This window comes from Zootoca vivipara, chromosome 8 (assembly GCF_963506605.1).
Source record: "Zootoca vivipara chromosome 8, rZooViv1.1, whole genome shotgun sequence".
NCBI classification, from domain to species: Eukaryota; Metazoa; Chordata; class Lepidosauria; order Squamata; family Lacertidae; genus Zootoca; species Zootoca vivipara.
The window spans coordinates 61580885-61652973 of NC_083283.1; the positions used below are offsets into that span (position 1 = coordinate 61580885).

Consider the following 72089-nt stretch of genomic DNA (forward strand, 5'->3'; position numbering starts at 1 on the left):
GCTCCTAGCATAGAATGGGCATAGTAGCAATGGCTTGCTTTAGAAAATCTTTGTATCAGTACAATGTGCAACTGATATTATCTAGAGCACTCCTGTTAGCCGTGGGCTGCTTCTCTTCACCTCCCCCACTACAACTATATTCCTCTCTGGCTGCAGTGTCTGGAATTTAATGTGATTAGACAAACAAGCGTATAAGCAGCAGCTCAGTTAAGAGGAACACCTAAGCTCTATTACCCATGACCTTTGTTCCTTCAGCCTGCTCTTTAAGGTTTACACCTGCTTGGCACATTCTGAAAATGTGTTAATGTAACATGCTAGCATGGACCTTCTATTTGCCAGGAGGTCCCATCACCTCCTGGCAAATAGAAGGGGAAGAAATGGAGGCAGTGAGAGATTTTACTTTCTTGGGCTCCTTGATCACTGCAGATGGTGACAGCAGTCACGAAATTAAAAGACGCCTGCTTCTTGGGAGAAAAGCAATGACAAACCTAGACAGCATCTTAAAAAGCAGAGACATCACCTTGCCGACAAAGGTCCGTATAGTTAAAGCTATGGTTTTCCCAGTAGTGATGTATGGAAGTGAGAGCTGGACCATAAAGAAGGCTGATCGCCGAAGAATTGATGCTTTTGAATTATGGTGCTGGAGGAGACTCTTGAGAGTCCCATGGACTGCAAGAAGATCAGACCTATCCATTCTTAAGGAAATCAGCCCTGAGTGCTCTCTGGAAGGACAGATCGTGAAGCTGAGGCTCCAATACTTTGGCCACCTCATGAGAAGAGAAGAATCCTTGGAAAAGACCCTGATGTTGGGAAAGATGGAGGGCACTAGGAGAAGGGGACGACAGAGGACAAGATGGTTGGACAGTGTTCTCGAAGCTACCAACATGAGTTTGACCAAACTGCGGGAGGCAGTGCAAGACAGGAGTGCCTGGCGTGCTATGGTCCATGGGGTCACGAAGAGTCGGACACGACTAAACGACTAAACAACAACAACAACAAGCATGGATGCCAGCATGGATGCAGTTCAAGGAGAAAGCTAACTAAACAAGGCACCAGGCACCCACATGGAATATTGAGAGTGTCGCTCTGCACATGTTTCCTGGGTGCCAACTCCCATTAACCTTTGGGGAGCCCAGGGCCCTCAAGTACTTTATGGGGGGGGGTGAACTCCTCTGAGTCCCACTGTGTGGCTCACTTGCAGCCCAGCACACGCAAGACCGCAAACCCTGGAAGTATTTGTGAAAGCCCAAAGCTGCAACAGGTATGGGCATGGGCTACTACTAGCAGAGCTTGGGCCTCCATTCACCATATGCAAAAGCGTGCCTAGACCAGTGGCTTTCAACCATTATGCTGTAGCACCCTGGGGTGCTTTGAATGATGGCCAGGGGTGCCACAGGCAACTCTGGCCTCTGTCCCTCTTTTTTTTCCTTCCTTCCCTCCTCTGATGCCTTCTCAAGTCTCCCAAAGGCTTGCAAAAGCTGTTTGTTGCAGCATCCCTGGCTATAAGCTCTGGCAAGCACCTCTCTTTGGGGGGGGGGGGCAGCTCAGAGACCAAGGGCAGCAGCAGCAGGCCAAAGGACTCCCAAGGAGAGGGGAGAGGAGGCTGAGGGAACACTCCACAAAGGAGTGTTAGAAAAAGGGTTAGTCTCTGCCAGCTCTGCAGGCAAAGGGTGACATAACTGGGTTCCTGAGCCCCACAGGGATGCTGCAAAAAAGAAGGTGCTATAGTTGCTCAAGGGAGCCAGTTGAAAACCTCTGGCCTGGGTTACTGTCGCAACAATAGAGATTCGAGAGGCGGGTTGTTGTTGTTTTAAGCAATGCACCTCAAAGGAAAACCAACGCCTCCAGCTCCACTCCCATCCTCGAAAACACGCGAAAACTTATGCAACTCGGGATCTTAATCTCCCCGAGTAATCTCGAGCGACAGCATATAAATCCAAAGGTCGAAGCCTGGCCTCACGTGAACGAACGGCATCAGCGGCAAAGGAAAACGGGAAGGGAAGCCAAAACTTCGGCCGCTGTCGCCAATGGTGATGCCCGCTGACTGACTAGCTTCCCCGTTCGGCTTCCCGCGGCGGCGAATGGCTGCCGGGCATTGAGTAGGAAGGAGCCGCTGCCGGTTTCCCCACCGCGCGCACCATGAAGGTCTCTTCGCTCTTCCTCTTCCACGGCCTCGCTCTCGCCTGGTACGTGTTCCTCGTCGCCTTCATCAACACGGTAGGGACGGGACCTGGCGACAAGAAGCCGGAGAACATCGTCGCCTACGGCGGGCCGTGGAAGTTCCTGACCGTGATCAACCTGGTAAGCGGCGCGCGCGGAGGCCGAGCCAGGCCTTCCCCCCTCGCCTCAGTCTGAGGGAAAAGAGGGGGCGGGTGCTTTCGCTTCCCGCCATCGGCGCCTCAGGAGACAGGCGGCAATCCAAAGGCATCTTGCGCCACGCGAAGTGGGTGGGAACCCCCTCACGGCCACGACCCCCCGACCTAGGCTAGAGTTATTATACGTTTCACTAGCCTGAAGCCCCTTAGCCACCCGTTGAAAGTAGGGGGCGGGGAGAGAGGGGTGGGTTTGAAATACAGCGTGGGTTGGGGTTGCCACCTGTATAATACAGGATCGTCCCGCATTTCCAAGTGAAATGCTATGTCCTGTATTTGTTACAGTTTTGACCTGTATTTCAGGTTTGGTCTTCTCTCTCTCTCTCTCTCTGCCAAGTTGGGGGGTCCTCTGCAAATGCATGCATTTGAAAGTCTCTGTGAAAGGTATTTAAACTCTTGGGTAGCAAAGCAGAGGCAGATTTGCAATTCCATGTGTATGTGTGTGTGTGCATGCATGCATGCCTGGGTGACAAGTTCCAGACGGGTCGTCCTGTTAGGCTGCAATAGGTTGCAATAGGTTGCTCTGAAGTCACTTCAGCATCAGACTTTTTTTGGGGGGGGGGCTCACCTAACCTCCTGCCCTGCCCTGTATTTTGCCAGAGCAAAGGTGGCAAACCCTAGCAGGAAATAATAGAACTGTAGAGTTGGAAGAGATCTGTGCATCTATGATGGAAGGCCACCCAACCTCTGCTTAAAAACCTCGAGGAGAGGGAATCTGTTCCACTGTGGAACGGCTTTTACTGTCACAGAAAGTTCTTCCTGCTGTTTAGTCAGAATCTCCTTTCCTGTAACTTGAATCCATCAGTTTGGGTCCTAGCCTCTGGAGCAGGAGAAAACAACAAGCTTGCTCCATTTTGCATGTGACAGCCATGTTGGTTACAGCATGGTGCTGGTAATGCCAAGGTTGGAAGTTTGATCCCCGTAGGGCAGTGGTTTTCAACCAGTGTGCCGTGCATAGCTGCCAAGTTTTCCCTTTTCTCGCGAGGAAGTCTATTCAGCATAAGGGAATTTCCCTTTAAAAAAGGGAGAACTTGGCAGCTATGGTGCCGTGGCACCCTTAGGTGCATGGAAATGGTGGTCAGGGGTTGTCGCGAGCAACACTGGCCTCTGTCCCTCTTTCCGTTCCTCCCTCCTCTGATGCCCTCTTGCGTCTCTGCCTCCCAAAGGCTTGCATAGCTGTCCGTTGCAACAGCCTTGGCTACAAGCTTCCCAGGCAAATGGTGTCTCTGGGGCTGGCCAGGGGGTGCTACCTGCACAGCAGGGGGTAGACTAGATGATCCTCAGGGTCTCTTCCAACTCTACGATTCTATGTGGGCAGAGAAGCAGAATTCTCTTCCTGTCTGTGGTTTCCCACCAAAAAGACTTTTTTAAGCCATCCCAGTACCTTGCACGAGTTAATTCCAGTGTTAAGAGACCATTGGGAGGGGGGTAGCTTTTACTAAGCTGTGGATAGTGTGTAATAGTAGTAGTTGTGCAGATGTGTTGAATCCTCCACCCCATGCTTCAATTTAAATTACACACACCCTCCATAATTTCCTAGGCATTCAGAAGCACACCTGCCTGGGTCTCTCTCTCTCTCTCTCTCTCTCTCTCTCTCTCTCTCTCTCTCTCTCCCTCTCTCTCCCTCTCTCTCCATGGGTCTTTGGCCATCAGGTCTAATTTACTCCCAAAATCCGTGTAAACTGCTTTTGCTTATGTTAATCCCTTACTATGCAGGTGCCTCTCCTTTTCCTGGGAAGAGGTCAGGGATGGTGTCATCATCTGGAGGACTATAGATTTTCCTCCTCCCAAGTAAAGTTTCAGAGGGACCACTATGTTAGTCTGTTCGAGCAGGAACAACACTGTATTGTGGCACCTTAACAGATCAACACCGAAAAAGCAGATTGCTTTCTGTGAAAGCAAATGCCAGAATAAAGCTCTTAGTCTTTCAAGTATCACAAGACTCATTGTTGCAGATTAAAAAACAACAACACTGAAACGCAATGTGTGATATGGTAGTGAGTCCAAAATCTGCTGTTCAATGGCAGAGGGGAGGGCAAACTCCAAGACACAGGCATACCTAGGCAGCTCTTTGTGCCTTGGCCCCTTTTCTGCTGTTGGACTGATCATAAAGTTAGGAAGTCTGTGCTAATGTATACCCTACACTGCTATTTTTCTGCAGTTGAACACTTTGCAGTTGACAACTTTTTTTTTTTACTTTCCCATACATGCATAAACCATTACATGGGCGTAGATGGGGGCAGGAGGGGGCAGCTGCCCCCCTATAAGCAGGGCCAGCGAAGCGGTCGTCAGAAGCGTCACGTTCTGGAGGGCGCCAAAGAAGAGGCGGAGGCTGGACGCGGCGCTCTCGTCCACCTCCACCATGCCGCGCCACGGCTGGAGCCTCTTCCCTGCTGGAGCGCCGCCCTCCAGAGCCTCGCCGGCAGCGCCGCCTCCACCATGCCGCCCTGCGCTGCAGCCAGAGTCTCCATCCTGCTGGAGCCGCCCTCTAGCTGCTCCCCGCCCAGAGGGAGACGTCCCTTCTAGCCGGCTGGCTGTGGGGCAGGCGGAGGGAACAGGGCAGTCTCGAACAGGTCGGGCGCAGCATGGTTTAAATGCAGCTTCGCCACGCAGCGCCCCGCCTACCGGCCCGGCGCCCTGGCACACCGCACCACCGGGACTCTACCTAGAGCTGGCCCTGGGAGGGAAAGCCAGCCAAACGCTTTGTACGGCTCAGGGGCTTTCCCTCCGCCCGCCTCACAGCCAGCCGGCTAGAAGGAAGGTCTTCCTTCTCCCCGGCTGGCTGTGGGGCGGGCAGAGGAAAAGCCCCAGAGCTGTGCAAAGCGTTTGGCTGGCTTTCCCTCCACCCGCCCCACAGCCAGCAAGGGAGAAGGGAGACGTCCCTTCTAGCCGGCGATCACGGAGGGGGAGGAGGGGATCGGAACAGCCCGATTTCAGGCTGATCCTGGTGGCCCCTCGCCCCTGCCGGTCGCGGAGGGGGAGGAGGGGGTCGGAGCAGCCCGATTTCGGGCTGATCCTGGTGCCCCCTCGCCCCTGCCGGTCACGGAGGGGGTCGGAGCAGCCCGATTTTGGGCTGATCCTGTCGCTCCCTCGCCCCTGAACAACCATGGCTTGCCTTGCCCCACTGTGGCCCCTCCCCTCCCGTGCCTTGGCCCCGCCCCTTGCTCCCCCCTAATTTTGATCCTGGGTACGCCCCTGAACCATCAAGCCAGATTTGTGACCTAAGCTAAGAGGACAAAAACACATTGCACCCCTTCATGCAGTCCATGTGATTTGTTAAGGGTGTTAGGAGTTGTAGCTCTGTGAGGGGTAAACTACAGTTTCCTGCTTTTTAAAGGAAGGCATGTACTTTAAATATATGGTGTGGATGTGACTGTCAGTGGAGGCCTACCCATTGGAACACCTTGCTTCATGCTCGGGAACACGATTGGCGTAAAAACTAAACTTGTTCTCTCTGAACTTTCACGTATAATGTTGTTCCTTCATTTATTTATATTGCGGTCTCTCAGTGTAACTTTGTGACCTCTGCTAAGGTTGTGTACACATCACCAGCTTACAACACAGTCGGCCATTTCCCCCCTCAATTCCTATTGAAGCTGGTTTGGCAAACAGCACATCAAAATGCAGTATTTTCTAAGAAATGACAGGATGAAGCTGGATTGTGACTAACATTGTGTATACACCACTTTCCAAACCAGAAGTGGGATTACACTGGATGCAGAGTAAATGAAATATACTCAGTCGAGAGTGCATTTCATGCTCTTTATTCAGCTTGTAGTAGCAAAAGACGAATGACTCTTTCCCCAAAACGCCTGCTATATATACTGTACATTATTTACACAATAGGGCTTGTGTGATTGGCTACTTCAGGGCTGCTCCTGTAGGCCAATCAGGTTGCGGATTCACTTCCGCCAGAAGCCTGATTGGCTGCTCCTGCAGGCCAATCAGGTTGATGATTCACTTCCACCTGGAGCTGGATTGGGTGGCTCCTGCGGACCAATCAGACTGCTGCATTCTGGATCCTATTGATCTAGGATTCAGCTCAGTACATAACAGTAAATGATAGTGTGTACACAGCTTTAGAGTCTGTCTATAGCTGTACAGCTTGCAGATAAGCTATAATACTGTACTCCCTTGAGGTGGGTTTTTTTTAAAAAAAAAATAATAATTAGTGAATCTTTGCACATTCAGGCTAACAAAGCTACTTAGTTCTCATAAAACCTTATATAAGTCTATTGAACAATGCAACGTTAAAGATTACCACCCAAACTAATTTATTAAAACACTCTCTGTAAATAAGATAGATATAGCTAGTGGCGTTTTCCACAGTGCTGATTCATGGTTTGCCCTGAAAACTGCCTTCTTAAGAGTTCATTGAGGTGTATATAATTAAAAATGGATGAAGATCTTCTCATTAGCTGTAATTAATTTAGGTTCTGCAGGCTGCTTACTTCGGGATCTCCTTGCTGATTGACGCGCTGGTACTAATGAAGCAACTGCGAATTGCTAAGTCCATGTTCCCCTTCAGAGACTTGATCTTTGGCAGCCTGGCTTTTCCTGTCTCCATGGTGAGTTTCAAATACACATAATCATTATTATGCCACTATTAGAAAACAAGCACTAGTTACTTTGGAAGGATTGTTCCGAGCCAATGATGCTCTAAGTAATGATAACTCATTAATGATAATACATTATTACTAAGGAGAATTCATTAAAGATAGTCCATTATTACTATTATTTTATTGATACTGTAATAGTAGCAGTATATATAAACAGCATATATAATTGCTTGAAAGAGACTTTAGTGTGTGATAGAATACAATTGCTTCATGTTTTCAAAAACCAAGCAAGGCAACTGAAACAAAGAAAGAGGGCTTGATCCCTGACATCTCCAGGTAGAGCAGGCAAAGGCCCCATCTAAAATTCTGGAGAGCTGTTGCAAATCATTGCAGACAGTATCAACCTAGATGCACTCTGTATCTCCCTATATCTAGCTTCCTGTGTTCCCAATAAATATTACCTGCTGCCTTACCAGGGAGTGGGTGGTGCTGTGATCTAAACCACTGAACCTCTTGGGCTTGCTGATTGGAAGGGCAGCGGTTCAAATCCTTGCGACAGGGTGAGCTCCTGTTGCTCTGTCCCAGCTTCTGCCAACTTAGCAGTTTGAAAGCACACCAGTGCAATTAGATAAATAGGTACCGCTGTGGTAAGAAGGTAAATGTGCACTCTGGCTTCTATCACGGTGTTCCATTGCACCAGAAGCAGTTTAGCCATGCTGGCCACATGACCCAGAAAGCTGTTTGTGGACAAATGCGGCCTGAAGCGAGATGAGCGCCGCAACCCCTTAGTCACCTTTGACTGGAGTCCAGGGGTCCTTTACCTTTTTTACCTTTTTTATCTGCTGACTTCCAAAATCCAGATAAGCACCTTAAGGGCCATTTAGCATCTTACAACATGCAACACAAGGGATATGTGTGGGTGTGTATATACTCACACTTCTGTTTTCTGCTGCATGTTGCCAAAATATGCCTGAACTGAACCTCAGTCTCAGTTAAACACATTTCACTTGAAGCGTCCCATGTTTAGTATGAAAATATAATTCATGTGTAGCTATGTAGTAGAGTAGGCATCAGACACTAATACTCCACTTTAAACCTGCAAAAATGCAAGCAAGGAAAGTCAGGTAAAATTGAGACAGTTTCTTTTGGCAAAGGTCAAATGAGCAGAATGTACTGTTTCCAAAGCCATTTTTTTCTACATCCATAGAGGGATCACCAGGTAAAGGGCTAGGTTTAGAGAGGGACTTGCTTCTATTATAAACAATGCTTACTATTTTTAGTAGGAGAACATCCTTTCTCAGCTCCTGTGTCCCTGGTTTGCTCTAATGTGGACTCACACTCAGCAGAGAAAACAAAGCTAAGAAAACACAACTGATGCTGTAATTATTTTTCTTGTGTTAAAATGCACTCACTGAGAAAGATTTCTCAATAGATAATATTCACTTCTTCGGCTTAAAGCCTGTTCTTAATGAATGAGGGTGATGTTTGTTGTTAAGCCGCTTGGAGAAGCAGAAGGTAGATCTGATCATCATCAAAGACAGAGACGGTCCTACTGTTAGCCAAAGTGAGGTGACTGCCTCAGGCAGCAGTTACAGTGGGACGGAGGCAGCAGCAATAGCCCCCTGGCTGGCCCTCCTACCCCCCTTCCTTCTGTCATTCTCCTCTATGGAAAGACAGGCTTGGATACTATGCAGCCTGTCTTGGCCCTTCCAAACTAACCTGCTGCCTAGTACCGTAGAGGGCACTATTCCGTCACCAGTGTTGAAATAAGTTTAATTGGCTTCTGTGCATAGAACAGAGATGGGGGAAATCTTGTCCTTCACCTCATGCAGCAAAAAAAGCTCGGGCCATTTCTGACAGAAGGGTTGAGATCACAGTTCTCTTTCTCCTCTTCTGGTTATTGTTCATACTATAAAGACCTTACTGGCTTTCTAGCCCAGTGGAAGGGCCTGTTGCTTGGCAATGGTGTCCATGCTTTGCATCCTTGGCGCCTTCAGTATAAAACAGTTCCCAGACAGAGCAGCTGAAAAAGTGCCACTGTATATGGGGTCTGAATAGATTTCAATGGGCTTTGTGGATTTCTAGCCTAGAAAGCATCTCCTGGTGGTCTTCACGGCTTTTCCTCTTTTGCTGTTCATGCCAGTCTTTGCCAAAGATAACAGTTGAAGAACATGGCTTTCCCCAAGGAATCCTGGGAAATTGTAGCTCTGGGAAGGGTATACTACAGCTCTCCTTTAAATGCATGTTGTGGAGGTGAGAGAAAAGTAAAAAAAAATCTTCCCAAATTGAACATTGTGAAGTAGAGAGCATTCCTAGGAAAAGTAATTAGACAATTACTTGCATAGGTGGTTTTTTTAATGGCTATTGTGCTTTTAATCATATAGCACTCTGTACTCAAAAAGAAGGCAATCAAGATGATTTTATAAATGCATAATTATTATCAGTTGTAGTAAACATAATCTGAGCACAGTTCTTGTATTTGCTCTGAATTTCAGGACTGTGGGGAGCCTTGAGGTTTTCAGGAAGCCTGTCAGTCTAGTGTTGTATATGTGTGAACTGGCTTTGATTACCCAGTGTAGGAAGAGTAACCCTCTGGACTGCTCAGGGGCACTTGATATGGCCAGCAGGCAGAATCTCCACTCTGCCCTCACACATTCACTGAACATGTGGAGAAAGTCATGTGAAGATTCATGTTGCCTTTCTTTTTGCTACAAGGCGGAACCATTTAAGGCGCATCCAATTGTCATACGACCGCCAATACATGGATCCTTTTGGACCCAGAAAAGGGAAGAATGTGGTAGGCTGGGGAATAACAAGGCGGAGAGGGCTTATGCACAGGAACAAAAACCCCTCACAAAATGTTTGCCACCTGTACATCACTTATTCCAGGACTAAAGGCTTACCTAGGTTCCATGGCCCAGAGTTGGTTACAGCACTAAATGAATTCTAAAATAATAAAATACATACGGTACTGTTGTGATACTGTCTGAAACCTTGCATAAGTGAATCCCAGCCCCTCATTTCACAACTCATTATTCTGGAGTGCTGTGACAGGAAGAAGCCTGCCACAGTACTGTACTTTATTTGAGAGAAGTGGAAAGTACTTTGTTAGATGCTTGTGTTAGATAAACTCATCACCTTTTTCTTTTAATGATCTGTTTCAGTTAGTGTTTGTATCCTTTTGGACACTATTCCTTTATGATCGGGAGCTTGTTTATCCCAAGAGCCTTGATGGCATCCTTCCTTTATGGCTGAATCATGCTATGGTGAGTAAAATGTACAAAAAGCAACAACAGCAAAATGGAACAAAGGCAATTTGCAATAAATATTCAAACATTGCATGATAGATGCAAGGGAAAGCAGACATGATCCAGCCAATTATGCACTTTTAATTTCCACTGATCTCGGTGGGAGAGTCAATATATACTTAACGTCTCTCATCAAATTTAATAAGATGTGCTTAACTTTGGTAGGAACATGCCCAGATTCTGCAAATTTTTATATGTTGCTTCCTTGCTGTCTCTTTAAGCATAGACGGGCAATGAGTGGGCTTGTGAATTGCTAAAGGAAGTCTTAAAGCATAGGGGAAAATATCAGTGAATCGTTGCTTGCCAAGTGTAAGTCAATTGAAAGATGTGAAGTCATTAAACGGGGTGGCAGGATGGGGTGGGGAGAGAGAGACACTTTCTAGCTTACTGCAGTGCATATAAAAGAATGAAAGTGCTGTTGCTGTAAACAGAGTGTTATACAATGCAGAATGTCTGGGAATACAAATGAATGTTTAGTGGTTTTTAGAATGGAGTAAAAGAATCCAAAAAGGTATGTAGCAGGAGCTCTCCAGTCGAGCAGCAAATGTGAGTAGAAACAACAAGCAGCAGTGCAAAAATGATGGCTGACTGACTCCTGCACCTTACATTTTAAATTTCATTTTTAGCGGAAAAAAAGAAAGGAAAGGAAATGTAGGGGGGGGGAATCTTTGCTGCTCTGGGCAAAGTTGCTACCAGTAAAATAGAAGCTGTGGGTATGTGCAGAATTCACAACATGTCCTCTTGGGAATAGGTGGGTGGAAAAGTTCAGTATGAATCATAAGAGCCTAAATGAATGAAATAACCATCATACCCAATATGCTGAAGCTTGATTCTCTCAACCTTCCGTAGTGAATGAGGCTACTGGCTCTTACAGTGCCACGAAAAGATCAATATTCCTTGCAGTGACAACCCAAATTCTGCCTTTATTGTCTGCACAAATGAGTTTGTTTGCCTCACTCGCTCCTCTGGAATGCTAGTCATGTGGAAGAAGGGCAATGAGTCATAAGAACCAAAACAAATGAAACAGCAATCATACCCAAGACTCAGCCTGGATTTTCTCAACCTTCCCGACTCAGTGCCATTATAGGCTACTAACATAGACGGGTGCCACATAAAGACCCATTTTTATGATCTGACCTCTTGACACCCTATAATCTTAGTTTCCTCTAACATTGCCCACACACCAGCAGAGGATGGCATGGTGGGACTGAGCTACTTCCATTGGCACATATGGAAAATCGGTGCAGGATAGCAGCCACAAGCCTTATGAACCTGTTTAAACAAACAAAACAAGTCATAGGTTAAATATTTTATGTTCCCGAGAAGTTAGAATGAGCCCATTTTTCAGAAGTGATGTGACACTCGCTCAATGGGCAAATCATTCTGCATGAATTATTCAACCTAGGCATGGAGCTAAATGATGTATCCCTTCAGCTAACATTTGTTCTTTCCATGTTTCCTAAGAAAACCAGAAATTTCTAAGTGATTCAAGTTCCCTTATGAACAAGTTTTGAAGGAGGGAGAAGAGTTGAGAAGAGCAGAGCACCATCACATTGCCCCAAACTTGCCTTACTATTTAACCGCCATGTGCCGGTGCAGGGAGAAGGAAGGCAAAACATATCCCCACGTACGCTGGAACTTGATTCAACAGAACATGTTCACATCTGTGGATAATCAGTAATATTTGCATGGGGAGGGTTGGGATAGGGAAAACCTTCAACCTACTGTGATGGTGTTCTTCACTTGCTAACTGCTTATCTACTTCATCTGTAAGAAAAGAAAGTTTCATACCTACCAACACCCCACACCCACCATGCATATCCAGGGATGGAACCAGGCCTCCTCCTGAGACGACATTTGTGTGCCAGTTGTGCTGGTCAGCCCAGGGTAACTTCCTGCCAGGTTGTGCTGTGTCGGGGCAACATCCTGCCAGGCCTCCTCTGTCCTCTCAAGTTGGGGAGGGGGAGCTGAGCCCCATCCCAACAGACATTGGGGGGGGGCTGTAGAGGCCTCAGCGCCATAGTGCCTGCTAGGGAATGTTGCATGTATTGTAAGTGTCTGTGAGTGATGATAGTATAGCCCATATTAACTGGCTGTGTGCCGCTTCCCAGAACCCTTTGCAGCATTCAGGGGTTCTATAGCAGACCTGCCGAGATACCACCAGTGCAGGCAATTCTATCTGGAAAGCGTTCTCTAAGGGTTGGACATTTGGAACCACTGCCTCAGATAAACGTAGATTCCTCCAAGAAAACATTTCCCATTCAATATTTAAATATAAACTGAAACTTCTAGCATCGTGTTATGCCATCACAGTAAGGGTGGCAGACTAATATGCCTTCCCTCAGAAAGCAAAGCATTTAATTAACTTGTATCAGTAAATAAATCAAAACAAAGCAATACCGAACTCAAAGTGAAATGAAACTTTCATAAGCAGTCGGAATGTAATACAGTATTTTAAGCAACCCATTCCTTAACAGCAAAATCATTACATACAGCTTTTATTCAAATTAGTGGGTTTGGGGTTTTGTTTTTTTAGAGTGAGGGAGGGGGAGGACTTAGAAAGAATGCCTTTTCTCCCCTCCCTGTGATAATTGTTTTCCTTTTTCAGTTTCACTTGTTACAAGTGAAGCTGAAAAGAAAACTGTTAATGGAAAATACAAGAATGAGTCACTGTTTCCAGCCATTTTTGCCAACCCTTGGAGATTGGTGTCAGTCCAGGCCTAATTATTAAGACTTGCTTTTTAAACAGGTTTTTAAAATTATTTGCTTAAAGAACAAAGCTTGCATTTATTTGAATGAATGCTAGATTAAACAATACATTATAGTGGCAATGAAGTTTAATTGCCTTTAATGACTCATGGTGTGTGGTGTGACTAGAGTCATATTAAAAATTGCTATGAGTAGGGACCACTTTGCCTGAGAAAAAAAACAAAATGCATTTAAAGGGCTTTCAACTAGTTTTAAGTTGCAGTATATGGTCCATTACTAATGCCATTGCGGCAGTTAGCTTTCCATTGTCTAGTAAAAAGAATTCATTTAGAGAGCTAATTGAAAGCCAGTGGCAAATGGAAACCTTTGCAATAACTAGTCAATCATGCAGCACTTCTGTGTTTTGCAATAACAGGCAAAACATACAAAGGTTCTAGAAATAGTATAATCACCAGATCCAAGTGAACCTAAAAATAGAGAGCGTGCACTGTGGAATGACAGGATATTATTATTATTATTATTATTAGGCACCATCTATCTATATCTGCGCAGTGGTACCTTGGTTCTCAAAATTAACCCGTTCTGGAAGTCCGTTCCGAAACCAAAGCATTCCAAAACCAAGGTGTGCTTTTCCATAGAAAGTAATGCAAAACAGTTTAATCTGTTCCAGACTTTTAAAAACAACCCCTGAAACAGGAATTTAACATGAATTTTACTATCTAACAAGACCATTGATCCATAAAATGAAAGCAATAATCAATTTACTGTACTATAAAATAGATAAGACAGTATTGTAGATGATAAAAATTAAAATTATTATTTTTATTTACAACATCAGCGATAGTCATTGTTTGGATGGGGGGCTTTTATCCATTTCCGCAGTCACACAATCAATCAGTCAGTAGCTGAACTGGGTTCCACACAGTCACAAAAACAAATTAACCAAAAAAGCCTCAAAAACAAAAAACGCAAAATAAATAGCAAAAATAAAAGTGCCAAACTTAATCCGTTCTGGAAGTCCGTTTGACTTCTGAAATGTTCAAAAACCAAGGCGCAGGTTCTGATTGGTGCAGGCACCCTGGAAACAATAGCTGACAGCCACATCGGACGTTCGGTTTCTGAAAACCGTTCAAAAACCATTCCGGGTTTTCAGTGTTTGGGAACCAATGTGTTTGAGAACCAAGGTACCACTGTATAAGCTAGTTCCCTAGCTTATACTGTTGGATCACGGTGACCTTAAGTGAGGTATACCTTCCTGTTTCCTAGGGGAAGTTACATAGGAGGTTGCCTCTAGCTCAGCATTGTCCCATGGGTAGCCCAGTGTGATGGGTAGACCAAGGGAAAGGGTGTCTCCTTTCCTTGATGCTATGGGACACAGCCTCTGATATCTGGAATTCAACTGGGAAAGAGCAGAGGTGCTAAAATCCAGGCATCTTTTCAGCTTCATGAACCCCATCTCCATACTTTCTGAAAAAGACAGGCATGGTAGTATATAGGACAAAGCAGGGTTTCTCAAACTTGGGTCTCCAGCTGTTTTTGGACCAACTCCCATCATCTCTAGCTAGCAGGACCAGTGGTCAGGGATGGTGGGAATTGTGGTACAAAAACAGCTGGAGACCCAAGTTTGGGAAACACTGCTCTAAAGGAATGGATATCCCTTAAAATAAGACATCAAGAATCAATAGCAGAGTTTTTGTTTTAATCCTCTGGCTGAAAGAACAAAACAAAAAACCAAAAAAACCATTGTCTTTGCCCCAGAAAGTTACCACATAGAACATTCAGCCAACAGCTAATCAGGACGCTGGCTGAAAGACTTATGGTAGAAAGGCCAAGCCAAAGCTCTGTACACCTTATTGTAAGCAATGATGACTTACATAAATTCAACACAAGTACAGTTTTGTGTGACGCACTGTCTTTTCTTTCCAGCACACTGTTATATTACCATTGTCCCTGATGGACCTCTTTATTACCCCACATCGTTATCCATCAAAGAGAAAAGGGATCAGCGTATTAGCAATTGGGGGTACTGCCTATGTCTATTGGTAAGATCTTTGATTTTTTAATGAAGAAAGTCTCTTTCACATGATGCTTTGGCATCTATCTTTAACAGGCAGGAAGCCAAGAGGGAATTCCTTCTCTCACCTAGTTATTACACACAGCCACGGTCCTTGCTTAACCCTGCTAAAAGAAATCCCGACTATGCAGCTCAGCTACAATAGACTCCTGATCAGACTTTAGAGAAGCTTTGGAACAGTTGAACAAGTGCATTATACAACCATACATTAGGCCTCATGAGGGGCCTTTTTAGCCTAATCAGATCCTAAACTTAATAAGATTATTCATGCCGCTTATTGAAATTCCTTTCCCATGCACGGGTTTGCTTGCTGTGATTTGTGCTGTCTATTAGTTTGGCTGTTGTGAGCATGGGGCAAGGCCTCCTCGAGATTCCCCCAGAAAACTCGCTTTTAAAAAGGTGTCCGTATTCCAGAAGGAATGGAACTTCTGGCTCATAGGTGAAGCTCATCCTAATGCAATGTGACAAACAGTGATCATGGTGGGGCGTTGAATGTTATCCTCTGAACCTGGATGGAAGGCCTTGAATATTCTTAGCCTCCGCTGGTGCCCAAGCCCTCTGCCATTCAAGTCTGGTGTCGGATCCCAGACAAGAGTATTATGGGGCTGAATTACCTCCTCAGAACTACCTCTTTACCCCATCCCCCTTTATCTAAAATTTACCATGTCAGACAACTTGCATTTATGTTTTTGCTGCTTTCTTTCACTAAATGGTGTTCCCACATAGAGATCTGCATAAAAAAACATCTGGCTACCCCAGGCAGAAAAAAAATATTTTAGGTGTTTGTGTACCTGTGAATAAATGCAGGTGTGTTAAAAAAACAAAAACCAAGAATCTCACCTAAGCTATTTGCCCATTAAAGTGTCTTTAAGGGCTAAAAGCAATTTTGGGCAAGAAACTGGAACACCTTCTAAGCTAGAACCGCATGACTGCATTTTTTCTTCTTCTTCAATGTGCAGTTCGAGCAAGCCTTTAAAATGTTTGTCCTAACTTGTACTTTGGCCCTTAGTTGCCACATTCTTCCCAAGGAAACTGCAAGCCAAGCTGTATAGGCTAGCTAGGATGCTATGTTCTAACTTAAGATGTCCAAACTAAAATGCATTCTTTTCTAGGCTTCTGTGGATTTACTCAGTGACTGGGAGGTGGGTGTACCCTATCTTTGAAAAGCTAAGTGTACCTGGCATAGGTGCCCTTTTTGTGGTGAGCACTTTGGTTGCTCTCTTTTGCTACAACACAGGAGAATTCGTCTGCCGCATGATTTGGGGTGAGTCCAGTCTTGTAAACTAAATCCTCAAAAGTTACCAGTCTGATATTTTTTAAAATTAGTTTGCACACGTTCTTCTCTTATACATTTGTGGCACATCGAAAGGTTAAAAAGGGAAGGGAGGAAAGAAAGAAAATAAATTTCCCTGGCTTCTCTCGGTTCCCTAATTGGTCACTTGATTCTTATTCCTCACAGTTAAATCAGGGCTAGTAGAACTTGCACATTCACTTGTCAGGCCCTAGTTGAAATGTCTCCCCCATGGGTGGTGCGTGGGTCCAGTGCTATAAATGATAAGAAGACATTGCACTGAGGTAAAAGCAGAAGTGAAATAGCATGCAAGCTTAGTAATAAGCAAAAAGCCTATAGTCACCATGCATGCAGGTGCATATGTGAAGGGGCAAGTACCGGTAATTACCATTTTCAGAGGGAGGCTATCCCTGGTCATGTGTTCCTGTATGCATGATAGAGATAAGATGCATGGAACAAACTTCAGTCTTTCGCATGGTAAGTAAATGTGCAAAATCACACTGAAACTTGATTATTATGGGCCATGTGCCAGGGAGTTAATGGGACCCCCCAACCAACAGGGGGTGCTGAGATAGGTGGTCTGTCTCTCAGTTGTGGATAAGGTTGCCTGTTCATGGGGGAAGTGAGACACACTCTCCCAGTCTCTTGTGGCTCACCAGCAACACCTTCTCCTGCAGCTCACTCTTACTTCTAGTTTGGCAGTGCAGAGAGTGGCTGTTGGCTCTTCTCATGGGCCAGATTTTGCTCCAGGGCTGTCAGCTGCTGGCCCCGAAGTGAGTTCACTTCTTTCCCCCCAGTATGGAACAAAATCAAGTTGTGTTTGGATTGTTATCATTCATCTCACCAGTAAGCCATTTTTCTTCTTTTGCTTATGCCATTGCACAGGTGACTCCATAGTAATACTTGACATTTACAAGAAGAAAAGCAAATGAAACTTGAATGGTGCCAGAGCGAAACCTAGATGAATTAAGAATGAAGCCAGCGAAGTCAAACAAGAAGATCTCTCCATGTGGAACCTTCTCATATGCTTGTTCAACACTTTGTGTCTTCCAACGAATCTAGATTCTAAAAATAACTGGATTCTGGGGATGGATTTGAGGGTCTGCCTGGGTGGATCCCTTTCAGGATTCCAGAGGATTAATTTGATTCCAGAAAGCTTAAGATGGATCCCCAAGCACATCAAGCCAGAGGTGTGTTGTATGCCAATTAAATAAGTGGTACATACCTTAGGACAGAATCTTCCAAGGCTGCTACAAACTGTCTGGAGTGGATTGCTTCAGTCCTATCAATGAGGCTAAACTGCACTGGGAGAGCCACAGCAGCTCCTGAGGCCTTGGTCCTTTACACTTGTGTGTTACATTGTTATGGAAGCTGCAGTCATCACAATGCCCTGCAAATCTAGATGCCTGTTGTAGCTCTTCTGGTGGAGACTGGGCCCTTCTCCCCTCTCCTGAACGGAGAGAGAGATGGGGAAGAGCCTACATTGAGAGGAGTGCTGCAGACATAGGAGGTTTTTGGCTTGTGAATGAGTGCACCCATGTGATCAAGACCATTGGAAACTCCTGCGTAGGAAAGGCTGGACTCTAGGCCCTCCAATACCTGATCCAGAGCAAATAAATTCAGACTGACGAGGGCTGCCTTGAATCTTTTGTACTACAAAATGAATCTTTTGTACTACATCATGTAGGCTAACCTGATGGCATCATTTCAGATGATTAAGGAAAAGAATTTACAGTTGCAGATTAAAGAAATGCATAGCATCCAGTGCTCAAGCTCAATGCCATGGGATAAGTATTCATCCTTAATGATCTAAAGAGCAAATCTGCTAAGTGTCCAGTGAAAGCAGCATGGCTACAGCTTGAAATCCGAATTATTAACAGGCATTTACAAAAAAAAGGAAAAAAAGTTAATGAGATTCTTGACATTTACATGGTTTCCTCTTTTGGGTTTCAGATGTGGCACTCCTGAATCAAAATAATGTAATTATGCTTAACATTATGTTAACATGAGGGTTAACACAAATCTCTCTGCCACATTTTCCATTCATTTACTAATCTCACTTGCTAGTTTATTTCTGTTATTAACCTCAGCGTCTTATTAAGTCTTATAGAACTGGAGCAATTCTTTGAAGATTAATAAAATAAATAAATGAGCATGACCCATCATTTCCTTCAATGACCAGCATTCTCAAGCATAAAAGGCTTTTAATGGTGTGGTGATTGTAATGGTGTGGTGATTAGCATTAATGGGCTTGTCATGGTTGTGCCCATTTGTGATCAGAGATGTAAAAAGAGGTAGTTTAATGATCTGCAGTTTCTTTCCTGCCTTAGAAATGTGATACCCATCAGAATTTGGGATCAGGCACTTAAAGTCAGTGGCAGCTTTGAAAATGAGACAGACAGAAGTAGAGACAGCTGAGAAAATTTTAGCTAGCCTGGAAATTATGGGGAATACACACTGTTGCTTCGGAAAATCTGGTGCAGAATCAGCAGTTTAGCTGTCTCTTTTCACAAGTCTGCTTGCTTTCATTAGGCTCTGCTGGTATAATTCCAAATAAACCAAATACTCCGTAAATACCCACTGTCTCTCTCTCCCCTCCAAAGGAAGTGAAACCATGAAGTGTTGCCCTGTATTTCTCACCTCTTAGGTAAGAGTGGAGAATATTTACCGTAACCATATTGGTTTTATTGTGTGTTTTCTCACCATGTGACAGTAAATATATAAAAATGCACACACACACCCTGGACCACAAACTGGCTAATGTTACTGGGACAATTCACAAAATATTTTTTTCTACTGCAGCAGAAAAGTAGGTGAATCTGAAAACAGATTGCAAGAGTTTCGTCCAGTTCCACAGGATTTTACCAAGAGGGGAAGTTCGACCAAAATAGCATAGAGATGCCATAACAACAACAACAACAACACTAATAAAAATAAAAAATCAGAGAAGTACCAAGAAAGTCCAACTACCATTCAGGGGTTACAGGTAGGTAGCCGTGTTGATCTGAGTTGAAGCAAAATAATTTAAATTTTTTTTTTTTTTGCTACCATTCAGGGGGTTCACATTGTGAATCAGGATATTCTTCAAGAAAAGCTATAGGGTGGGGGAGATCTAATTATAGACCACTAATATTATCTTTTTTTAACCAGCCAAACAACAACTAAAATTAGGATTCAGAATTTATATCAGTTCTGCACTGCTTTACATTTATTTATAGCTGTATTCTCTCTGCCTAAATATGGAACCCCTGTATAAATTATAAGTTTTTATTGAACAAATGCCCACACAGTCACACAGCCTAGAGGTCACACATTCATGATACTTGACTGCTGCCTACAGTATGAAATCTGAGAATTAAAAAAAAACTGCTCAGTAATTAAATTACAAAATGAACAGCATAGGAACATAGGAAATTGCTCTATACTGAGCCAGAACACTGGTCCATCTAGCTTAGTATTTTGTCTACGCTGACTGCCAGTGACCCTCCAAGGTTTCAGACAGGACTCTTTCTCTACCTGGAGATGCTATGGATTGAACCTGCGGCCTTTTGCATGAAAAGCACTTGCTCTGCTGCTGAGCTACAGCCTTGCCTCTTCTCATTACCTGAACCCAGGGCTTTTTTAAAAGGTGGTGAAAGCGGAAGCGTTGGGGCACCAATTATGGAAGGCAGATGGACATGATCCCTGCTTTTCTCATACCATGTAGACTTCTACTTCTGGAACACCAACATTTCTGGTTACTATGATGTATATAACACGCGCCCACCCAAACAAACGCTCTCAAGAGTGTGGTGCCATTTTGCAATGTACACTTGAACATTGAATATATATTGAAACACAGGCCTTGAAGTTTTGTTGAAAAGCGCCCCCACATCTCTTTGTCCTTCTCCTGAAAAATCAGCAAATGAAGGCCTTCAAAATGTCAGCACAAAATAATTCTAAGCCTAAAACAAAATGTAATGGCATGAATATTATGAAATGAATCCTGGGGGAAGCAAAGTGAGTGCAGTGAAATTATTTGGCATTATTTAGCACCATCTTCTGGTGAAATGATCGTATTGTGGGGTATTTTGGTGTGTGTGTGTGTGTGTGTGTGTGTGTGTGTGTGTGTGTGTGTATATATATATATATATATATATATATATATATATGCATGCAGAGACATCCTATTTTGCTCTCAGGCTATTTAAATGCAGGTAGCTAATTAGGCCAGGGAAGGGAACCTGTGACCCTGCACTGTCCCAGCCAGCATAGCCAATGCTCAGGTGATGGCAGCTGAAGACCAACAACATCTGGAGGGGATTAGGTCCTGCTTCCAACAGGCTAAAACAGCACAGTCCTAACCCGGTCTGAAAGAAATAAGTCCTATTGAATGCAGGCTGGTTTACTTCCAGGTAAATGGGGGAAGGATTACAGCTTTGGACACTTTATATTCCCCTCCATGAATCAAATAATCTGAGAGCAGGTAATAGTCACTTAAAATAATAAAGCAACACATCAAAAAAAAGGGGGGGAGAATTTAGGAAAAAAACATTTAAAAAAACATGCCTGCTATTGTTTGCAGACAAGACTGCTGTTAAAAGAAAAGCTTCAACAACAAGCGATGGGAAAAGGCTGGATGCATCTTTTCCTTTGGACTGATTGTCATGGAAGTAAGGGGTGTGGTGATAGACAGCAGCCAGCAAAATGTCAGAAAAGCCTGTCTGCCAATGTGCTTCAATGCATCCAGTTGAGCAATACCTATAGAGAAACTAGCAGTTGCTTTCATACGCCAGACACCTCTAACAATTCTCCAGCACATAGTGCTTGCCAGAGATTGCTCCACTTCTGGATTATGCTTTATCTTGAGCTCTCCTTCCTCCTCTCCTCTCCTCTTTCCCTTTTATTTCTCGTCCTCCTGGTCTCCCTACTTTCTTTTCTACCTCTTGCTTTCTCCCCTCTCCCCTCCCTGCATCTTTGCAAACACAGAGGGAGGAGGGCAGCATGTCTACAGTGCCATCTACAGGCAAGTCCGACCTCTGCAATAAAGCCTCTGGAGTTTGAATACTTCTAGACTCTGGGCGCTTCCAGACCATCACTGTTGCAGGTGGGATTCAGTCCTATGCTGGCAAGTTCAGGTTGTGTAATTATGGTTGAATGTGAAGAACTGATGTGGACCCTGCAATCATCATCCGAGGCCCTTGTTTGTTGCCTCCTCCACAAAACGTCTGGAGGGCGGCAACATAAGAAGGGGCCTTTTCTGTGGTGGCTCCCTGCTTGTGGAATGCTCTCCCCAGGGAGACTCACCAGGCACTTTCATTGTAGATCTCAAGGTGCCAGTCTGTATAAGTGCCTGCCATCAGGTGATGACTCCGAAGGCAGCTGATCATTCAATAAACAAAAAACGTTATTCTTCAAAGAAACACACTTTTTAAAATACAGCTACATTTATGTAGTCATCATCAGAGCAACCTCAGAAACTAAACAAGACAGCTGTCCATTTGCAACCCCAGGGGCTGAAATGTACCTCCTCACCTAATGGCCCTCCCTCCACAATAAATCAAGAGCTTTAGCTGATTCATCTACTAAGCAGGGCTTCCCAAACTTGGGTCTCCAGCTGTTTTTGGACTGCAACTGCCATCCTCCCTGACCACTGGTCCTGCTACGTAGCTAGGGATGATGGGAGTTGTAGTCCAAAAGCAGCTGGAGACCCAAGTTTGGGAAACACTGGTTGAGACTAAAACCAGACCTGGCCCAATAAGAAACATATTGGATATTCGCAACAGCTACATATTCTAAACAGCGCTCTGCTGCCAGTAAGTGGAACAATGGCCCTTGTGCCTAGCTCAGAGAGCTGCCAAAACCAATATTTGGTGCTAATGTGTGTGCCCCCACTCCTGGCTCAGGGACAGCTCTCGAAAACAAAAGGCTTCTAGAGCTGTGTAGTCCTTTGTATGTCCTCCCCCATCCCGTGCATCTTAATCCACACACAAGCCTCTTTTTCAAAACCCTGGTTATAAATATTCACAGAAACAAGGGGGGGGGGACAGGAGGAACAAGGTGACAACCAAAAATGTTCGGCTCACAAAGGCCAATGGAAATGCCTTTACTTGGCCCAAACAATTCTGGTCTTGTGCTCAAGCATATGCAGTCATTGCCTTGCCTGCACAGTCACTTGGCACCTGATGCTGCGGCCTCCCGGCTGAGATCTGCACATTTAATCCAGGCAAGCCTTAAAGCATTTGTGCTGATCCCAGTATTGTGACCAGGCCATGCAGAATTCCCTGGAAATTCTGATGGCAGATGGCAAAGATAGGAAGCTGCACTGTCCATTTTCTGACTAGTGGCATAGCATGGGTTGGCCACAGGGGCGGTTGCCTTGGGCACAAAATTGTTTGGGGTGCAAAATTTCAATTCTGTTGCCGGACTCAATTGAAAACGGCTTCTCCATGCGAACCAGGAAGTGACCTCTCCAGACAACGGAACGACTCTTATTTTATTATCTCTGCGGCTACAGTCTTCTGGGTGATGCAGGTGCCGTTAGGCAGTTGAATGCACATGCATATTCCATCCATTCAACTCCGCACAGCTCCAGGCACTAGCAACCCACGCTACGCCACTGTTTCTGACTACTTGTCCACCTACTCCAGGATTAGGGGGCAGGCATGAGCCCCACCATTTGTGTTGTGTATCTGTATGGGTGAGGATTTTTTTAAATTAAAAAACTAGGTTGCATCTGGTGTTCGTTCTACTCAGAATGGACGCACTGAAATGAGTGGATGTGGCTAAATAAGTAACGGAGGCCTATGAGTTTCAATGGGCCTGCTCTCTTTGTTGGTGGCAACACATAGGTCTGTTTCTGAGTTGCTCTGTGCTCTCTCTGTGTCTGAGTTTTGGGCTTTGAGCCTCCCTGTATAAAACAAACCTCTGCGTTCTGTTATTCGCTACAATGGGAAATATACAAATGTCTAAAATTCCCCATTGGCCAAAGTGGATGAAAGTCCAGAAGACGAGCCCTATCTGAGTCATTCATTCTTAACCTGAAGGTTCATTTCCACTGGAATGTGCATGGTCGTCCTACAGATACAGATACGTCTCAGTGTGTGAAGCAGCTTCTTCCTGTTTGAAGCGGTCACCATCTGCTGTTGTGGAGAAACATTTCCTGCACGTTAGTTCCAACCACCTGAGTTCATGCAGTGCTGCCTGCAAAGCTAAGCAAAGGGGAAATGCTTTTGAGGAAACACATCCTACGTCATTCCTAGAACGTAGTGTCATCTGTGATGGAAATGAAGTTCTGGCCACCTACAGATAAGAGTATTCCCTAATCTTTTTCTTTCTTTTTTTAAAAAAAGAAACCTTCCATTCCACTGCCATCTTTTAAAATCAGGGATGGAGAAAGCTGCTGGACTCCCTTCAGCCCTAGTCTGCAAGGTCAATAGCGAGGGATGATGCGAGTTGTAGTCCAACATTTAGGCGATGCACCACAGGTTCCCTATCCCTGTTTTAAAAAAAAGGTGTTTGAGGCTGCAATCCTATACCTACCTACTTGGGAACAAGTCCCATTGAACACAATAGACTTATTTCTGAGCAGACATGTATATTGCAGCAACAGGGGGACCCCCCCCCACAGCTCAGGGGCTCCAACTCCTGGGGACTGAACCCCATTGAACCCTCCCATATTTGTTAACGGGGGGCGGAGCCCCTTCGATGTTTGTCCAGGTGTCATGCACAATGTTCCATGGAGGGGAAGCAGCCCCTGGCCCGTGGTGGCGGCAGGAGGAGGAGAAGGAGACAGAGGAGAAGCCACAAGCCGTGAAAGCCAAGCTGCTGCGTGACACCCACTGCGTGATGTCATGATGTTGTGACATCGTGTACGGCACCTGGATGCAATGTCATGATGTCATGAACCACTACCAATCTCCTTCCTGAGTTGGCGCACCTGCAATAGCTTATGTACTCTCATCTGTTGGGTTGTGCGCAAAAAAGCTGAGGCTTTTCCTACAGAGAAGCCGTTGCTGCTCTTTCCTCTTCAACCCCCTCCTGGTACTATGAGACAGCAGGGTAGGGGGTGGGAGGGATTCGACTGGCCCATCCCTCACCTGAACAGACTCCAACACATTCTGCTCACCCATTTCCAACAGCTCTGACCATTCCTCTTCCCCTTCGCCCTGCCTCCTGCCTCACAGCTGGCACCAAAGCCCATAAATAGCTGGCCGCCTCTCCTGGGTCAATCCCCAGGCCTCCTGCCTCTGCCACAAGCTCCACAGAATCACTGCCTCTTATCCTGACCTACTTCATAGGGTTTTTGTGAGGATTAAATGTGGAGGGGGAGAGCCATGTACACCGCCTCGAGCTCCTTGGAGGAAAAGGTGGCCTATAGATACAACAAAGGAAGGATATAATTAAATAAATGACTCAAGGCCAGAGGAATTATTTTGGTGCCTGAAGCAGAAAATCCCGGAAGTATCTCTTCCCCTCTCAGTAAAAAGACAACAGCAAAATATTAAACAATTAGCAATTTTCTGCCCTTTTGTGACACCCAAAACCAGCCACCTGAGGCAGACACAGCACTTTTGAGTAGTAGCAGGGCCGGATTGGCAAACCTACTTTGCTCAACCATTTTACGTTTCCTCCAAACATTGCAGAAAACTGTTTGCAAGAGGATTGCATGGGCAGGATGTGCCTTGGCCCAGTAAACCTGAAGGAGCGTCTCCATCCCCATCATTCAGCCTGGACACTGAGGTCCAGCGCCGAGGGCCTTCTGGCAGTTCCCTCACTGCGAGAAGTGAGGTTACAAGGAACCAGGCAGAGGGCCTTCTCAGTAGTGGCGCCCACCCTGTGGAACGCCCTCCAACCAGATGTCAAGGAAATAAACAACTACCTGGCTTTTAGAAGACCCTGTTTAGGGAAGTTTTTAGTGTTTGATGTTTTGTTGCTTCTTTATATATTCTGTTGGGAGCTGCCCAGAGTGGCTGGGAAAACCCAGCCAGATGGGCAGGGTATAAATAATAAAAGAGTATTATTACAGTTGCAGGTGCTCTGGTGAGGTGGCGCTACGTACCTGACCGCCATGTTGCTGCTGCTGCTGCTGCTGCTTACCAGGAGATAGCGGGAGAGGCAGCGTCCAGATTGCCTTTGCTAGTGCATTGGCCCCACCTTGGCCTCCATGCTACCCTGCCCCCCCTTCTACCTCCCAGTAAGCAGCATCAACGCATCTTGATGGAGGTCCAATCGCCCACTTCCTGTGTGCCTGTAACCGTGCAGTCAAGCTACTGCCCCTGTGCGTTTCAGTTGTTGGGCGTTTAAACACTAGTGCAGACAGTCTGAAGATCAATCGAAACATTCACTGCCTGTTCTCACAAGGTGCAATTCGGGGACCAGTTTATTTGTTTATTTTTAACCTGGGCCTATCTGCTGAGCAGGTTGGGAGAACAGATTTGCAACCAGAAGGCTACATTTGCATGCTCCTTTGAGGCCAATGTAAATAACACAAGGCCTAAGCAAATTGGGTCTAGCTATCCCTCCCCTGCAGGCTGCGGCGCCCCCCCCCCAAATAATAAAAGGAGAAGTTCCTGTCATTTTGCTTTGCTTGCCTTGGACCCCAGGTCTTCCATTGTGTTTGGAAAAAATCACAGCATTCCAGTACAAAGAAACAGAAAGCTGCCGAATGCCAGCCAAGTCTTTCAACAATCCTCTGCAAGAGACTTGCTGGCAGAAGTCAACCCAAGGAGCTCCCCCTCTCCCCTCGGGTTTCCTGCCATTGTTATTGCAGTGAGACTGGAATTCCACCTAAATGGATTTGACCCTTTTTGCTAAACAGCCAACACATATTTCCCTGATTACTATATTCCCGTTTTACGAAGGGGACATGCTGCGTGTGGAAGAGGAGGAGGAGGCGGAGGCAGGAGGGAGAACCATAACCTTAGTATATTCTTAGACCTGGGCTTTCCCAAACAGGTCATTGTTGCCCTTTCTTCTTTGCTTCAGAAGAGCAACAGCTCACCCAGCTGGCCAGGAGAGAAAATTTCAGCCTGCCTCTCAACAGCGGACCATAATTTGGGAGTCCTGTACATGGTGGAAAATGCAAGTGGCCCTCAAGTGAGGAACATTTATTTCAAGGGGAGAAAGCTAAGCAGCTGTCTACTACTCTCTGATTTTAAAAAGAGTCAGAAGGAAGTATCCCCCCATTCACATTTGTGTCCTGGCTTTCTTCCACCATGGAAACATAGTAGGAATGGATGGACCTGTCAGTTAGTTTCTTATTTTCCCAGCCTTAATTCAGTTCTCCATATTCCAGGGGCTTAAAAAAAAATCCTCATGAAAATTCACCAGCCTTTCAGTGCAAATTTCTTCTCATAAACATCTCTTGTATGATGTTTTGACTATGATGCACATTTTTGCAAGCAATTTCCCCTAATCGAGCACATTTTTGTATGTTATTCTTGCTAATATATGCACTTTTGTGCACATTTCCCCCAGTATAAACACTTTTCATACATACATATTGTTTGGCTGAAGAACTGCCTTGCAAAATCAGAGACATGCAAATCTTGAAGGATAGCTGTATTTCAGTTCACGTATTGGTTTGAGAAGTGCAAATCAAATTAAATTTGGTTTTCATTAAAAAACCAAAATGAGTTTCTCCTCCATCCCTAAACCCAAGGAACATGATTCCCAAGCGGTCTCCTGCACTGGTTCAAAAGACTACTTGCTGGAGATGAAACCACTGCTTTGCCCCCAAACTGAACTCCTCACTGAACCCCCTCCCCCATTAAATGCCATTGCATTATTAAACCGTAACTGCACTGTTATCTTTCTCAGAAGTGTTGGTTCAAGAATCCAAACAGCTGAAGTTGTAAAGGCATTTCAATATGAGGGAAGTGTTTTAGATTTATGGTATACTCACCCTCAAACTGGCAATGAGAACCAGAAAACCAACCGAAAGGGGTTTCATGTGTGTGATAATGTTGATATCCAAGTGAAACAAAATGTAAGGGGTCAACAGCCAGTCATCGCACAGTATGAAAAATTCATTCTGAGGTCGATGACCATTTCCTCCATTTCCAAGGTTATTACTAGCATGGAGAACACATGTCAGAAAAACTGACGCTGCCAAGTCCCCTTTTTCTCCTTAGCCCTGCTGAAACCAATAAGATTGCAGCGATAAAAATCTGGCCCCTTTAAATAATTTTTTAGAAGCTATTTTCTTGCCCAGCTGGTGGAAGGGATAACGAGGGTCGCGTCCTTTAGATTCTCTTTTATTTTCCTTTGGTACAGGATGAGTTCAATCAAATGTGAAATGTTCAAACATCCCATCCAAGGAATCTGAAGAGCCAACACAATGCACTTTGAGCCAGAGACAATGCCGCTCGCCCGTCTCTCGGGTGCCTCCTCTACACAACAAGCCTCGTTCTGTCTTGGCAGGGCACACCCTTGCAACTCCCTTGTCAGAATGTCAGATTACATGTCGCTACAGAAATAAAACTTGATTCAGCCGGCCAGGTGGTATACTGGCTGCAACAGTCCCATGGTGCAAGCCCTGCCAAGCTAAACTGACAGCGAACTTTCTCCTTTCCTCTTTCTCTGTAGTGTGTGCAGTGAAGCTGCCCCTCATGCATTTGCTCGACCTGATGAATTTCGTGATCAGGTGATGGCTTCCTGCAGATACCACCAGAAGGTCTCTTCTGCTCAAGGGAGCGATTGGGCCTTCAGTGCTGTGGCATCTGCCTTTTGGAATTCTCTCCCTTTGAATACCAGACTGGCGTCATCTCTGTAGGTTTTTTTTTGGCACCCCTTTCAACAAGACTTTTAAATTGAGATCTTCCCCAGCCTGCCTCTGTATTGGAATTGTTTTTGTATTTTTTTTAAAAAAACACACACGCTTGTTTGCCACCCTGGACTCCTTTGGAAGAAACCGCAGGATATAAATTCTGTAAAGAATCCTAATCATTAACCTGTGTGGAAGTAGCTCTTAAATCTGAATGGTCTCCCTCCCCATTTAAGAGCAGGCTAGCTGCAATTTTTCTCCAGTGTTGCTGTGACTGCATTGGTCAGTCTTAGCCTGAGTTTGGAAGAAGAAGCTCTTTTCACCCTTCTCCTCCTGAATCTGCTGCACTCTGCGCATGTGTGAAATTCATCATTGTCTCCCCGATAGTTCCAAAACCAGGAACATAAACCTTTCCCCTTGCGTGTCTTGAACCGTGTATGCATGTGTGTCACTAAAACTTCCAAAAACTAATGCCATTCTTCCTTGCCAGGCACCACACAATGCTTTCCTGAGCAGAAGGGATTTTCAACCCCCCACTTTTCAGCAACTTGAATCTCTGAAGGCAGAACAGGATGTCAAAAGGACAAGAACTCAGATGGTGCTGGCTGGTCAGGAGAGGCTGTACAAATCAAGAATGCAGCGCACACCCCCACACACCCTAGGGAAATTATTTACGCGCCTGGACCATAGGATAAACCAAAGGCCTGGCTTTAAGCAACTGCAACAACAATGGGTCACATTCCAGAAGAGCCCAAAACAAATGCTGCAGCCAAAGAACAGACGGACGGACGAAAATAAACTCAAGCATACAGGCAAGCGATCGAGGATCTCTGTCTGGTGATCGTGTTTGGCGCAATCCAAGAAATGAAACCTAAACCCCATGCCAGGCCTTCCCAGCAACTGTAGCCTTTCAGTTGTGTGTGGCAAAGGTCCCAGCACGGCTCAGCAATTTGTCATCACCCCTGCTGTAGCCTCCATGTGCTCAGCCCAGGAGTGAAGGGGAAAACACAATGTTCAGAAAATATTCAGCATCCCTGGAAAACCTGGATCACCCACTCTTTGGACTATTTGTGTTCCTTTGGTCATGTGATGCCCATTGAGTATTGATTTCCAAAGGGGAACAAAAATATTTTTGGGTTTGTTCCAGTCTCCCAGGAAAGCGAAAGAGCAGAAGCATTTAGAGGTAATTAATGTAAACTTATTTTTCACTTCTGGAGCTGATCTGCGGTATCTCCCTTTTAACATTTCCATCTCCGTTTCTTTTAATGGTTAGCCCATAACTTCTGCAGGTGCCAGGTTCCTTTTGATATGCTTATAATAAACAAAGGCTTGATTCCAACCCAAGCTTTTTCTATTTTCATTATTGCGAAAATTATATTGAACACTGCTGCTTCCCTTGAGCATGCAGACTTGGATGTACTTAGCAGCACCTAAATCAGAGAAGAAGGGTCGTGGCCTTCAGGACTACAACTCCCATCATCCCTCACTGTTGGCCATGCTGGCTGGTGCTGATGGGAGTTGGAGTCCAACAAGATCTGGAAAACCACAAGTTTCCCTTCCGTGACCTAAATCAATCAGCTGTGCTGATCTTCGCAAAGCTTGTGATTCAAGAAGATCACTCTATAATATGGCTGCCATGTCAAATTGCTGGATAATTATCTTGGAATGGGACTGTAGGACTTGGCTAGAACAGAACATGTCATTTAGGAGGTCAACCTAGACTCCAAAAGACAATCTATATCCTGAAGAAATTTATTGTTCTGAAGGATTTACATGGATCATAGAATCATATAATTGTATCAAAATATGTTGATGCTGTAATTATCAGCATCATAGTAATTGTTACACCAATCTTGTGTCAGAATTGTGTCATCTTGCCTAATACAACACGTTCAAAAGCACCCCACCATTTTATTGATCACCAGGTCCCTTTCACTACCAGGAGAGGAAAATCATTACTAAACACCATAGCATTATTTTGTCCCTTTTTATCTTTATTATTCACTTTCTCAATGGAGAATACTTTCCCAAAGTGAAGTGGGTGAGTTCACCATCTACTACACTTTGTGGATAATCAAATCCATTCAGAGTATCGGAAATTCTTCCTGAAGAGCTTTAAGCACTCTTCCAGTATTATAAACATATGGCGCAATTGATAAAAGCACGTGTGGTTTCCTGCTGCTCTTATACAGGTCATCCAGATGTTAGGGAACAATTGCAGTCATCTGTCGAAACGAAGGACTGAACATTAAAAAAAACAACTGTATTTCTGATGCAGGAAATTATTATTATTTTCTTGCACGTGGCAGCAGAATCTAAAAGGCAGAAAGCAACTCATGTGTGCTGCTTCTGAGCCAGGATGCTCACTAATTCCGAAAAGACTAGTGAGGAGGCTAGGAAGCATTTTGTGATAAGTTTTTTTGTAGGATGAAGCTCATTTTGTCCAAGGCAAATACTCAGGTGAGAAAGAGATTGTGTTCATTGCTTGTGATATGAACACTCGATCCCACTATCATCTTTGTCTACAACCTTTGCGAGGTTTCAGAGGGCATTTAAAACCTGGAATATACCTGTTTGATCACAGTAAATCCATAACATGGTGGTGAGGAACTTGTCACTCTCTGGATGTCACAATCTGGGACTGGTGGGAGATGGAGTAGTACACCACCTCCTGGAGACATTCTTATTTAGACAAGCCTATCAAGGTGTTTAGGAAGTTTGTGTGCATTTTAATTTGTTTAGTAAAGGTAAAGGTAAATCTGAAGGGCCACAAGTCCCCCCCCCCACTCCCTGCCACAGAGGAGCAAAAGTAATGAGGATTCACCCCTTGGTCACTGATGGCTTTATCATGCCACTGCACCTATTTTCCAGTGCACATCATGGAAGAGCAATTTATGGATGTAGCAATCACAAGATGCAATGATGGCCAGATGTCTTAGAAAAGGGAATTCGACAATTTCATGGAGAATAGGTTTAGTTACAATAGCTATATGGGACTTCTAGACTGGGGAAATTACGCTGCTGAATACCATTTTCTGCAGGGGGGACAGACCACCTGAAACACTCTTGCCTACATGTCCTGGTTGTGAGCTTCCCTGAAACATCTGGTCGGTCACTGTAGGAAACAGCATTATTAGGCCAGGTGGTCCTTTGATATGATCCGGGGGGAGGTTTGAAAGAAATAGGTGTCACAAACCTGTGCCAATATTATCCAAGACTTTAGTCCAGGATAGCAATACCATGAGTAAAATACTGAACGATCTTGCACAGGCATACCCAAACTGCGGCCCACCAGATGTTTTGGCCTACAACTCCCATGATCCCTAGCTAGCAAGACCAGTGGTCAGGGAAGATGGGAATTGAAGTCCAAAACATCTGGAGGGCCGTAGTTTGGGGATGCCTGATCTTGCAAATAAACCAGACATCCCCAAACTCAGCCCTCCAGCTGTTTTGGGACTACAACTCCAATCACCCCTAGCTAACAGGACCAGTGGTCAGGGATGATGGGAACTGTAGTCCAACAATAGCTGGAGGGCCGAATTTGGGGGTGCCTGAAATAAACCTTCAGCAACCATCTCTCAAGAAAGCTATTCAAATTATTGTTGTTCTATGGTGTCTGTTTCTGTGTGCTTGCCATGAAAAAAGGATGATCCATTCCAAATCAGATTAAGGTATTTATATGATTAGGGTTTTCTTGTTGATTTATTCATGCTATTCCCCCCCCCCCATTGTAATGATGATGCAATATGGCTGAATGTTCCCCCTTTCTGCCCAATTTCAGCTCCTAGCTTCCTAACCGAGGGATGGATTTCTTGGACCTTCAGTCGTGTGGGTGGGGTATCTGACAAATCACCCCAGGCAAGGCTTCTCTTCCACTCCTGTCTGGTATTTTGTCTTATTGGTGAGTTGACCATAACTGACATCTGACTGGCTCCTGCCTGATGGTCAGTGTCTGGGCTGTGAGAGCTTGTGCTTCTGAAGCATCCTTGGCATATGACCAAGAAAGATGGTAAATCCCGCCATGTCCCCCATTAGGTAACATGTTTGTGACATGTTAAGATGGAAAGAGGAGGTCAGCTTTCAGTTCCTATTCTATAGTTGTCAGGAAAAGATCAATTCGTTTAACCCGGTCATGACCCACCTCCTGTTTGCAGGAAGTAATTGGCCAGATAGTATTACAGGCAATCCTGCCTCCACACAGGTGTTGAGCCAGCTGCTGCTGCTGCTGCTGCTTCCCATCTGGCAAAGGGCTAGCAGACTGAAATCTGAATCACCCACTACAGAAGTTGTTATACATTAGGGGGGGGGAGTTTGATATTTTCTCTTCCTATTAGGACAGCAGCAAGAACTGTGGCTTAGTATCATAGCCAAATGACACATTTTTACATCAGGGAGAGTCAATGGGGGGCAACATCTAGCATCCCTGACCAGTGGTCATGTTGGCTGGGATGATAGGAAGTGGAGGCCCACACAACTTGAGGACACCATGTTGGCTGTCCCTGCATTGCACACAGCCATGTATATATTTTATCTGTTTCCTTTTCCCATCTGAAAGCAGACTCTGTTGTTTGACTCAAAGTTGTCCCTAGCAGCTGATATTCACATTTGGATAACCCTCTTGAGATTGTAGAAGCTCCAGAAAGATTTCCCCATAAACCCCCCCCCCCAGTACATTTAAGAAGAGGGCTCCGGGTTCTTGAACACCCTACTGTGCTGCTTCCTTTCAATGGAGAAATCTTATTTATTTATTTATACGCGCAGGGGAGCTTTCAACGAGGGTTGAAATGGTGCAGACACAGCTGAGCTGTGTAGTCCACAATGTTTTTGATTGTGCAGACTTCGGGTCTCTCCAGATGGGAGATTTATTGTGGGTGTATTTGTGACACAATCATACTGTATGAGTGGGGGATTTATTCTGCTTCGGTCTGTTCTGCAATGACGCCCCAATGCTACAACATTATCGCTGCCTGGAGAGGCACCACAAAAGCAGCACAAAAATAAACCAGGACTTAACTTTTGCGGTAATAAAAAATTACAGGATTTCAGCAGAAAGTGGAAGGGTATACACTGATTGGAAACAAATCAATGTGACCACACCAAAGCATCTGAAGGCACAAAGTGTATTAAAAGTGGGACTGTATGTGACCATCCTGCTAGCATCGTGAGCACATATCATCATGGATAAGCAATAAAGGACATATGGAGAGGTCCTAGCTCTCAATACTGAATTGATGCTTCTCTGGGAGTCCATTGGAAACAAGCCTCAAGTGTGCCATGTCACAAGAGACAACACCTGAAAAATCCCTATTGCCCATTCAGATGGCCTCTGGGGGGGGGGTTGGGTCCCATTTTTGTTGCACTTTAGTGCAAGAGTACTCCTCAACTGGGCAATAAAGCGATAACATTAGGGAAGCATTACAAAACTAATAAAGCAGAATGTGTGAACAGTCCAGTATAAATCCACCATGAATACATTTTTGTAGCACCAGTGACATGTTCCAGAATGCACCTGCAACCCCACCCACACCAAAAAACAACAGTGTGAAGGAAGCGCACCAGTTTCCAATGGCATCAAATTGGTTTTCAGTGGAAATGAACTACCTTAACTGGGCATGAGTTGCAACATCAAGCCTCACAGAACAAGGCTTGGGCAATAGCTACCTGTTTGAAAACAGGATGTTCTGTGCATCTCATTGTCTTTCTCTTATCATCATCATCATTTTAAAAACCAGTACATTAACGTCCCACTGATGTTCTGAAGTGTGCCCCCAAGCCTCATTCAGTGAAATGATCAAGAAAGTACATCTAGATCTTGCATTTCCCAACTACCAGCAAATGTTGTTCTGAAATTGATAGGAAGAGTCAGCCCTGTTCTTTTTGTTACTTGACAGCAGCAAGACCTTGCCAGATCACCCTGGATTTCCCTTGGAAGTTTCCACAGGAAACTTTAATGATGTTTACTGAACGGATTCTACAGGTTGTTCTGTCCAAAAAGTTGGGAACAGGACTTCTGCAAGTGTATGTTTTTTTATTAGAGTCATAAGGAAATAGGTCAAACTTCCAAATAATTTTTTTAAAAACCACCCTGAGAAGAAACATGAGTGGGACCAGCAACAGAAAGATGTTGTGTGGAGCACTTCTGTTCCGAATACTCTATTCCGTTCCTCCCCACCATTTCCCATTCTCATCCCTCCAAAGGCAGCATCCTGTATCTAGTGAGCATGCTCAGTCCTCTGGGGGTTCCCTCTGCTTAGTACCCCCTTCTGTTTTGTTCCTCAGCAAGCCTGGAGGTTTCTCCAAGCCAGCAGATGATGCCTCTCATCTAGCATGCAGGTGGTGCTGCGTGGGCTGCATAAGTTTTTGCACTAAGAGGAATTAAGAGTTTGCTACTGGTATATATAACCACCCAATTATATATGACTAGTGTCATTCAGCCCGTTCAGTAAACGGGCGCTAGAACATGTGAGAGGAGCGGCAGGGCCGCGGCCTTCCCTCCCTCTCTGCGCTCAGCTGCTGCGTCTGGGAGAAGGGTAGGCAGCCCTCTGAAGCCCGCTTCCTCCCGAGTAGACCTGCCCGGCGGGGTGCAGTGAGGAGCAGGGCGGGCCGCCAGCCACGACCGAGCAAGGGGGACGACTCCGAATCCCCACCTGTGGGACTGAGGCGCAGGTGAGGGGAGGCGCAGAGAGAGAGAGAGAGAGAGAGAGAGAGAGAGAGAGAGAGAGAGAGAGAGAGAGAGAGAGAGAGAGAGAGAAGGAAGGAAGATACCCCCACACTTCCTTACCCTCTCCTCCTCCTCCACCATGCGGAGCCCTCTTTCCTTCTTTGCGTTTTTTCTTCCCGGCTTTCCCCTCTGAGGCAAAGGCTCCCCTCATGTGAGGCGGGGCTCCTGCCTGGCAGTGCCGGAGCTCCCTGCAGCCGCAATGGCAGCGCCGGCACTTGAGGGAGCCGGCGAGGAAAGAGAGGCGGAGGTGTGGGGGAAAGAGGCGCAAACTCTTCCCGCAGGTGGGCGGGGAAGGAGGGCGGCTGCGGCCATGTGAGGCTCGGCACGGTGGGACTAGGCCGGGGAGCCTCGGGGAGAGCCAGTTGCCATGAGAGTGTCCTGGGCGCGCGAGCAAGTGTCTTTGCGTCCAATCCGTGTCCGTGGGGCACATGCGCAGTAGCGCGGACACAGGGACATAGGGACTGGACGCAGAGACACTTGCACTTTATTATATAGGACTAGTGGATTTTAGCCCGTTTAAAAACGGGCGCTAGAGGAAGCGGCCTGCCGGGACTGGCTTGGCGGTGGCGGGTCTTCCCGCCACCACCAAGCCAGTTCGCAGCGGGGGCTTTTCGCCGTTTGCCTTCCCCTGAGGGGGAGGCAAACGGCGAAAAACCCCGCCGCGCCGCAATTCGGCTCCGGGACTGGCTTGGCGGTGGCGGGTCTTCCCGCCACCGCCAAGCCAGTCCGCAGCGGGGGCTTTTCGCCGTTTGCCTTCCCCTGGGGGAGGCAAACGGCGAAAAACCTCGCCGCGCCGCAATTCGGCTCCGGGACTGGCTTGGCGGTGGCGGGTCTTCCCGCCACCGCCAAGCCAGTCCGCAGTGGGGGTTTTTCGCCGTTTGCCTTCCCCTGGGGGAGGCAAACGGCGAAAAACCCCGCCGCGCCGCAAATCGGCTCCGGGACTGGCTTGGCGGTGGCGGGTCTTCCCGCCACCGCCAAGCCAGTCCGCAGCGGGGGGTTTTCGCCGTTTGCCTTCCCCTGGGGGAGGCAAACAGCGAAAAACCCCGCCGCGCCGCAATTCGGCTCCGGGACTGGCTTGGCGGTGGCGGGATGTTTCCGCCACCGCCAAGCCAGTCCGCAGCGGGGGCTTTTCGCCGTTTGCCTTCCCCTGGGGGAGGCAAACGGCGAAAAACCCCGCCGCGCCGCAATTCGGCTCCGGGACTGGCTTGGCGGTGGCGGGTCTTCCCGCCACCGCCAAGCCAGTCCGCAGCGGGGGCTTTTCGCCGTTTGCCTTCCCTCGAGGGGGAGGCAAACGGCGAAAAACCCCGCCGCGCCGCAATTCGGCTCCGGGACTGGCTTGGCGGCGGCGGGAAAAAGGGGAGGAATTCCTCCCCTTCTTCCCGCCGCTGCCAAGCCAAAGCGGGCCTCCCTCCGCGCCCGCTGCCGCTTCGGCTTCCTCGGGTTCCCCGAGGAAGCGCCGTCCCATGCCGGAGGTGTGCGGCAAGGCTGCCGGGGGGGGAGCGCTTCTCTCCCCCGCCGCCTCACCGCGCACCTCCAGCATGAGACTGGGCTTCGGAGCGGCGGTTGGCGGAGCGGCAGTTGGCTGTTCCCTGTGTCCCGAGAGCACGGGTCCAATCCCTGTGTCCCTGGTTGTCCCTCCGTCCAATCCCTGTGTCTCTGGGGGACATGCGCAGTACCCCAGGGACACACGGGACATCTGGACGCAGGGACAACATGGACATTATTGTATAGGATAACATGAGATAAGGTGATAAGCAGTGCTTTGTTTCTTTAAGGAAAAAAAGGTGCTGGTGCCCTGGGCAGTTGACCTGGGTGTAAAATTTCCTCAGGATCAGGAAAAACAATTACATACAATTACATGTCTTACTGGAACTTAATTAAGATCTGGCCATGCTTGCTGGGGCTGATGACAGATGGAGTTCAACATCTAGAGGGCACCACACTAGTCCTGTCTAGCATCATCAAGAACTGTCTGGGGCACTCCTGCTGGCAGAGTCAATGGCTCTGAGGAAGAGGACCCCCTCTAGTGGTGCTATACCTGTGAAGAAGGCTGGTCAGACCAGGACACTTCCAGGTTTTTCACAGGCTGTTAAAGACTTCTATTGGTTCATTAATAATGGAACTTATTAGTCACTTTTACAGTCTTTTGGGTGAAAAAGGAAGCAGCTGATAAGGGTGGGTGTTCCATCTGTTTCAATGACTCTTCTGGGCTTATTCCATTTTAATATCTGTTAAGAACCTGTTTATAGACTAAAACAGTGGGATGTAAACTGCAAAGCCCTTGAGGTATTTTGAGCAGGTAGGGTTTAAAAAGAAAACACATAAAGAAACAACAGAGTTATCCTAGGTGTGGAGAATAAGACCTTGTAGCTCAGCTGGTAGAGCATGAGACTCTTAATCTTAGGGTTGTGGGTTCGAGGCCCACAATGGGCAAAAGATTCTTGCATGGGGTTGGACTTGGTCCCTTCCAACTCTACAGTTCTATGATTCTAGAAGAAGATCCACCTAGCCTAGAATTCCATTCACACTTGTGGCTCCAGGAAGCTGAGGCAATGGCCACAACCCGGGAACAGATTTGACTGGCCTGCTAAACTAGGTGAGGGTAGCCAATGCGTCTCAAATCCTCAGTGAGTTAGGGACTTACTCTGCATGCAAAGACATGCTCTGGAGGATTGAGCGGATGAAACCAATAGGGTCCAAGAAAGCTGGTCTCGTCAAGCAAGCTGCTGTAGAGGGAAGTGAAGGGCAGATGGGGCTCTTCAACCTGGGAAGGTAATCAATCTAGAAGGAAAACTCTGGTCCTAAACCTCCACTGCCTTGAGGGACATCTTTGGGAGAAGAAAAGGCTAAGGAGTAAACCCTACACAAATCTGGAGCGGAGTCCATAAGACAGCTTGATGGCGCCTTGTACGCCTCCATCCAGCAACTCTTGCAGCTAAGCTGGTGCCAAATATATTGCTCCGCTTTCCTTTGGACTACATCAGTGAGGCCGAATGGTGGGAGGGGGGTCTTGTCATCTGGGCAGACCAGGCTGCCCAGGCTGGCTTGTGTCCCAAGGTCACTACAGTGCTGCTAATGCAGCGGTTTGACTTCACCCCATTGCCTGTTGAGACAGATGGAGGCCGCAAAGAGCTGGATCAGGCCAGTGGTTCCTTTAATCCAGCATCATGTTTTCATGGTAGCCAGCCAGGTACCTATGGGAAGCCAGAAAGCAGAACCTGAACACAGAAGCACTTTCCCTACTTGTGATTTGCAGCAACCGGTATTCAGAGGCATACTGACTCTGACAAGAGAGGTAAAATCTAGTAGGGCTCTTCTACTGAAGACACAAAACTTGTTGAAAAAGATGAATCGCATTGTGTCCGAATCCTGTAGGAGCACTGTCACTACATAACATGCAAACTATTCCAATGAGCTATGAGATGAATTGAAAGTTCAGTGCCATGCATTTGATGAAAATGAAGAGGCAAAGTGCACCACCTAGTGGCAGATCTCCTACTCTACAGATAAGAATGCTTACTGGTAGTTTAACTGATCAATTGAAGCTAACAGGTCCTCATCATTTTTATTATTCAAATTGCCCACCAGGCACATTATGTACCTTTGTGAAACATCTTAATAGTCAAATCAGTTTGTCACCTACACTGATGTGCTACTCAAATGTAGACTCTTCCACATAATTCCAGTAACCACTACTTATGCTACTGAAAAAGGATCCCTACCTGCCAAATTGGCTGTCCAGCCCGTTTATGTGCTTCCACTGGAGGAGGGTCCCCACCTCCCACCATAGACTACAGTGGTACCTCTGGTTACGAACACTCCTGGTTGCGAACTTGGCCTCAGGATGTGAATGGAAATCGCGCACCAGAGGCGTGCATGCAGCGGGAACCCCCATTAGCAAAAGCGCGCCTCAGGATAAGAATTGTTTCAGCTTAAGAACGGACCTCTGGAACAAATTAAGTTTGTAACCAGAGGTACCACTGTATTCCAAACAGGAAGAACTGCTTGACAGTGGGCTCTTTTATCCCAAAATTTAACCACAATCTGCTTCTATGCTATTTCCACCCTTTGCTTTTAATCTTGCCATCTGAACCGAGAACAAGTCTGCTCCATCTTGTTGTTTTTTCCCTATTTTGAACCACTGTCAAATCAATGCCACTCACAAATGGCCATTTTGTTCCAGAAGTTGATGCAAAACGGGGAATTTGGTCTGTACAATTTTTTTTGGAACCACGTGACTTATTGAATGAACTCTGCATGGAAAGAGCCAATATCTCCAATGATACCAAATCCTGGGAACTATAGTTTGTTACAGGTGATAGGAACTTAAGGGGTAAACTACCATTCCCAAATTCTTCTGGGGGGTTAAATGTATGGTGTGCATATTGCTCTGGGGGTTCTCCCAACTCCCTCAATCAATTTCAGGGAGTGAGCTGGGGGGGAGGGTCCCATAGTGCAAGTGAAGTCCTTGCACGGGGCTTCTGCTGATGGGTCTCCTTGGGTGAATCCTGCCTATCATAATGGAAAATAGCAAAGCAGTTCCTCCAAATTAAAAAAGGAAACATTTCAATGGAAAACATTTATTGTTCAAGAAGTTATTTACAGGAAATTATTTACATGGTAGTTTGTACAGACTGAGAAATTTAAAAAGCTGCTTTTATAAAAAAATATACATTTACAACATATTATACACAAAAACGTTTTATCCCTTTTTCTTTAGAGTTAAACTATTATATAAAACATGCAATATACCACAACATATTAGGCAGCATATATCTTAAAAGGATAATGAAAACATTACCTTTGTACAATATAATATTCTATAGAATATGAACTTCTAATTTAAAAATGGTCCTTCCCATTTCAGGAGTTCTTACCTTTTGGTCGGACTCCACAATTCTCACCTGGGCAAACAAGCATAAAAACCACATACTTCATGCACGTCAGTACACACCAGCACACCCATTCATTTCAATGAAGGAAACAGCTCTTTCTATTAGATCAGACACACACTATTTTATCTGTGTTTTACAAATGCAAATGAAGTTTCATTCATGTATGTCTTTCCAGTTGGAGCAGAAGAAAGGGAAACATCCTCATTCATTTCATTATTCCTAGACACACAGATTATTATTATTATTATTATTATTATTATTATTATTATTATTTTAACCATTACCCCAGAAGTCACACACAGTTTTTTTGTGCGCTCATTTTTTGCCGGGGGGGGGGAAGAAACAGGTAAAGCAGATTAGAAGCAGCCTCCTCAGTTGGGCCACATGCTACAAACAAATTGTAACAATTTCCACGTTCCCTTGAGGCTCTTTATATATATATTTAACAGACTGATGCTTACTTGACAGAACAATCTCTTAAAGAAATATCACTTTCCTATATCAAAATGTGTTCAGCATGAGTGACCAAGGCTTAAGTATCTTGTGGCATGTACATGTAGCAAATAAAGCACATACACTCCCAATGGCATTTCTACAAAGAAGTGATGAAGGGGTATAAAACAGCTGCATGTGCAATATATTTGTCTTCCCTAAACTTACATAGTGTTCATTTGTCAACTTGCTAGTGCAAGATGTCAGTTAAATAAAGACTAAAGCTGTGCACACACATTACTGTTTATTCTGCATCAAGTGTGCTCCTACTGCTGGTTTTTGAAGCCACATTGGCCACAACCCTTATCTAGCCTGTAATTGATTAAGCAATGCTGTGCTTTGATACATTTTCCCCAAACCAGAGTAATTTCTATCAGCTATGGCAGGTGGCCCAGCTGTGCCCTTATATGGACAGGGCTAGCCTAACTACTATCCTCTATGCTCTGGTAACTTCTAGGTTAGATTACTGCCATGTGTTATACTTGGGACTGCCTCTAATGATGGTTTGGAAACGTCAGTTGGTGCAGAAATCAGCGGCCAAGTTGCTCACTCTGGCAAGAGGATTTGTGCATATACCCCTAATCCTAGCCCAACTACACTGGCTGCCAATTAGTTTCCTAGCCCAATTCAAAGTGATGGTTTTGACCTATAAAGCTCAGGACCACAATATCTCAAGGATCACCTCTCCCCTTATGAACCAACCCCAACCCTGCGATTGTCATCCAAGGCCCTTCCTTGTTTGCCTCATTCATGAGAGGTCTAGAGGGTGGGAATTCGAGAATGGGCCTTTTCTGCAGCGGCTCCCCATTTGTGGAATGCTGTTCCCTGGGAGGCTTATGTTGGGGGTTGGCAAACTAAGGCCCGCAGGCCAGATCCGGCCCAATTGCCTTCAGGATCCAGCCCACGGATGAGGGTGGGCCATGGGGATTCTGTTCATTTCCCCCCCCCTGCACCGCAATTTCCCCCGGCATCATTCCCCCCCCCATACACACCAGCTACAGACTTGCCCTGCGGCCCGCTGAGGGCTGCCAGGCTACAGCCACCATCCTGCCTGTGGGAGCCCTGGGGAAAGAGCAGGACGACGAGCCGCAGAGGCACTGCGAGCGCGCTACCCAGCGAGCTCCAGCCCTGCGGGAGAGGCCAGGCGCATAGTGAAGTGGTGAAGCCGGAGGGCGGCTGCGACAAGTCCCGGCCTGGCGGCCCAGCTCCCAGTGGACCTGAACACAGCCCGCTGCCAGATGCGGCGCCTGGCGAAGACTCCTGGAGGCTGAAGTGACGGGGAAGGGCTCCCGCTTTCCCTTCCCGGGAGAGGGGGAAGAGGCCAGGGGTGCTCAGATCATGGGTCTGGGAAGGTAAGCACAGCAGCTGGGGCTGGGGCTGGGGCTGGGGCTGGGGCGGAGGACTATTTACCCCCCTCGCCTCTTCTTCTAGCTCCCCCCCCCCGTGCCGCTTCTCCGGCCCGCCACAAGGTTTGAGGGACAGTGAACCGTCCCACGGCTAAAGAAATTTGCCGACCCCAGGCTTATCTGGTACCTTCGTTACATATCTTTAGGCACCAAGCAAAAACATTCCTCTTCTCCCAGGCCTTTGGCTAACTAAACAATCTATGGCCTTTAAAACTTTGGGGGAAGGGGGTTACTTTTTTTGTTTGTTACAATGATACTTTTTGTGTTTTTATATTGTAAACTACCCTGTGATTTTTGGATGAAGGGCAATATAGAAATTTAATATGAACAAACAAACATTTTTTCCTCCATGACCGACTCACTAACTCAGCAACTTATAATGCATAGAATGGTATTTTCTCTTCACACTGAAAACATTTATTGCAGTTGTGTGTGTGTGTGTGTGTGTGTGTGTGTGTGTGTGTGAAATCACTTGATCATTGTGTTGAGCAATCACATACAGAGCAGGGAGGATTTTAAAGCAGCTTATAACCAGCATGCCATTTCATGTGCAGAGGCTATCTGATTAGCCTATAAAGTATTCTTCAGTGCCATATGGAATGGAACAGGTGTGTCTATGATGCACCTGACCAACAGTTTCTGGGATCATTTAGAACCTCTCAGAGAAGGCTCCAAGGTTTTCATTCCTTTCTCTCCAAAACAAGAACTTCTCCCCCATATTAGACAAATTTAAGGGTCTGAAAAGAGAACTGTTCATAAGCATCATGGAGCAAAGTGGCAGATTCAAGCTCTTGTAAACGAAAGGGCACAAACTACAGAAGAAAGCTGTATATGAAAACATTTAGTAGCAATTGCCAGACATATGATCCAGAATGCCTTCAGCATTGCCAATGATCACTTTAGAAACATCTTAGCAAAAACTCAAAATACAAGAGTTGGCCTCAAACAGGTAATGCCCCATTTCAAACTTCAATAATTTTATATTAACTTAAAATAAGTTTTAACTTTTAAATGTGTTTGTCAAACCTATGAGGTGGTTTCTCAAATGTGTCCGGACACTTTTCTCAAACAAATCTTTGAAGTAAATGTACCAATCTGGTTTGCATAGAATAAGGAAGAAAACCTGCAGTTTGTTATATGTTGGGAGCTTTCTCCAGCTTGCCCCACATTCTTTTATTTCCAGCTTTTGTAGTAAACAGAAAATTAACTATTTCACATATTTTTGTTTGTTACCTCTTCACTTGTTCACCTTCATTAATCTGAATGGAAGAGGAATGCACTTGCCTCAGGAGCCATACAAAAAGCAATTTTTCTAATATTGTGGCCCCTATTCATTGTCTGTGCACCTTCAGTCACAACTGAGTGCTAGTTTGGAAAAGCTTGAGTTCTACAAAGTATTTTTTTTCAGAACCAGTTTGTGTCTCATGTTTGATCGGGAGCACAAGTACAGAATATGCAGTTTTAAGGCTGCACTCTAGTCAAGCTCATAAGGAAAGAACCATATAGCATTGAGGCTTCAAAATCTCTCAACTATCCACAGTAGCAGTAAACATGAGGCCTGAAGTAGCATCATATTTTTAAGGAGAAGTTGCATGTGCTTGTTGGATCTGGATCCACATTTCTCTAATTTGCTATAGGGTTGAAATCAATGTGTCTACTCTAAGCATGTCTAAGTCTGGATGTAACACATTGTGTGCAATTATGCAAGAATTTGGATAAAATGCTCAAAAACAATGCCTTAAAATATTAGGCTTAAACATACTGGGGGGGGGAGGCTTAAGAAAATTGACTTATCCATGCAAATGGATAATAAACTTCAAACATAACTACTTTTAAAAATCTGTTTAATTATACCGAGAGCTGATTGCTTGGTTATACTACAATACAACAAAAATATGCAAGCTTCAAGTAAAAATAAGTTTATCATACTGAAACAAAATATAGCAAAGTGCAAAACAGAAGAGGAAACACTACTGCTTTCCTCAGATTTAATCAAGAAAAATATATTTAAAATGCTATATTACAGATAAATACAATGAATACTTAACCACCTCTTTGGTCCATATGTTCATAAATTAAGCCAACATAATGTTACCTGTGGTTTTGAAAAAGTTTTCTAAATTGTCATTGCTAAACATGTTAAGAGATCAGTTCATGAAACTTAAGCTGTCTTAAAAATAAAAAACCTGCAGATTATCTGGAATTTTTTTTTTTAAAAAAACTGCTCTCAAACAGTAATTCAGTTCATGGTCAAATACTGGTATTGCATAAACTTTACACTGGATTCTTTTTAGAATGCTTCTTAAGTAGCATGTTAAATCACTTCCTCAGATAAATTTTTGAATATTGGTGTAGATTTCCTTCATTTCCTGTAGCAGCTGAAGGTATTTCAGGTAATTCTATTCATACAACGGGGATTTCACCCTTAAGTAAAGCACACCACTCTAAACTTGCATGAAAGAAGAAACCCACCCTTTTTAACATATGAAAAATGTCCTAGTAACATTACTCCTTACACATTACTTTCAAAACCGAATACAGAATATTGCTATCAGAAACTTTCATTTGTTATTTCATTGTTTTTTAAAATATAAATTGGTTTTAAAATGCAATAAACGACTAACTCTGCAATTGCTTCAAAATACAAATGTTATGCATTCTATTCAAAGGCATAGTGCCATACTTATCCTTGGATAAAGCACATCCTTTTAGTATTCATTACCAAACAGTGACTGAAAGAGATTTTATTTACCATTTTTGATAGAAAAAGAGTCATTTTATACACTGATCTACCGTAAAACACAACTCATTAGCTGAGTTCAACGAGTCATGATCTACGATTGCTTCCTGTTACAAAGCAGTTCTGGGCAGACCCTTTTCTAGATGGCCACTCAGAACCTGCTGTATTGTTGCTGCCCAATGAACATGTTGCAATATTTAACAAAGTGCATATCTAGCCTTGAAGTTATTCCTAACCTAACCTTAATACTGATGGGATTTGTTTCTCATGAAAAGTGTAAGAGTTTGGTCAGAATGAGGCAACCACAAACATAGGAAGCATCTGAGCCTCCAGTACAGAAATACATTTCTTCATATAGCCCTAAAGTCTATCGACTTAGAAATTTACATATATAGTCTTCATAACTACTTCAGTACTGGGGCCTGAGAAGTGTTTGCTTTGCAGCTTTCATTACACCACTACATATAACACTAGACATTAGACAACTTCACATACAACATTCACAACAGTATCACATACAGCATGTTCTAATGCTCAATAAAATATGAAACCAATATAACTCCAAAGGCTTGAAGATACAGTGCTTAATATTTAAGTCAATAAAAATTATAATTAAAAAACAAAAAACCTTTCTGCATTGACTTGAACTGGGGCAGGTAGCACTAGTGATTTCTCCAAGTTTTTTCCTATTATTCATTTTAACACCACTACCACAAGCTATCATCAAATGCAAGCTAATGGCAGAGACAAAACAGCAGTAAGTTGACAATGGACTAGAAAATTCCTTCTAACATATACTCAAGGCACTATAAATTAAAGTAGCATTTTATACTAGTGTAGGTTTAGAATGTGCCTTGGCATTTAAATTAAATTACCTGAAACAAAGAACAAAATATATCAATGTTTCTTTAAATACCTCCTAGTATTAATGCTATTTCCTTTCCCCTATGACTTTGATTTAGAGTCTTGGGTAAGCACAAAGCTTCCACCCGTCAGTATGGCAAACAAAAGTCTGCAATCACACAACTGTGAAGAAGCTCCAGTTATACATAGGTCCTTGCAGGATAGCAGCCTATCACTACAACTATAAGAATGAAGACAGAATAATAATGAATGTCTTAAGTGTTTTCTCTAGACCAAAGTAGGCAAAATAGCCTCTAGTGATAATTTATTAGTATATACAACTACAAATTGTGATTTTGCCACAATATTTAGAAAGGTTGTGGAACAAAGCACTGTGCTGTCAAAGTGTTATTGCTGCAGTTATGATTTCTGTAGGCATTAACTTCTGCTGTCATGACAACCTGTGGTCATACACCCGGAAGGAAGGTAGAGACATGTACAGACTGCCAATTTTGAACAGAAAACTAAGGGCTAATTCACACATTGCACTCTGAGTGAAGGAATACCTTGAATCAAGCCCTACTACCACCTGTATTAGAGCAGCCAAAAGTACTGTAGTAGAAAAGGCAATGTCAGCTAAAGTCATCCTCTCTGACTGCATATGCCTTGTTTTTCCTAAGTTCCCAGCAAAGGGATTCTTGGCTACTGCCACTCTACTTAGAGAAGAGCACCAGCAGCAGAGTGACTGAGGTGCTGTTGAAAAAGGTGCAGTGGTTGAGCAGCGACAACATCTAGCAATTTCTGGTAAATGCAGAATTGGATTCTCCAGCCACTGCCACCTGTGCACTGGTTTCCAGAAGTAGGGAGCCTGCTCCCTTCTTTCAGCTCCTAATACAGGCATGTTTGTGCATGCTGATTACATGTGCATACTCACTGAAAGGACAGTGTGTGAATCAGCCCAAAGATACTATTAATTCACTCCTTCCCAATACTTACATTTAGATAGTGTCATGTAGTTTCTCTTTATTCACTTTATAACATGTTACAATAAAGACATTACAGTCACACCACCGCTGCTGCTCTTGCTAAAACAACACACACAGAACAGGTCTACTGGAAGCTAAGCATATGAAAGTCACATATAATCATCCCCAAATTATCTCAAGGTTGGGAAATAGGAAGATTTTAAATTCTCTCCCTTTGGATACTGATAATCTACTAGAATAAACATTTGTTCAGAATCCTGACTTAATCACATAGAAAAACTGCATTTTTATTTTCCCCATCTATCTTTAACTTACTTTAGATTAGACCATACTGTAAACACATACTTTTCAAGACTTGGGGCCCCTTCTTGGTTTTAAAATAGCATTACTGAATGTTTCAACAATCAAGGTCAAAGCAAATATATTTTTGAAATAATGTAGGATTCCTTTTGTAACCTTTTTTAGTCATCTGACCCATACAGCCTTTGTTCCAATCCGTGACCATGAATTTGGGACATACCATAACTTGATAAAATATCAAAAGCATAATATAATGTTACTGAAAGGCTGCTTTTAGTGAATGTGACATATCCTAATTAAATCCTTGCATAAGGAGCTCCTACATTGGATCAATCACATTCATGTCCTTACCAGACTGTTGTTTCAGTCACTAAATCCCAGCAATGCTAATAAATTCAATACTCAAGCAGCTTTGTCCTCCACAGGAATTGATAAATTTCTGCACTGAGATGGAGTTAGTGCCTTGTTGGTATACCTGAAATTTTTGTTGAACTATGTTTGCTGCACTCAAATACTACACGTTTAAATGGTCACACTATCAATATTTTTTAAAAAACAAAAACAAATCAACTTTGCATTTGGCACATTTATGATCCATTCTTCAGAAATGCCCATGTATTTCCCCCAATACTGTTATGAACAATGATCACATCACCATTTGCCTGATTAGCAGCTTCACAAGGTGCTTTATCTTGCAGCTTCTCCTAAATTGATCACACCTTGCCTGTGACAGAGGCACATTAGGTGCAGTGCAGTAGTGTGTCATTTTTGGACTCTAGAGGGAACTCCTTGGCGGAACCTCTAGGTTTGAAGTCTACATACCAAATATTTCTCCTTGCAATTCAAATCCAGCAGCTACTGGAACAACTTCTGGGAAGCTTCACTGCAGACCATTTCCTTTTATAAACTAAGTTTTCACAGAAGTTTCAAAGTGTAGCAAGAATTCTTGAGAAGGATATAATTAGTGTCAGTACAGTCTGGCCAATTCCAAACACCAGTGCTTGTAAAGGAGCCATGCTTTTTCCAGCTACTCTGAAAATTCCAGCTACCGCTGCACCTAGAGAATCACAAGGAAGGGGAGAAATATGAAGTTACCACAAAAAATAGTAAAAGGTTTGTAGTTTAAGACATTTTAGGACCAAAATTTACTAATGTTACTTTTTAATTACATTTGGCCTGATCCCGCTAATATTAAGGACTTGTCCCATTGAACTGAATGGGAGATGTATGTTTAACTCTCACATTCAAATTAATGGGTCTTGAAAGTGCTTATCTTTAGCTAGACTGTGTCCAATATTTTGTTGTAAGCCTGACCAGGGGGTTATATAAATGTCACAGATAAATAATAATCAAATAAACCAGTAGTTTACATGCCCTATCTAAATGCTAGTACTGTATTTGCAAGACTGACACTGTGAAGCTTTAAGTTAGTCAGTATTGTGTTCAACTTTGTTATTCTCCCTGAACTTTCTTAAGAGAGAACCTACTTCTACAATGAACACTGATGGTGCGGTATCACTAAATTTATTTAAAAATCAAAAAATTCTCCAGTAGCACCTTAGAGACCAACTAAGTTTGTTCTGGGTACTGTATAAGCTTCCGTGTGCATGCACACTTCTTCGGATGCATGCACACGAAAGCTTATACCCAGAACAAACTTAGTTGGTCTCTAAGGTGCTACTGGACAATTTTTTATTTATTTCGACTGCGTCAGACCAACACGGCTACCTACCTGAATAAATTTATATATACCCTGAACAACCAGAAACAGACATTAATCCCCTTGCAGTGGAGGTAAAACACAGCCATCATGGTTAGTAGCCATTGATCATATCCTCCTCCTCAAAATGTATTCTAACTAGAAATGGGAATGCTGGGGGGGGGGGACCCCCAGTAAATTATATCTTTTTTTCTCCTGTTTTTTCTACCAGATGACACATTGGGTTTGGGGGGGGGGGAGGAAGGAAGAATAACATTTGGTGGGATACCAGAGGGGGAAACTACAGAATATTTTTTAATTTTATAGTAAGTGGAAATGACAAGGATGTTTTTCACTCATTACATGCATGAAAATGTTTATGCAAGGCATTAGAGAAGGATAATTTGTGTATACTGTAGTCATATACCACGTTCAAATCCAAGATGTGTTTCTGCATCTAGAGTTCAGTATTTTCAGTGTTGTAAAAGTTACACTTTGTATTTAAATTTGCTGCTATTCTTTAATATTGTGACTAAATGAAAGTTTCTGTCCAAATGACACACAATTGTTTTAGCAAGCAAAAGAGCGTTTCTATTTTCAACTCCCCGCACCCTTCCCAAACAGGAACAAACCTATTATATATTTGCTTAGCACAAGGTGCAGCTATTTGCAGCCTTCCATCTCTAATATTGGGTATATTTTACATTTTATTTGTAAAAAATGAATGCCTTTATACCTTCTAGTCTAATTCTTTGTGTGCTTACCAGGGAGTAAAGTCCAGTAAACGTAAACATGCTTTGCAACTGCCATAAATATGCCAAGTTTTACAAATTGTAACTAAGTTTAAAATGATGCATTTTATATTGTTTTAAAAGTAAATTAACTTTGTTTGATAATATATTTCAATTTTCTCCAACACCCTCTCCAAATGTATGCCTTTTTCTCAAGGTTTCAACATTTCTGGAAATTTAAGATCTTTAATTCTAACTGTCAAACATTAAGCACTCATTGACATAGCTCTCACATAATGTTAGACCACTGTTTGTTTAACAAACCAGGAGCTAACCACAAATTGACCTGCAGATGACCAAACAAACCATGATTTGATTTGTGAAAGTTTTGTTTTCCAGAGGCTCTTGTCTCAAGCCTTTTGTAACTTAATGGGAGTCTGGGGTGGGTGGCCAATCAAATCATAGGTAGAGAAGGATTTATGTAACACCAAGCCATAGTTAAGACAAACAGAAGATCATAAGTGAACATAAGCCATGCCTTAGAACAGAATTAGTTCAGGGTTCAAAGGATCAAACAAAACATGGTTCTAGTAAATTGCAACTTCATAAACCACAGATTAGCATTATGTGCCAACCAGGACTTAGTTTCCACAGCTATCTGTTAACAAGCTCCAAAGAAAACCTGACAGAGGAGTTAAGTGCTGCAGATTTAAAAAGCTTGTTTTAGAAAATTACCCTGCCCTACCCTGGGAAGAAGAAGCGACACTACTACTGGGAGACTGACTCTGTGGCGGCACCCTGCTTCTCTTCCTCCTAAAGCTGAGAAATATGAAAAATCATGGCTGGCAATTTTATATGGCCTTTCCCTCAGCCACTGAACAATCCCAGCAGCTGTAAGCCTCACAGAACTCCAGTGTAATGAACCAAAAATCATTTGCTACAACAGCTTAAAAAAATCTTCAAAAAGAAGTATTTGAACATTTTAAGACTTACTGGTTATCATTGCTCCAGTTACAGAACCCAGAAATCCAATGCTGACTGCAATGATAGAGATTACTCTCCCTTGTCTATGCCTCTGCAGCATCACAAACATTAAAACTCCTGCAGCACCGTGGACAAAGAGAGAGGAGAAGAGAGCCCAGAGGAAAACCCAGTACCACATTTCTGGAAGAAAGTAATCAAAGAGCAGGTTAACGTTTGAGAAAAAAAATGATTAAATCAAAGAGAAAAAAATCACTGCATATTTTGAGGAATTATAAAGAGATACAAAAGTATGCACAGACATAATACTTATTTAATAACTTTATTCTACTTTCTATTATGCTGTCCGCTGCCCATTTCTCTGCACACCCTATTAACAAACTATTTTGAGCAAATTTAAAATGCTCCAATTTTTTAATCTATGTTATACAGTACAGTACTTATAAACAATTTCTGACAGCTAGCCAAAACAAATTACCTTAGAGGGGGCAATAAGTAAATACTAATCCCTTCTGAAATTTTACTGGTCATTCACCTTTAAACATGTCAGCATCTCTAAAAGTAGCAATCTGCCAAACTAAGAGCTTTTTCCCTCCTGATGATGCCAAGAACATTTAAATTAAGAATACATTGCTTCCAATTGGTATCAAAGTGGAAACAATATTTAAACCCTGAAGAATGAATGCTACATAGCAGCTATTTAGACCAACTTGAAATTGTGAGGAAATTCCAACAATAGTTTTCATCACTGAATGTCCTAAATAACCAACTTTATCTTTCTAGGACATATTGTACACATGCTGGATAAAAATAGATTTTGTTCTTTAGTGTTAAATGCAACTAGCACTGAGAAGAAGTGTCAAAGTTCTGAAACTATGAAAACAGAAACTAGCTAATTGAGGGAGAACTGATTCTGAAGCAGTGCATATTCTCAAAAGGAGACAGAATTAGCTGTATAAAAGGCAGAAATCTTTCACCAAAGGAAACCAATTCATAAAACTATGTATCGCCTCACAGAGAGAGACTTAAGTTAGCCAAAGGCTGCTTTAACAAAACTTACTTCAGATCAAACAGACAGTTCTCAGATTTAAGTATTATATTATACTGCATGTATCAATTTCTATTACATTGTGAATTGCCCTGAGATCTGTAGATGAAGAGTGGTTTACAAATAATAATAATAATAATAATAATAATAATAATAATAATAATAATGTATACTATGTCTGGTTTATTTAAAAGTAGTCTAAATATATCCCAATTTCTTCATTCAAAGAACCTTAAATAAAACACACCAAACAAAAACAACATACCGGTACTTGCTGAATGCTTCCTTGGCAATCGGGCAGGGAAACTTTCCAAAAATTTAGTTCTCCACCCCACTCTCTTTTAGTTGTTTAGGATACAATTAACTAACAGATAAAATATAAACTAGCACTAAAAGTTTGCAGTTATTTCCAAGAGAGAACCATGGAGGATTAGCTAGAAGTACTGTACAGTATATCAAAACTGTTAAGTGTTCACCTTTGTGAGCTGGAGCCATAGAAGCTGAAATCCTCAGGGCCCGAAACCCAGTGTGGTATAGTGGTAAGAGTTTTGGACTAGGGCCGGGGAGACCAGGATTCAAATACAGTGGTGCCTCGCTTAACGAATGCCCTGCTTAACGAAATTTCCGCTTAATGAAAGGTTTTTTTCTAGTGGAGGTTGCCTCACTCGTCTAGCGAATCGCGGTTTCCCATAGGAATGCATTGAAATTCAATTAATGCGTTCCTATGGGCAAAAAAAAAAATTCAAAAAAATTTCACTGCATTCCTATGGGATTCGCTAGACGAATTTTTCGTTATAAGAAAAGACCCGTGGAACGAATTAAATTCGTCTAGCGAGGCACCACTGTATGCAATCAGCCATGAAACTCACTGGGTGACCTTGGGCCAGTCACTGCCTCTCAGCTAACCTACCCCCATGTTGGGGGAATTAATTGATGAGGGGGAGAATCATGTACACTACCTTGAACTTCTTGAGAAAAATGCTGGGATACAAATGAAGTAAGTAGTGGTGGTGAATCATGAGGTTTAATTTAGAAATTAAATGGTACCCAGTGAATCCTTTATAATCCTGACTATGCTGCAGGCTGCTGTGGCTGCAGCATGCACTGCCAATCTTCATATGTCCAGACTAGTTGATTGGGCAAGAAAATAGAAGACAATTTCCAGTAGAGTATTTGCATGTTGACAGCATCAAAGAGTCTTTTGGCATCTTAAAGCTAAAAAAATATAATATAAGATTTTGTGAACTAGCGTCCACATATCAAATGGAATGGAAAATGAGAGTCAGGATGGAAGTATGCACTAGGGCAAAGATCATGTGAAGTTCATATATATGCTAATAGAATCCAAACTGGCTATAGCCACACAAAATAAATATTAGAATTGTAGTGGAAAGCTCAGTCTGTGTACCAAGGCAGAAAAACAGGACAATTCAACAAAATAAATTAATATTGAAATAAGTATGTTGCGTACCATTTATGAACAGACAATATAATGTTATTTTATTTAACAAAATGTACACATTGCTTCCTAGATAGAAGACTTCTAAGTGGTTTAAAGAAAAATTCAAATCCTTCATTAAAAAATGATAAAGGCAAAAAAAAAAAAGTTAACATATGTTAAACAATAGTGAAATGCCTGATATAAATGAACAGGGAGTTCCAAAGACTATGCACTGCCTGATGTTGTAGTAAATACCAGTAAAAAGAATGATGCATTTTGGTTGTCTACACACTTTTACCTGAACACCACATCTAATCCACTGTTTACTGATCAGGGCCACTGTATTCTGTGAAATAGTACTAGAATCAGGTATCCAATACTCATGTAGTTTCCTTAGTGTGAACTACTTTCCTTAAGTGAACCTTTTTACTAAGAAAATGCTTCAGATATGATTTATTATCCAGGCAAATAGATATCTGTGCCAGATGGAGTGCTGAATAGCTAGATGCATAAAACTTATACAGCACTTTTACTAAGTGCTCAAAGAGCATCACATAAATTAGATCAGTAATCATCCTAACTGCACTACCAGAAAGACTAGTATGATTACAGATGGGGAGCTCAATCTGAGGATGTAAGAACGGCCCTGCCAGACCATGAATCACAATACTGTGAGTGTCCCAATCAGATGCTTTCAAAAAGCCTACAAAGAGGGAATGAGGGCCACAAGCTCTTCTTCACTGTTTGTGGCAGTTGGGGGCATCCTGCCTCGGAACCCTGACGTTCCACATTTAAATATAATTGCTCATTGTTGATAGACCTATCCTCCAGAAATCTGCCTAATCCCTTTGGCCAGTGGCCATCAACACATCTTGTGGCAGTGAATTTCCTTTAATTATGCACTTCATCCATCAATCTACAACCCTAGGGGGTTCCCATTCTGTACACCTTCCATTCCTTTCCCCACTCCTTAAATCTGTAACAGATTTTGAGGCTGCACTGGGAGCTGTAGGACAGAAGAGGAAGCCCCACCATGCAGGTTAGAGTTTGTTATGCTTGTGTAGCAGCAGTGAATGCAATTCTTAGCCTACAACTGTGCACACTTATCTTGATGTCAGTCCCATTTAACAAAATAGGATTTACTTCTGAGTCAACAGAAAAGTTGACACTGCAAGGCAGTGTTTCTTTACAAGATAAAGAGCAAATGTGCATGCGCTTATAACTTCAAAATTTTAACTGAACACATTAGACAGTTTGGGTACTTGGAGGGCATGAAATAGAAGCAAAAAAATGTAGCTTCTCTAAATGAAGAAGCATAGCAAGAGGAATGTTACCAAACTGACATTAAGCAATTAATGATTAAATCAGCATACATTTTAGTATGAATTAAGCAATAGTTGTGAAGAAAAAGATATTTATTTTTGATGACACATACATGCACCAGAATCTTAAAACAGGCTTTCACTTGCTGTGTAACAAAGCAGGGTGTGCACATCTTCAAAGGCTATGCTTGTCAACTAGACTAAGTGCTTGTATTAAAAATAATGTACATTTTTACGAAGTCTGTTGCTTCACTAATGGGGGGGGGGAGAGAAAAAATACATTTTAAGTGCCCCAAAAGTTTTTTTAATTGAGGCAACATTTGGTTGATCAGACAGCATAAGCTGTTTGCTACAAGGTCCTGCAGGAAATACCCTGATCAGATGCCACAGATCTGAACAGCAGCAATTTTTCAAAAAGGCCCAGGGACATCCCAGCAAGAAACATAGGAAGACAGGTGCACAATCAAGTCCCTTGGGTTATCTGAGCACCCCATAGATCTAAGTCAGAACCTTTGACCTCCAGCTTGCCTATTAAGCTCCAACCTAATGCCATCCCTTACTCTCCATTTCTGATGCCACGCACGTTTTCACCTGCCTTTTTGAACCAGAAGCTACTTTACATCCACACGTTCCCGGGTACCATTTTCCCTGCCCTGCTGGAGTGTGCCCCTCCCCCCAGGCTTCCCACCTTAGACTCTGGCGACACCTGGGATGGGAGTGCCTGGAACCTCTCTTTTCCCTCCGTCACAGAACCCAGGCCGCTTTTCAAACCTCGCCCGCCCCAGCCTCCGAACGCCTCCCCCGCCCGCCCTGCGCCCGGGCCGTTACCGGTGAGGTGCCGGAGCGAGGTGCCGTGCGCCCACAGACTCAGCACCTGCTGGACCGACAAGTTGATCATGCTGCTGTCCCCCGCCTCCGCCTTCATCCCCGCCGCGCTGGTGGAGGAGGCGGCGGCCTGGCCGGCTCCGTCGTCGATGTGCCGCCTCCCGGCGAGTCGAGGCTGGCTTCGCCACCAGTCTCGGAGAAGGTGAGACCAAGCTCCCGAGGGGACGCTGCGGGCCGAAGGGGCGCGGATGGGGTGGGCTCCCCGCGGCGGGGGAGACATCGAGGACGGCAGAGGGACGAGCCAGGAGGCGGCGGCGGCGGCCCTCGCTCTCCGCTTCTCCAGCGGCGGGACGCGCGCCGATGCCTCCCTCAGGGCTGGCAGGTGCGGAGAGCCCCGCGGTTTGGGGCCGAGGGGAGGAAAGGAGACGGAGGCAGTTGCCGGGTGGTGGTGGCGGCGGCGGCGGCGGCGGCGGCGGCAGCAGCAACGGCCATCACCGCCCCCTTCCGAAGCCGCCTTCTCATGGCCTCCTCAGCTGCGAGGGGAGCGCGAGAGGGGGAGGAGGGGGAGGCACCCGAGCGAGGCGCCAACGGGCAGCAACCGCCTCTTTCCCTCCCCACCGGCCGGACAGCCGACCAACGGCTACTCCGCGCGTGCTTGAGCACGAGGCCCCACCTCCAGCCAGCCTCCCCCGCCCGACGGGATCCGCGCGCGCGCGCGCCACCCTCAGCGAAACAGCAGCAGCCATTGGAGCGCGCGCGCGCGCGCACGAAAGAGACGGCTCCTCCTCTCCCCAACCAGGCGAGTAGGACGCACGCGTACCAGCCAATGAGGAAAAGAGGGCGAGCTGACGTTAATCGGGCGGGCGGTGGCAGGGCTATTCGTTATATAGTCAGTTGGAGGCGGGGTTTCGGAGGGGTACAGAGACCCAACCGGTCTCAGGTTTCCTCTCGGGCGCTGTTATCTCTAAGCCGCGGTGTCACCTGTTATCACCGCTCGAAGCACCCGCCGTTTCCAGTTTTAACATTTCGCCTGCCTGCCGTTTGATTTACCTGCCGCGAATCTCGTTAGTCGGTCAGAGCTCGTGGGACGGACGGTAGTCTCGCGCGTTGTATTAACGCTAATGGTGCATTTCTTGCCCCTCCTCCCCCCTTCCAGTAACTGTCAGGATCTCCTTCTGCTTCCTCACAATCAGTAAATCAAGTTCTCGAATCCATCATCATGAAGCGGAACCATTTCGCAGACCGCGATCCTCTTAACACAGCACTTCATCTCCCAAAGGTTGACCAGCCAGGCAGATGCTGTGAAAACGCGCCTTGTGCAATAAGGATGCTGCCTTGTTTGTCCCCAAGTATCCAACGCGGGTGGCGCTGTGGTCTAAAAACCACTGAGCCTAGGGCTTGCCGATCAGAAGGTCGGCGGTGGCGGTGCAGTTCGAGAGCACCTCAAAGTGCAAGTAGATAAATAGGTACCGCTCAGGCGGGAAGGTAAACGGTGTTTCCGTGCACTGCTCTGGTTCACTAGAAGCGGCTTAGTCATGCTGGCCATATGACCCGGAAGCTGTACGCCGGCTCCCTCGGCCAGTACAGCGAGATGAGCGCCGCAACCCCAGAGTCGGACACGACTTGACCTACCTGATGGTCAGGGGTCCCTTTACCTTTATCCTGCTATCAGGTACACAGCCTGTAATCATGAAGGCTCCATGCGGTTTATCATATCAGATATGGCATATTGATTAAAATAATTTCTATATGCCTCCTAATAATAATAATATAATAGTAATAATAGTAATAATTATTATTTATTATTTATACCCGCCCATCTGGCTGGGTTACCCCAGTCACTCTGGGCGGCTTCCAACAGAAAAATAAAATAATCTATTAAACATTACCGAGGCCATTTAGGGCTTTAAAGGTCAGCACCAACACTTTGAATTGTGCTCGGAAACGTACTGGGAGCCAATGCAGATCTTTCAAGACCGGTGTTAGGTGATCTCGGCGGCCGCTCCCAGTCACCAGTCTAGCTGCTGCATTCTGGATTAGTTGTAGTTTCCAAGTCACCTTCAAAGGTAGCCCCACGTAGAGCGCATTGCAGTAGTCCAAGCGGGAGATAACTAGAGCATGCACCACTCTGGCGAGACAGTCTACAGGCAGGTAGGGTCTCAGCCTGCGTATCAGATGGAGCTGATAGACAACTGCCGTGGACACAGAATTGCCCTGCGCCTCCATGGACAGCTGTGAGTCTAAAATAACTCCCAGGCTGTGCACCTGGTCCTTCAGGGGCACAGTTACCTAAAGTTACTGTGGCTGTGTACAACAAATTAGAACAATCTTTAATAAACATAGTACAAGCGGCCCGAAGGAGCGTCAAGAGGCTCTTCCATCGCTTTGATTTTTATGTGAACAAAACTCTAACAACAGAAAGTAGCCTAAGGGAAAAGTTTGAAGATACCATGGTTGCTTGTGTAGGGCCTACTTGGCCTTTTTAGCTAACCCAGAGATTAAGGGAAGTGTGACCCGTTAAACTGTTGAGTTTTGAACATTTTATATTAACCAATTATGAGACCACTAAAAGCACAGTGTTTAGTATTTATGAAATTCTTATGGAAGCGTATTTTAGACTTGTTTGATGCCTTATAGCTTCTGTGGGAACAAACGTTGGAAAATTGAGTTCATCTTTCCACTCACTTTTAGTACAGTATAGAGAAATCTTGCTGAAATTACCACACAGGTGGTACTTAAGGCCACTCACATTGTCTTATATAACCCATGGGTTCTTCCTGCTGTGCTAGGGGAGGCTGCCAAGTAGCAGGCACCTACCAGCACAAGTGGGGTTGCAATAGTTAGGTGTTGAATAATCAAGGAAATTGAGGCAATAGTCAAACAGCACATCTTTCAATCCTCACATCAAGCCCCAATGAATTTTATTTATTTATTTATGGATGTTAAGGATCAGAGTATAAGGAAATGTTCATATGTTGATAGTGGCAAGGCCTACTATTGCAAGGTTTGGGAAATATTTACTAGGAATAGCATTCTACTAGAATAGCACTTGCTAGAATACAGTGGTACCTCAGGTTGCGGACCCAATCCGTTTCAGGGTGCTGTCCGCACCCCGAAAAGTCCACAACCCGAGCGGCGCTTTTGCACATGGGCAAAAGCACAATAGAGTGCTTCTGCGCATGCGCGCATGACGAAACCTGGAAGTAAACACTTCCGGGTCCGCCGCGTTTGTAACCTGGAAAAACGCAACCCACAGTGGAGGCAACATGAGGTATGACTGTACTGTTATTGTATGGTGTGGGATACAGCTTTATTTTAAAAAGGGATGTATAAACTAAGGGTTATGAGAGGTCAAAACAAGTTAGATAAGTTTATTGCAGTTTGATTTAATTTTGTAGACTACATCAATAGAAAAGAATATAGGCAAGCCTTGCCATCAGCAGACAAATGAATCTGTATTTCATCCAATATGGTAACACAGGTTCTGATTAGCCCTATCCTTGTGAGAAAGCATTTTATTGATTGGAGTATGTTTTGTTGTGTACAACTTTAACATTGCTGATTCTAAATATTTTTGGAATTCCTCAAGGTTTTTCCTGGTTAATTTTACTTTATTTTATTTTTCTGATATATCTAATTTTGCTTTAAAATGAACTATTGTTTATTTTATTTTGCTTAGTTTATGTTTAAGACAAAAAAAATCTTGTGCTATATGTTAAAGCCTAATTTCTTTATTAAAATAATTAAGGTAATCAATTAAAATGCTTTAAAGACCATTGGAGTATAAACATTTATATTTGCCATATTTAAGGAACAATCAAAACTGTTACATCATATGAAAGGCCCATTAAGGCCTTAGTGAATAGATAAGGTTTTATTGGCCTACAAAATAGTCTGTTGATAGATATAGGTAAAGGTAAAGGGGCCCCTGACCATCAGGTCCAGTCGTGTCCGACTCTGGGGTTGCGGCGCTCATCTCGCTCTATAGGCCGAGGGAGCCAGCATTTGTCCACAGACAGCTTCTGGGTCATGTGGCCAGCATGACAAAGCTGCTTCTGGCGAACCAGAGCAGTGCACGGAAATGCCGTTTACCTTCCCGCCGGAGCGGGTTTAACCCACAGCGCACTTAAAAAACCCCTTATTAGCTACTGGCTATCTCCATAAGCTGAAGCAAATTAATTCTTAAGCAATATGTGCTTTTGCTTGCCTGGGAGTTAAGCTGGGATAAAAGGTGCAAAATCATGATGAGACCACTTCTCAATACACCTTTTCACTGATTTTCAAAGCAAATGGACATTATTGACAGAATTTTACAGGCTTACCCAGAATGTTATCTTGCCTGATTGCCAAAGCTAGAGATGCAAGGACAGAAAAATAAATCTAGCTAATATATATTTGCACTTAGTGCAGATTTGTGATCTGCAATAGCACAGGGCTGGTGGTGGCATTTGTAGTACGCCATGCCCATGTGCATTGTGAATGTTTGTGTATAAACATTGTGCAATATCACAGATGAGACCAGTAGTTTGACCCTTTTTTTTTTTTACATTGCAGTTGACAAGCTTGCACATGTGGGTGGGTGTGTTGGTTTGCCAGGTGCTATGCATATTAGCGGGGCATAGTGGGGGGAACTGCTCCCCTAAATCAAGTAAATAAATACAATTACTTAACTAATTGGCCAATTGCAACACAGGTAACTTGGTTCTGCCCCCCACAACATAAAGCCCCCCCCCAAAAAAATCCTGGCTACGCCCATGCAGATTAGCCAGACCAGAACAAAATCCAAGTCTTTCTCCTTGGGTTGAATGACTTATTGCTGTATCTCAGGTCATCTAGCACAGTGTTTCCCAACCAGTGTGCCTCCAGATGTTTTGGGACTACAACTCCCATCATTCCTGACCACTGGTCTTGCTAGCTAGGGATGATGGGAGTTGTAGTCCCAAAACATCTGGAGGCACACTGGTTGGGAAACTCTGATCTAGCAGATAGTTCAAATGACTTCAGCAGCTTAAAGTCTTGACAGGCTCTGGAAAAAGCACAAGCAGGGATGGGAAACCTGTGGATGTCCAGATTTTGTTGGACTTCAGCTCCCATCAGCTCCTGCAGCATGGTCAATGGTCAGAGATAATAGGAGTTGTAGACCAATAACATCAGGAGGTATAATGGGAGTTATATAACAATATCTGGAGAGCCACAGGTTCTGCACCACTGTTCTACAACTGGAATGAGAAAAGAGGCAGTCACTTAAGTGTGCAGCAGGGATAATTCTTACATGGCCAGCTGCTATAGCATGTTAAAGACTATTAGACAGTGCTTGATTAATGGCTTTTGTTTTCAACAGAGGGTCAAAAGCACTGTGATTAGGTGTCTCCTACTTTGAGCACTATGACCCCATAACCCAATACTAAATTCTACTCCCACTGGCAAAAGGGTGACATAGTCAAATATCCAAATCTGTTTATGTATAGTTACTGTTATACAGGGCTGGCTCTTCATAGCCCCCCGGTGGCGCAGTGCACCATGGCGCGGGGCTGGTAAGCTGGGCACCGGCCTGGCAAGGAGGGCGCCGCGCGGCGAAGCCGTGCGAAAACCAATTGCGCCCTGCGAGGGCGGGGCGGGCGGCGGAGCGATCTCCGCCCCTCAGCACCAGGGCGCGCGATCTGCTCAAGACGGCCCTGCTGTTATATCACCTGTGTCCTTTACAGTGCAATCTTTCATTGCTTTCATTGTAGCTGCCTATACACAGGCATATCATGGAAATATGCCACTGCCAAAGACTTGATACATAGATTTTTTAAAACCTTTTACAGAGATACGCTGAGATATGAGTTGGGCTCCGAAAATAAAATTTCACTTGACCATGGGGGTTGGAATTCTGTCTAGTTTTAAAAGTGAGTAGAAGTGCCACCAATAAGGCAATGGGAAGACAAATTCTGGTAAGTAATAAGAGGTTTAAAATTGAACTATATGCTAAGAAGAAGTATCCTGCAGACTCAGTTAGATTAAGCCATGGTTGGTGCAAAAAGATCTCAGATTGCACTAGAAGTACAGGGACAGAGAAGTATTGCTCTCTACAGTGTAACCTGGAACTTGAAACAGGAATGTCTTACATTGAGAGGGTCATGAAGGTGCTCTTTATTAGTCAAGAACCATAATGATCTAGTTTGGAGGGAACAGTACATGAACATACCTCCATCGGGCAGCCAGTGTGACACCTTCCAGGTGTTGCTGGGCTCCAGCATACGTCAGCCTCAGTCAGCATTGTCAATGGTCACATATAATTGTAGACTTGTAGACCAATAACATCAGGAGGGCACCAGGTTGGCTACCCCTATTTCATGTATTTTTACTCAGTAGTGAAAAGAAAACATCTGATCTGAAGCAAATGAATAAAGCGTTTGTCAAGGGCAGAGTTAGGCCGCTAATGATCTCCACTGAGACGCAAACTATAAACAAAGTGCTCCCAAACAAAATCAGGAAGAGGGTAAATTGCGCTAATTATTAGAACTGGGAATAGATTGTTAAAATGTTTTGCCTATAAGAAAAATACTCTGCACCAGCCTCTTGATCACTTTAAAGATATGTTATGTAGTCACTTAAAATAAAATAAAAACACCTCTCCTGAAACAGCACATATTACAACAGCACATGTTGTAAATTTTGTATGCTGTTATCAGCAGAGAACAACATCCATCAGATACCCAGGCAACCATATTCCACACAACAACTTTAATGGGAACAAATGTACAACTCAACCTCTCATTCATTGCCAAGTTGTTGGTCACACAGTAAATCGTATACTGTATGGGATACATAACTGTTTTGCTGGCTACAATTATGTTACAATCTTTCTGGCATCAGGTTACAAAATGTTTATTTACCCAGTATGTGACCTCTGTTCGACTTCAGTCGTTTTGGTTTTTTCCTGCCTCTCCATCTTATTTTTGTTTGAAGGATATTATGTTGTTTTCTTATATTTTTTATGACTGGACACTGCACTGGAATCCATTAGATGAGAGGTAGTCTAGAATTATTTTAAGCAAATTAAATTAAATTGCTTAATCCATTTGAAACCTGTAACAACAAAAATTAAGATGAGCAATGTCTATTGTTGAGCAAGGTTTCTAGGCAACAGTGACATATCCTTCATTGTGACACTCCTGGATGATTTACCAGAGGCCTTTGATAGGAGTAGGCCTTTGATAGGGGAGAGAGAGAGAGAGAGAGAGAGAGAGAAAGAGAAAGAGAAAGAGAAAGAGAAGGAGAAAGTGTGTTACAGAGCAAGTTGGGGAGTTAACTCATTAAGGAGTTATTGCATGATTAAGAGTATTGCAGTGTTAAAGAGGGAAAGTGATACAGAAAAATATCTTTTGAAATTTAAGTAGGATTTCTTAGTGGTTTCTGTATTCTGGTTCTATAACTATCCATGAAGACTCAGAATCAGATGAGACCATCCTTTTCCTGTCATGACCAGATTATTTTTAAAATATTTCCCTTGTGACCAGTTTAAATGCTTCAGGTAAATTGGCTTGCCTTTTCTTTAGTGGACATACTCGGAACAAGGGCATGTCCATGTTTTGGAGGGGCTTTTGACAAGATGTCCTCAGTGTGTTTAACTCCTTGCTGCATTCTCCACAAGCTGCTAATGACAGCTAATTCATCAAAAAGCTTGAAGCATCAGGTGCATGAAGACACTGCAACCTCAGTTTCCCACCTTCTCCCTGCTCTGTCCTAGGTTGCCAAAGCTTTGGGACCTCATAAAAAGCAGCATGCCAAGGACGAGTCCTCCAAATCCTTAGGAGGATTTGTTTCTTCCAAATAAAGAGCGCTGCAAAGATGGAGAAGAAAATCAATTTCTGGTATTAGTGCTAAAAGTCCATCTCTTGGCCTGGATGTTTGAGCCCAAACTCTGTGTCGTTTTTGAGTGACCCAAGGCAGTAGGAATGGAAAGGAGTGGTTCAGATTCCTCAGGTAAGGAAGTTAATTATGCTGATGTGGAATTGTTGTAAGGGCAACAAGAATCTGTCTAATTGGGCAAGAAGGAGGCATCTCTCTGATTCAAGAAGACTTCAGAATACTTTCACTTGACTTGCAATGGAAAGAGGCAGAGAATACTTTCCTTGCTGCCTTTGAGGTGAAAGCATGGCACTTAGTTAATGTGGTGCAGGGGTCTCTAATATGAACAATTAGTACATTAAGCACTAAACAAAGTGAGGTTACAATCCTATAAGCACATCACTGCTTGTGTACCCAGTGACATGTTTCTTCAGGAGTAAGTGAGACTTCTGAGTGTATATGCACAGGATGGGTCTTCAGTTGCACGGTTTTAAGAGCAGTGATAAGCTGTGCCATTAGATGGCAGTGTTTTACATTCTATAGTAGTATCTATGCTGAGCTTTTTTCTTTTAGAGACACATAGCTTTCTTGACTTAAAATAGCATCCTTCTGGTATTCATTATATGGAAAATCTCAGCTTTAAAGACTTTTTCCATCTTTACAGAAAGTACAGGCAAAGATTTGTTCCAAGGGTTTGGGTCTATTCCCCCCCCCTTCATGATTGTGTTAGTCACTTTAAAATTAATATAGTCAACCTAACCTCAGTTCCATGCAAGTACATTATGAAACCTGTTGGCTTTAGCAAGAATGGGGGTCATGGGACTGAGCTAATAAGAAAGTAAGGAGGAAACCCTTGCTTCATTCTAATCTGCTTTGATAGAGGATAAAGGAATGGAGAAAGAGATGGGAACAAAGCATACTCAAATATTTTGGCAGTAAATCCCATTGCAATTCCCTGCTGCCATGGAGTTCCTGTTCTCTATAACTTGAATGGTGAAGTGAGTGCTCCTTCAAAGGGAGCAAATGACCAAAACATCCAAATGTATGTGTAAGTTGTGGGAAGATGCTTCCTTCCTTCATGCTGTGGGGATTCCATCTTGCATATGTTGAACCCCCTCCCCTGCCAGTAGATTGTTTTACATGGACAGAATTAAACACCATATGAACATCACTGGTGCATTATTAGAGCGTTGTTGCTGTGCTATAGAGAAAGTCAGAATTAAGGAAAGGTCCAGCCACAGTTATGTCCTTTTAAGGCCCATCTGGATAGCTCAGTTGGTTAAGAGTGTGGTGCTGATAACACCAAGGTTGCAGGTTTGATCCCTGTATGGGACACCTGCATATTCCTGCATTGCTGGAGATTGAACTGCATGATCCTCAGGGTCCCTTCCAACTCTACAATTCTCCGATTCTATGATCAATGGAAAGGTAAGAATGTGCTTAAGAGTGCAGTCTGAAACACACTTATTAAGGAATAATCTCTGTTGGACACAAACTATCTATATCCAGGTTCAGGTAAAAAAATGGGTCAGGTAAAGCACATCAGTTAAACTTATAAATACAACAGCTATTTGGGACAATTTCTGTAAATTTACAGTGGCCATATCCAGTCAGTTTATGGGGCCCAACGCCAGAGTCATAATCAGCACTTTGAATTGTGCCTGGAAACAGACTGGTAGTCAATGAAGCTGTTGTAACATGGGAGTTGCATGCTTCCTATAATAAGCCCTGGGCAATAGTCTGGCTGTAGCATTCTGAAGTGACTGGATTTTCTGAGCACCCTTCAAAGGCAGCCTCATTTAAAGGACCTTACAAGTGCTTTAGAATCCAAACAGGTTATACCTACGGTAGGGGTAGGCAACCTAAGGTTCATGGGCCACGTGCGGCTCAATCACCTCAATCCGGCCCGCGGACAGTCTGGGAATCAGCATGTTCTTACATGAGTAGAATGTGACCTTTTATTTAAAACTAGCTGGCCCTGCACGCGTTGCTGTGCGTTAGTCTGTGAAATGGAGGGTAATAGCCCCCCTTCAGATCCCCCTGAGCCTCAGAGTCCCCCTGAGTCGAGGCGAGACACTGTGGAGAGGGCAGGTTTCATCCCTGTCTCTCCCCCCCCATTCTGACCCATTACGTATCCCTGCCCTCTATTGCCCCCCCCCTTACCTCCACTTGGCCTAGTCTGGAAAGTGGCCTAGTCTGCAAAGCCGAGGTGAGATATTGTGGAGAGGGCAGGTTTCATCCCTGTGTTCCCCCCCCCTGTTCTGACCCATTACGTATCCCTGCCCTCTATTGCCCCCCCCTACCTCCACTTGGCCTAGTCTGGAAAGCGGCCTAGTCTGTCTGATAATGGCCGCCTGTGTGGTTTAAGTTGCTTGGTTGATGATGATGTAATTTGGTTTGTGGGTGTGGCTTAGATTTCTCAGGAAGGGAGGGGGTGTACTGTGGGAGGAATTCCACTTGAGGGCGCTGTTTGACTTGGTGGAAAAGCGGGTCAAATCCTGCCGAGGTGTGTGATTTGAGGTTTTTCATGTCCCCTACAACCCTCGGGGAGTGGCCTGGATCGCTGTGTCAAAATTTCAGGACGATCGGTCAAGCGGTTACGGAGAACATAGCGGCCGTCAATTTCAAGATTTTTACATTTTTATATATATAAATGCATCTCTGGGTTATTTGTGGGGCATAGGAATTCGTTCATTTCCCCCCCCCCCCAAATATAGTCCGGCCCACCACATGGTCTGAGGGATGGTGGACCAGCCAACGGATGAAAAAGGTTGATGACCCCCTGACCTAAGGCATATGTCACTCTGGCCAGCATAAAAGAAAGTTCACCACCTCTTTGTGTCAAATTTGGTCCTGTCCAGTATCCATCAATGACAATAGTGCCAGCATGAGCTTTAGGATGATAATTGGGATGAATATCACACCTCTCCACCCCCCCCAACATGATTGCTCATCATACAATTAATGCAACGTATAGTTAAGACCCTAATGTGTTGGCATCCTGAGAGAGAGAGCAAAGCATCAGTGATGGTATAACAGTGCTGGATCTCAGTTAATGTTTCTATTTTGAATTTATGTAGGGTGACTTTGAAGCATTCTTAATTTTATTTTAAATTAGTTAGCCCTCTGGCCCATTCAGCAGATTTTTAAAAACTAGTCTTTTCCCTGATTGTTTCTAGCCTGAGGACAATCAGTTAATCAGTGTTTGGCTATTTTTCACATAACATTTTTTCCCTGCTATTTCCCTTTCCTAGTTCCCTTAATCCCAGAAATATTAAGTCTAATTCTACCATTGTTGTCACTTCATCCTCCCCCTTTTTTTGCCAAATGCCCACAATCTCTGTTATTTATGCTTGGATTTTAATTTACTGATAGGACAAAAACCTTTTAGAGCTGTACTTAACATTTTTTATTGATTGCAGGCTACTATATGGTTTTAATTTGCATTCCAGGCATTTTTAGAAACAGCTTTAACATGCTCTTGAATTCCTGTCATTCCGTTTTGTTTCTTTTCTACTTGAAGGTGTGATCTAATCTTTTCCGTCTTTGTCCTCCCGCACTAAATGATTGAAGGGGCACTGTGGAGATGTCTAATTTGGAAGCCCTAGTTAAAGGGCTTGTTTATGTTGTTGATTTAAACCATTGACAAGAAAGCCCCAGGACCAAATTCTGCCAGCAGCTGAAGAGGAAATTGCTGATTTCCCCAAGTACCTCTAATGAAGGAGAAGCCAATATAGTTATCTGGTTCTTTTCATTGTCCACACCCCTCTACAAAAGCACAGAATTTTAAACAAGTCCCCTATTACATCCCCACTGGAGGTCAAAAAAGCTTGACTAGCAAGGTTACTTTGTTATGCACCAAAGCTACATTTACAAAATAATTTAGGGTTCAATTTTATACTTGTGAGCCATAGATTAAGAGGCCATCGGATTTGGTGGAAGCCCTGCTATGCTGACAGTGGCCGACCTCGTATGCATGAAGGAAGCCTTCAAGCTGGGCATGAGCACCCTGCCCACCTCTCTGCCAGATACACCTGTGGAATGACTAACATACAGTAGAGTTGTGGGTGAGACATGGGTGGCGTAGAGGAAGGGCATATTTATACCATATCCTAGCAATCATCCAGGACAACCTGGGCAGCTACCACAGTGCTCTGCTTGCTTAGGCTTGGAAGATGATGTCTCCACCTAGGAGCAAATACATCTGAAGGCTTAAAAAATCTGACAGGGCCTCCCCTTCTAGTGGCTCTGTCTCCTAGAAAGAGCTGTATGCTGCCTTTAAAGTCACATGTTCTTGCATGGTTATGGAACGGGAAGCTTTTGGGGAGTCATTCTCGGATCTGAGGGTGATGAGAAAGCCACATCATCAGGCTAGGCACTGCGGTGTCAGAGAGTGGCAGCAACTAGTTCAGAACCTGGGTCCACTTCAGGAAAACATTGGGGCCCTATCACTAGGGATATGACAAAAATGTCTTCATGGAAGTCTAATACAAGACTCCTTGAACAGAAGAGAACCAGACAGTCATTTTTTTTCAGTGAATATATATAGCCAGATTATTATTTTCCTCCCAGCCTTTTATTACCTGGTCTTCAGACCCACAGACAGGACCACAGACTTTCTGAATAGATTACAACGGGGAAATGTCTCAGCACTTGCCTTGGTCAGACAGAAGCCTGGAGCAGGGAATGATGTAAACGATTAGTCTCTCCATTCATGAGGTGTGTATACATTCTATTCAGTTCACCTCATAACTAAAAAAAGAAGCTGACAGATCTGGAACACAAAGAGAAGGAAACAGCCCAGATGTTCTCATTATGGTTACTATTTAGGAGCAAACCATGATATAATGAAGTTCATACCAGCCAACATTTTGCAAATAAAAATAGGGCCAGGCTTGGAAGAAGCATCCCAGTTTTCATAACAAATATCAGCCCCCTCCACATTATTAAAGGCTCTTCAGTGCCTGGTGTACAGTGCATTGGTTTGTTTTGCAATAGCCTATCTTCCACTGTACAAACAGCTCTGAGCCCTTAAGAAACAGAATACCATTAATGCCCTTTGGGTTCTCTGCCCCTTTCTCCTTGCATTTCACTCCTTCCCTCTGTTTGGTGCTTTAATATCCTTGTGCCTATAGGTCCATATATAAGCCTTAAGAAGAGCCCTGCTGGATTAAGTCAAAGGCCCATCTAGACTAGCATTCTGTTCTCACAGGGCCAACCAGATGTCCATGGATGCCCACAAGCAGTACCTGAGTGCAACATCTCTCTTCCCACCTGTGATTCCCAGCGGCTGATATTCAGAAATAAGACAAGATCAGAGGCAGATTTAGGGCAGTGCGACTGGTTCTTCCGCACTGGATGCCAAGCCTAGGGGGCGCTGCAGGGCGTCACAACTATGAATTTGGCAGAACAGAAGGCAAAAGGCATAGGGGCACTAGGTTTTGGCCTCACACAGGGCACGGTTGAAATTTGAAAGACCAAAGTCCACCCTTGACAAGATGCATCCTACTATCCACTGAGGCATTTGACTTTTTCAGACCAGGAATTTCCCAGGGAAAGGGACAAAACCTAGGCTCTCCTACAGATGACCTATTTATTGAATATTCATCCTGATTTACTTGCACGAAGCTTACACAAAGCTTCCATTACATTCGTTCTGATTTGTTTGCTGGGCTATTATTCATCCTGATTTGATTGTGTCTTGCTAGTAGTTATTTGTTCATTCCACAGTTCTCGGTGCATTTCCCCATCACTGTCCTAACTGAAAGAAGTCTATTTTCAAAGTGGATTTGCTGTGCTAGGGCAAGAGGGCCACTTAATCCACCGTAATTGTGCAAACTTAAACTTCCAGGATGTACCTGAATCCTTCCCAGAAAATACTGAAGTCTGCAGGTGCCATAGGAACAACCCCTGTGAGGAAGGTAGGAACAGTTTGAACCTATGGAAGCAGTATGCATGTAGATATTTTCTTAAATAATAATAATAATAATAATAATAATAATAATAATAATAATTAATAATAATGTTTCTCACATAAATATTACTCTGCCTCCAAACGGAGTTTGGGGAGGTGGATGTGAGCAAACCATTTATTCAGTAAACTGAATAAAAAGGAAAATAGTATTTTACAAGCTTTGTACTTATTGCATGATACATTTCTGTGCAGTGTTTGTTTCTGCTAAGCTTGCAAAAACTGTGAAACAGTGCAGTGCTGCACTCTTAGGGTTGTATCCAATGAAGTTATACACAGAGTAGACCAACTGAAATTAATGAGCCTAAATTAGGCATGGTCTACTCTGAGCAGGACTGGCATTGGAGATACCCTTTAATATCTAGTGGCCCTTTTTATGACTATTCTCCAAAAAAAGGCAGTCAGTTGTAAATTGCTTTAAACAAACAGGCCTGCTGGATTTGTCAATACTTGGACAGGCATGATATCATTCACAAACTCAGCAGGATACTTTTCAGGCTCTTAAGATTTCTTTAAATTACAAGAGCATTCTATTTACATGCAGCAGCAGACCTTTTAAAGGGCAGGTTTAATAATCCAGGTCAAGCATATTTTATGCCCTCTTAGAAAAAGATGTGTTAGAGTGACTGAGTACAATATTCAGGGTGGCCATAGATCCTACTTTACAGAGGACAGTGCTGTATTTGAAGGGCTGTCAGAGAAGGAGTCCTTTGTTTGAATGGCTGCTTGGTCCCAAGTCCAGTTTAAAGATCACAAACCTTAGTAACTGGGACTTTGAAGTTGCCCATCAAATGTTAGCACCTAGATGGCAGACTGAGGAGGCACCCAAGTCATCTGGTCACATTCTTCCCCACTTCTGGTGAGAGGAATTGTAGTTATACTTAAATTAAATTAATTATTTATAAATTTGCATCTCTACATATACATTAGTATATGCATGTTTTATGCAATCTGTATCCTCTTTTATTTCCTGTTATTTGATGATGTGTTGAGTAGTCAACAACATGGTGATGCTTGGAATAACCAAGCGGTGTTTAATGACTTGTTCTCCTGACAACTAGACAGAGGCCAGTCTTAGAAAGATATGAGGTTCCTCAGTGTTCATCTGGAGAATTTCTACACTTGTGTTGCTTGGAGAAAGAGCTGTTGTGCTTGCAGGAATGTCAAGTTATATCTATGATCATAGAATTGTAGAGTTGAAATGAACCCTGAGGGTCATCTAGTTGATCCATTTTGCTCAGATAGGTGAGAGCTCAAGGATGGTCTCTTCATAGGATGAGAGCATTCTCCTCTTTCTCCCATACATCCCATGAATATGCCAAAGAATGAAACAGATTCTGGAGGGAAGCACTGCCTGACAATATCAGATTTACTGTCTTAAATTACAGAGGGGTTGCTGTATTAAGTCTTTCAACAAAGACAACAGAGATTCTTATAGTACCTCAAAGGCAATTTGGGTTATCCATGAAAGTTTATGCCACAACAAATCTATTAATATTTAAGTTCTCTCCGGATTTATTTATTTTTAATATTTTCAGTTAGTTTCTGTTTCATCCTTGTGAAAAAGCCTGAAAATTTGATTGCCGTGTGCAACAGTTGCTCAAACAGTAGCTTGGATCAAAAGCGGCTCTTATTTATTTTGGAAATGTGGCACTGGCATTAATTGCTGTAAGTGAAGTGTTGAGACCAAGAGGGTGGTCCTTGGCTCTTCACAAGGATGATCCTGACTGCCTAAGTAGAAACAGCGGAGAGTGTTTGTACTCTCAGTGGGGTGATGTCAAGCCATCAGTCACTCTCTCAACTGTTAGCAAACGGGGGCCCAGCAGCAGAAAGAACTAATATATAGGAATTCTTAGTACTCTTTCAGAACATCCTAATTCATATTACCTCTGGGTTTAATTTTTAACCATTTGACTAAAAAAACCACCCATCTCTAGATCGAAATAAGAAAAAGAAGTCGTATTAAAATGTATGAGCGGGCCAGTTGATTTTCCCTAGTGAGATTTATCAGGAAGGCAGGCTAATGAAAACCTTAATAGGTTAGATCAGTACGGTAGTTCCTAATTAGCTAATTACTGAGGATCCCCCTACTTTTGGCTTTCAAAAGCCAACCCAATTCTGAAAATTTTGATAACTCTATGGTAGTTACCTCTGCAAAGCAATTTTATAAACAAAATGTGAGGTATGCCTTAATCAAAGGATTTTAGGTATACTAAAAAACAGACTAGGGCAGAGCGCTATCTGGTTTTCAACTTCATGACATATCAGCAGCTAAACATTGCAATATTCCAATATAGCACAATGTCTGAAATTGGAGATCAGGCATGGGTAATGAGGGAAGGAGCAGCCATGGAGATCGGATGGTGGGAAGGAGCGGAAGCAGAGTCATCTCCACTGATTGGTTTGAGTGCAAGGGGATTGGGGATGAGGGGTGCTTCAAGCCGCTGTCAGCAGGGCAGCCAGCGAAGATGCATGTCCACTGTGGCTGCTGCTGCTTTTCTGCTGACTGAGAAAAGCTGCTCTGCCTCAGTGCCCAGGAAAAGGTAGTGCCACCGTGCCTTGAAGTGAGGGTGATCAGGTGTTCTGTTCTCCATCAGTGTGCGGGTAAGAGCACCTCACAATCGGCTGCCCTACGGCAGTGTTATCTGCTTAGATCATTGTGCAATATCAGCAGTGCCTTGAAATCGGCTGCCGTACTCTCCCTCAAGTGAGGAGTGATATATTGCTGCGTATTGCTGGGTCAAAATTGTTACTGCGGTGTGATTTCAAAAACAGATTTTGGCCAATATATTGGAAAATCGCAGTGTGGTAAAACAGAGCATAATATTTGTGATATTACCATGCAAAAATGATTTAAAAAAATTAGATGGGGGAAGACAAGGGATGGGGCTGCAGACACACTGAGTGCGCTCTGCAGACCCCCAGGAGTCCCCGAACCTCTAATTGGGAACCACTGATTAGATGAAAGGTAGCTGCTGCTTTTTTAGGAGCCACGTTTAAGTAGCACAGGAGGATCAGCCTGCTCTGGGTGGCTCTTTATTACCAACAGTGTTCTCTTGTGAGACTATCTTTTGATGTGCCTTGTCCTGTCAAACTCAGTAACCTATTTATATGATACTCTGCAGCTGCTGTAACTTTTCTCTCTCTTTTAAAGACCAAACCACAAGGGTTTTGTTCACATCTCCCCATACAGCTATTTTTCTGAATGGCTAGAGGAGAAGAGAGAGGGTCAGAATCAAAGGCCCTCAACTTCAGTTGGTATTAAGTCTGTAGAAGTCCAAAGAGGTTGCATGTAATGAACACCAAAGATGGGCAATGAGGCAAGAACACTTGCACTTACGCTGTTTTTCATCACTGTTCAGGATTGACATTTATAAGAGTTCACCAACTATGGGGTTATCCGAATCTTCCTAGAAATCTTTCAGAGAACAAAAGGACAGGTCCCTGTTCTGAGGACCGAATAATCAAAAATTTGTCACAAAAATGGATATAAGGGAACAGAAGTAGAGGCACCATGGCTAAGGTGAAGTGCAATTATTTCAGTTAAACATTTTTAGTTACAACAGACTGCTGGATTTTGATCTTCCTCATTATTTCCAGTGATACAACTGGCTCTTAAACAGAGAAGTAGTTCTAGGGAGGTAAAATGCCCTACAACCAGACAGAGCCAGAGGTTTGACATCATACCCCCCAAAATGCTTACCTAACCATGTAAGCTGGGAAGAACAAGGACATTAAGGGAGTTCCTTCTCATCTGTTTCCCTAGCTGGTTTAAGGACCTGCTCTATTCCAA

At 44.0% G+C, this 72089-nt stretch overlaps 2 protein-coding genes across 2 annotated transcripts; one reads left to right on the forward strand and one right to left on the reverse strand.

The window, feature by feature from the left end:
• Positions 1-1189: 1189 nt before the first annotated feature.
• ADTRP (androgen dependent TFPI regulating protein) lies at positions 1190-18466 on the forward strand. Its single transcript, XM_035125025.2, has 6 exons — positions 1190-2301; positions 6806-6940; positions 10096-10197; positions 14875-14990; positions 16135-16286; positions 17199-18466. The coding sequence occupies exons 1-6, from the start codon at positions 2140-2142 to the stop codon at positions 17243-17245; spliced, it is 714 nt and encodes a 237-aa protein (XP_034980916.1). The 5' UTR covers positions 1190-2139; the 3' UTR covers positions 17246-18466.
• A 22665-nt stretch (positions 18467-41131) lies between these two features.
• On the reverse strand, positions 41132-54853 carry TMEM170B (transmembrane protein 170B). Its single transcript, XM_035125517.2, has 3 exons — positions 54493-54853; positions 49866-50036; positions 41132-47499 (listed from the first exon to the last, which is right to left on the reverse strand). Exons 1-3 carry the CDS (start codon positions 54767-54769, stop codon positions 47369-47371), a joined length of 579 nt encoding a protein of 192 aa, XP_034981408.2. The 5' UTR covers positions 54770-54853; the 3' UTR covers positions 41132-47368.
• Positions 54854-72089: the final 17236 nt, after the last annotated feature.

Bases quoted from the DNA above. Each gene is read 5' to 3' on its own strand.
- ADTRP (XM_035125025.2), top strand. From the start codon at position 2,140: ATGAAGGTCTCTTCGCTCTTCCTCTTCCACGGCCTCGCTCTCGCCTGG. The intron at 10,198-14,874 runs GTGAGTAAAATG...TTTTCTTTCCAG, and splicing joins TATGGCTGAATCATGCTATG to CACACTGTTATATTACCATT. The intron at 14,991-16,134 runs GTAAGATCTTTG...ATTCTTTTCTAG, and splicing joins GGTACTGCCTATGTCTATTG to GCTTCTGTGGATTTACTCAG.
- TMEM170B (XM_035125517.2), bottom strand. From the start codon at position 54,769: ATGTCTCCCCCGCCGCGGGGAGCCCACCCCATCCGCGCCCCTTCGGCC. The intron at 50,037-54,492 runs GTAACGGCCCGG...ACTTTCTTCCAG, and splicing joins CTCGCTCCGGCACCTCACCG to AAATGTGGTACTGGGTTTTC. The intron at 47,500-49,865 runs GTAAGTCTTAAA...GTGATTCTCTAG, and splicing joins AACTGGAGCAATGATAACCA to GTGCAGCGGTAGCTGGAATT.